We start from the raw sequence: 71664 nt of genomic DNA on the forward strand, positions 1-71664 counted from the left end.
CTTTGGGGGGTGCTTGGGCGGTGCATTCGGTTAAGCGTCCAACTCTTGGTTTTGGCTCAGATTGTGATCTCAGGGTCATGGGATTTAGAATGGTGTGAGCCTCCGCACTCAGCACGGAGTCTGCTAAAATTTCTCTCTCCCTCTCTCTTTGCCCCTCCCCCCATGCCCTCTATCTTTCTCTCTCTAACATCAGTCAATCAATCAATCTTTAAAAAAAAAAAAAGCCTTTGGAATCTGAGAATATCATGGGTCTAGTACCAGTGTTCTCACTCCTTAGCACTATTGACACTTTGGATCAGATAATTCTTTGCTGTGGGGCTTGTTCTGTACACTGTAGGATGTTTAGCAACATTCCTAGTTTCTACTTACTAAATACCTGTAATATCCCTTTCCTCACAGGTTGTGACAAGCAAAAGTGTCTCCAGATATGGCCAAATATCCTCTGATTGAGAACCACTGGTTTGGTGTCTTCTATTCATTAATTATGAATATTAAACTTCAAACATTCAAGATGTAAACCTCAAACCATGTTCAACACTTCACCTTCATAGGGGACTTAGGTCTTCGACTAAGTCTTCAATTGATGTTGTTGTTGGTGAAAATAAGACTTTATGATATAATGAACATATTTTGCATAAATATTTTACTATCTTGTGAACTACTTCCAACCTAATGTAGAGCAAATAAATGAACATTTTTAAACCTTCACCTTCAAATTAGGTCAAATTACTGACTGTAAAAGTTGTACCAGTTTACATTTCCGCTAGCAGTATGAGTCTATCTCACAGCGTTTTCAGCAGCATTGGCTATTATGTATATATTTCTATCTTGGCTAATAAAGGTTCTCCTTTATAAATATTTTTGTAGATACTTATATTGTCATATATATATATTAAAGACATTTATTGAGAGAGAAAGTACACGAGCACATGAGCGCGTAGAAGGGAAGGGCATAGGAGAGGGAGAGGGAAACTCTAAGTAGACTCCATGCTGAGCTCAGAGCTCCACATAGGGCTCAATCTCAGGACATGGAGATCATGACCTGAGCTGAAACCAGGAGTTGGGCGCTCAACCAACTGCACCCAGGCACCCTTGTCTTATATATATATTTGAATCCTAGTAAGGGTTAATATTTTCCTATATGTTTTAGCCAGTGGTTTCTTCTTTTCCTAATTGTTTGTGTCTTTCTTCGTTTGTGTGTTGGGATCTTACTGATTGTTCTTTTTCATTTGTCTGAGCTCTTTATGTAATGTAACTTGATGGCAGAAATTTCGACAAAGTAAAAGCTTATATGAAGCATTTGAACTTAGACTTTATCAAAAATTGGGGCAGATGGCAGAAGATTTACATGCCAGCAATCTCAAACGGAGTTCTCAGCAATCCTGTTTTTGGAAGCCCTTTACCATGTTGCTTCCTTTCTCTTCTCTCTTCCCTTCACTTCCCTATGCTTTCCTCCCACCTCTTCACTCCAATTCTGTTTCTTTCCAATCCGGAAACTAGTTTAGTTATGTCTTGGTTTGTCTCCATTTACCCAAGCTCCGTTTATCTTCCATTTTGCTAGTTTATCAAAGTGTTTTCCTAAGCAAGAACATCTCCTTTCCCAGGAGAATACCAGTACCAACTTTCAAGATATTTTTAATATTATAGGAGGGTGAAGTGAATTTGATTTCTATTGTGCTGTTAGTTTCAAATACTTTTCCTACTTTGTTTAATAAAAACACTTATCTTTTTCCCTTGAAGAAATTGTGAGGGAAAATAGATGTTCTCTATGTAGTTTTTTGGTGACTTTAAGCTTAAAAGGTACTTCCTGGTGGGGAGTATATGGATAGTTGGAAATGTAGTGAAAAGTATGGCATGTCTGCTATACACACGACAAACTTAGCATGCACCTATGTACCGTATAGAAAAGTGAGCTTCTTCTCTTTCTGTAAAACACATTATCTTGCTATTAGAAGCCGTTAGAAAGCAATCATACCCTGTTTATATTAAATATGCTTGCTAATTTTGGAATGGGATATGCTAGATCTAGTAATAGTTAGAGCTGACTACATTACACTGTCTCTTAAGCATAGCATGGTATTTAAAACATTGGAAAGTGTCAGGAGGTCAGAAGTGGATGCACTTGAATTTAAAATTTAAAAAACCGAGATGCGAATTCTGCTTCAGGGCCACAAACAAACAAAAAACCCCAAAAGATTTCAAATGCAGACCCTAAAATTGCGCTATCTAAAGCAGTTACTACTAACCTTCCGTGTGTAATTAAATTTCATTAAAGTGAAATAAAATTTAAAATTCAGTTTTGGTCACACTAACCACATTTCAAGGGCTCAGTAGCCACGTAAGGATACCACCATATCCATAGCACAGAATAACACTTCTATCATGGACGAAAATTTTATTGGACAGTACAGTACCAACAAAATACTGCCTTTAGGCCCATTTTTGTGATCACAGATAAAGCTTTTGGAATTCCTGACCAGTTTCCAAAGCTGTGTTATAGAACTGGTTGTCAGAATTGCCTGAACTTCATCCAGAATTGGTTAAAAAAAAAAAAAAAAGCAAGCAAGCAAAAAAAATCAGGTTGTGGATAGCCTTGTTTGCTGTTACTTTCTGTCCAATTTAATACTAGGTTTTAAGAAATTTTGGGGTGAATTTCTACAGGGACACAGGAGCAGGAAAGGTATGAGATAGCTCAGAAAACCTGGGTCCCGTAATGTACAGTAATCCTGGTGATCATTTACTGGGTGTTTTCTGTGTGCCAGCTACTGTGGTAAATGCATACTTCTTCAATCCTCAGAATACCTCTAAAAGGTGTGTATCATTACCACCATTTCACAGGGGAAGAAACCGAACTTTAGAGGCCTGAGGTCACACAGATAGTAGTAGAACGAGGATTTAAAAGGAGGCATGTTTATACTTTTGTGCTAAACAGCTCTGTGACCTCTGGTTCTTCACTTTCCTCATCTGTAAATCTAAAAGGACTAAATTAGAAAATTTCAAAGTTTCCCACCATTTCTAAAACTGTGTTCTAAATTAGAATAATACCCCCTTATTTTCCCAAGCCAATGAAATATGCAGGGTTCAGAAGAGCGGCTTGCTACCTCCTTCTCCCAAAGAACATGCTTTTTCCCCGTCCATACCTTTGTTCTGAAACCTTTTTTGGTTTCTCATTATGTAATATGGTTTCAACTATTATGATGTTCATCACGCGCCACACACACTCCTGAAGTAGATAACGTGCCCTCTCATGGCAAGGAGTGATTCGCTTTGGTAGATAAATCCTAAAAAAAAATTAGCGGAATGCCTAGTGCACAGTATGTTCCACGAACATTTACGGAATTAACTGGGATGGACTGGAAGGAAAATGTGAATCAGCTAAAGTAAACTGTGAAGGGTACTACTCAGAAAACAGGACTGCCTGGAGAAAACCCCGAGTGGAGCAGCCTGTGTAGGGGACTGGAGACAAAGTCTGACCCACAGAAACCCGAAAAAGTGGGATAACGTTAGGGATGGTGGCGATGACGTCCACAAGAGGCGGACCTGACGGCGTCAGGACACTAGCAGAGGCGGCAAAGCCCACCCACCCCGGAACCACCTCCGCCAACTTTCCCGGGTCTCCCGGGCTCCCGGGAGGACCTCCCGGCCCCGCCCCTCCGGGGAGGTCGCCGCTGCGACGGCAGCTGCGGCTGCGCAGTGGCGCGCGCGTAGGCAAAGCGGCGCGCGCCGCGGTCAGCTGACTGCTCCGGCTGGCACGTGACTTGCTCCGTAGGCGCTGGGGTCGGGAAAGCCGGGAGGCCGGAGCTTAGGTCCGGCAGGGATGGAGCGCTGAGCCGTTAACGTCTGCAAGGCTGACCGCCTCCGTACCTGTTAGTGCAGCCACTTCGTCGTTTGACACCTTCCTGGGTCAGTGAGCGATGGTTACCCCGGATGGCCAGGCCGAACCTTGCGCTGCGGTCGCCGTCTGGGAGGGATGGGGGTGGGTGCAGGGGCAGAGGCTGTGGCGTTGGAGCTGGCTGCATCGTTGTGTGGGGTTTCTCGGCGTTGGTTCGTTGAAACCTTGGGCGTGGGTTCTGTTTCTAAGGAAGAGGAAGAAGGGAAAAAGAAATGGCCCTAGGGGGTACTGAATAGCCGAGACAGGAAGGAGAAACACTGCGGGTCTGGGACATTTCTCCTTGGAAAGGGTGAGGGGAGCGAATCCACGCCCCTTGATTTAGAGGGATGAAATGCGACAGAGTGGCCCAGATGAGGATCTGGGGTTGTGTGTGTGAGGTCACAGCGAGCTCAAGAGTCTTCACTGGGCATACGCGCTTCTGAGTAGGGAGATGGCAGTTTAAAGGGCCTAGCAACCCTTCACTACAGGCAGGGGACTCTCCCGGAGGATGCAGGGCCTTTGTAGGCAGGGGAAAGAATAAGAATCCAGAGAACTCAAACTGTTTTTATTAGATGGAGGAAAGATAGGCAAGAAACCCTTGGAAAGGAACTTGAGGGGGGAATCACGTAAGGCATATTGAATCACCCAAGAAACGGGTAAAGAGAAGCAGATACTCTTTTCAGAGGAAAATTCTGGTATGATAGGGAAAAATCAAATGTTTCAGTGAGAACTCAGTACTTAGCACTACTCTGGGAGTGCAGGAACGGGGCTGTAAACAGTCCAGCCTTAGGAGTTCGAACCGATGTTGGGGAGATAAGTCACACACACATGACACATTGAAGTACAATGAGGCTGTATGTAATTATCAAAAAAATTGCTAAGTGCTTTGGAATTGTGGAGCAGGGACAGAAGTATGAACTGACACTATCAGGAAATATCCTGGAGGAAAGGCAACGGGGGTTGGATTTCTGCAAGCCAGTGGGATTTGAACAGGTGGAGAGAAATGAGAACTTTCTAGGCAGGGAAAGCCGCCTAGGCAGGATTTGAACGCCTGAAGATGCAATGAAAGAGTGGTTCTAGGGGAGTCCAGGTTTGTGGTTATTTTGAATTTCAGAGAAGTGAGAAATAAAGTGGGGTCAGATATTGAAGACTTTAATATTTACTCATTCATTCTACTGATGTATATTGAGCTATATACCGAGTACTATGCTGGTAGGAAGGTTTAGAAAACACTCATAGAGTTTCCAGTCAAGTGCAGAAGATGGGTCTTAATAATTATGCAAGTGTGAAATGTGTTTGGGAGGAATAACAGTGGTGTGAAAGAGTTTGTAAAGGACATGGCCTTTAGAGGAAGTTCAAAGGAGGCTTTTTGGAGCATATGACTTTCAAACTGACATCTGAAAAGAGGCTAAAAAGGGTGTGAAAGTGTGAGTAAAAAACGTTCAAAACAGAAGGAACAGCATATGTCAGTACCCTGAGATGTGAAGAAGAATAAAGCTTTTGAAAAGTAAGAGGACTAGCAGGGTCGAATCCGGAGAGAAATGCGTGAGAGAGGCAGGTTGGGGAAGGCTGGGATCGGGCCCAGCAGGACTTTTTATCCTAAAAGCAAAGGAAAGCCAGTGAAGATGATAGACAGTAGAGTGAGTTAGATGTGGTTTTTAAAAATAACATTTAGTGAGAATGTGGAGGGTGCAAAACTGAATGAGGGAAAACCACTTCAGGAGGACATTGTTGTAATTCCAAGAGATGGTAAGGCAAGTTAGTAGTTTCCTCCCATAGGAAATGGAGAGCCACGGAAGGATTTGAAGGTGGAATTTCTCTTTCCACCAAGGAATTAAGGAGAAGGTTTAACCATATTCACTTTTAGAGGAGCTAAGGAGTTGGGAAGGGAAAGAATGATTAGATTCTATTTTGATCCTTCACTGAAGGTAGTTATAACTACCCCCTAAGCAGTCCTGAGGACAGGGGAGGCTGGATCATTTGGGGGTTGACTGAAGGTTCCTTTGCCAAAATCTGTTTTGGCCTTCCAGACTTACCCTTTGGTAATGTTACTCCTCCAGAATACCTGTTATTGAATAGTAGTAACAGGGTAAACTCAGTTACCTTTCATGTTTATTTTGTCCTGACAGGTCTTTGAGAGAGAGTAGATGAAAATGCATTTCATTTTATAGATAGGAACCTTTCCAGACCCTTGGAACTAGAAACAGATTTGTCTCAGTCTGGCAGAACTTTCACAGGGTGCTGACTGCTGGTGTACTTTTCCTGCTGATTACCTACATAATACTTAACCACAGCCGTATCTAGAGAGGATGAATTTCCTGATTCAGCACATTAGCACTTTTGGTGAACTTTTTCTTGTAGGACACCTTCAAGGGATTTGGCATTGGTGGTCATTGCTTTCAAAACTGCTTTTCTGTAAGTTTGGGTCAAGCTAGTCAATTTACAGTTGCACTGGAGGAGATAAAGAGCTGCAGAGTGGAGCTCACTGTGCTCAGGTTGTCAATCACAGTTCTTTGGCAACAAGCAAGTCTCGAGTGGTGACGAAGACCGAGCCTTGGGGTTGTGTCTCTGAACTCCCGGATCTTTTTCTCTTTTGGTGTATCTTGCAGGGACTAGATAAAATCTAAAGAAACAGTAGTCGGGATCTGACAGAAGCAAATGCTGAGAGGTAGGTAGGTAGTGTAATTCTGCTTTTAGAACTGGGCAGGAGATGCTTGTTTTTAATTTTTGGCATATCAGTTTTAGGGAACCTCATTGACATTGGCTTTTACAACCAAAAAGAATTTAGGGCTTCAAAAATACTATTCTGTGATTATTTCCATAACTTGTGAAATAATTCCATTGGCCAAAGAGCAAAACTGGAATGCCAAAATAAACCTTTGCAGAGGGATCTCCTTGTAGTCCACCAGTTCCAAAGCATCTTCCTATTGAATTTGAGTCTGTTTAGGGGTAGCTACAGTTTTGACTTAGTATCTCCTAGTTAAATTTTGTTCTTGTGTATATTTTGATCTGTCTGCAGAAGTAAATCTTTTTCACCCTCTGGATGTGGAATTATATGCTATTTCAGATGTAAACTAATTCATGTTAGATTCCCATTTCAACAACTCTTTTAAGACGTAGTAGAAATAGAAACTATTAATACAGTGACCTTGGAAAGATAGCTCGGGTCAGGACCCATGACATTCTAAAATTTCTTATTGACACGAGTGAGCCTTGGAACAAGAAATTTCAAACTTTGTTCTTGATAATGAAGCACAGTTATTTTCTAGTGGTAATCTACTTCTAATGTTATATCACAGTGTAAATCTGCTGTACACTTTGAGTTCCAAAAGGAGCCAGGTGAGCTGTGGAAGAGAAGTGCTTTGGTTACATCAGTGGGTAAAAGAGCATTAGCTCTTTGTCTAAAATGGGGTGTGTGTATATTTGAAAATAAAATGCCCGGTAGGTGCAAAAAATGGTGTTTTATAAAAAGAAGCTGGTGTAGTTTTAAAGATATTGGAAGCAAGCTATCAGTGAATAGGAAGTTATTTGTAAATTAAGCTGATTAGCAGGTGGATTAACTTTACCATGAAGGTTTTCTTTATGAACCAGGCTATAGCTTAATATTTATGTACGGGTGTTACTGGCATTTTGGACAGGATGGTCTGTTGTTTGGTCCCCATCCACTAAATGCAGTTAGTAGCTTCCACGTTGGGACAACCTAAAATGTTCCCATACATTTCTCCTGGAGGAGAGATGTACCATTTGGTTATGAAACACTTGCATGTGGTGCTACCATTTGTTTGTCGGACAGAAATTTGAGTGCTTGTTAAGGGACAGATACTCTGTTAGATGTTGAGGGTATAGAAGTTAAGAATAGTATTTTAATAAACTAGCTGTAAAATATGTATAGTCTCTAGTCATGTGATCTTGGACAGATGATTTCATTAACTGTTCTTCCATCTACAGCTGGGGCTGATAATAACATCTTTGAAGAAGTTAAATGCAAAATTGCATAGCATATTGACGTGCTTATCACATAGTAAGTGATTTAGTAAGTGGTTGTCGCTATCAAACGGAATCTCAAGCTTAGCTTGAAAGTCTGTAACTTGGTGAGTTTCAGGCTACATTGTGTTAGAGATAAAAGCACCTTCTGGTGGAATGTGGTATTGTGGTCCAATCAGTGTTACAAAATACCAGCCCCAAATGAAAGGGAAGTAACACTTTGGGAGCCATGAGTGTAGATTCAGGGATTCCCCTTGCATGGAAGGAATTGTTTGTTCCTTGGGTCATTGCTGAGTTGCCTCTGGCAGAGAGGAAGTCTTTGGGAGCTCAGAAGGTCCTGATGATTACTTTCAGTAATAGGTATACAGTGTCCTCCTGCCATGTCTACCAGTTGACCTACCTTTACCAGAAATTGCAAGAAATTTTCCCTAACATGCCCGAACACAATCCACACCCCACCCCCCAACATTTCAGTTTTTATAAGTGATATTTATGTAAAAGTTAAGGCTTGGCTTTTACAAATTTATTTTTAGCCAACTGTGATATAAGAACAGTAGTTTAGGAGCACCTGGGTGGCTCAGTCAGTTAAGCTTCCAACTCTTGATTTCAGCTCAGGTTGTGATCTGGTAGGTCTTGGGATTGAGTCCTGCTTTGGGTTCTGCTTTCAGCTGGGAGTCAGCTTGAGATTCTCTCCCTCTGCCTGGCTTGCCCCCACCCCATCCCCACTGCTCCCCTGCTCATGTGCTCCCTTGCTCTTGTTCATGGTATTTGCTCATACCAAAAAAGATGGTAGTTTATAAAATATGTCTGTTAAAATTGTCTTCCATCTTTAGATGTATTTTTGGCATGAAATTCAGGTAATCTGTAATGGGATTATAGAGCAATTTTAAATATTGCAGTTGGAAACAAAAAGAGATTAAGATTTATTTGAAGAAGGTATATGTTCTGACAATTTCTAAGTTTTTTTCTGTATGAATCATGAGACTACTCCTTGAAAGGTAAAATTCCCCTTTTAGTTTTTGGAAACTTTTAAACAAGTTTTATTACCAGTAAACCCTTCCCACAATCTCAATTACAATGCTTCTGTTTTGAAGGGTAGAATTTCAACATTTGAAGAGGAAACAGTTGTTCTTACTTTTTATTTTTATGGTGTTAACAGTTTCTGGGGTAGGATGTGGCACTTTTTAAAAAAATGAATGGATGGTGGTAAATCTTTTGCACTGATGAATTCTCTTAAAGGTTGATGTGTCACAGTTGGAAGGCTGTGTGATATTTCGCTGACATCTGAGGTGTATCTTCTTGCACTTGTTGTAAACAATAGGCCACTTAGTAAACTTGGTATTTTCAAGGACTGAAAAGGAGGTTGTTTTGCATGTAAACCACCTTCAGTCTTAAGTTGTTGAGAAATTTTATTTACTGTGGAAAGTGGTTGCATTTCAGAGACTACTGGTTTGTTGAAAGCATTGAAATCAGTTAAGTATTGGAACACTTCTGGGGTGCTGTACTGTTTTCTCTGGTTGCCGCTGTGTTGGGTCAGGGTCACACCTTCAAGAAGACATGACAGCAGGTCTCTCTTTGACCTTATTATCCTAATCCTTTATGTTGTTGTGATAGTTATTGCTTTACTGTTTTTTTATATTGACATCAGTTATGGTAGGAAAATAATCTACAGCCTTCAAATTCCCAGTAGTGGGTTGGCACAGTAAATAAACGATCTCAGAGCTTTGTACCCAGGTTTTCCTTTTTCTTTTGCTTTTGTGTTTCTCTTTTGCTCCAATGTATTTTTCTTTTTTTAAGATTTTATTTATTATTAGAGAAAAAGTGTGGATGTACACAAGCAGCGGGGCGGGGTTGGGGGAGAGGGAGAGAATCGCAATCAGGCTTTGCCCTGAGCGTGGAGCCTGACTCGGAGCCTGACTCGGGGCTTGATCTACGTGCCCCGAGCTCATGACCTGAGTTGAGATCAAGAGTTAGATACTTATTAGACTGAGCCACTCAGGCACCCTTCCAATGTATCCTGCCTTGATTTTTCTTTTTTGTCTTGTCACTTGAGTTTTCCTCCTACTTCTAATGGCTCACACAGACATAACTGCTCATATAGACCTGTGCGTACATGATTGTAAGTTCTTCAAGAGAGGCAGTGCATTTCATTTGTTTTGCTTCTTAGATCCTATTACAGTTCTGAAAACTTAAGCACCCACAACATTTGGTGACATGAATGATATGACCCTGAAAACAGTTACACTCAACAAGAGATGTGAGACAAAACACCAAATAGGTGTCTGCTTTATTTAATGTGGTTAATTACATGGGTTTAAATGGGTTGGAGGGACCATACTGAGGGGAATATACTAGTTTGGGATTATAATAGTGGATTTAGTACATGGTTAGGCTTAGTTGGGAAAATCTTTTTGTTAAGGGAAGTTTGAGTTGGTTTAGACAAGAGGAGAAGTTTTGTGCAAAATGGACTGTCTGAGCAGAGGCAAGGAGGAAGAGAACTAAAGGCAGGCAGGCCTGAGGTCAAGGTTGTTAGAGGTCAGGAAGATTGTGAAGGTAAGGCAGAAAAACTAAGACAAATACACTAGTCGTGATGACAGTGAGGACAGGCAGATTTGAGTCTTACTTCCAAGAAAAACAAACGAGGAGTGTACATTTATGTGAGTTGTTAAGCCTATTACCAATATTTTTAGAGCTGCAAAAAGTTTTCAAGGGGATGTTTTGGCAATGAATCAGAACTCTGTACACTGTGGTCACAAAGCCACCTGCTATGTTTATGTAGGGTATTTAAAATCCTCTGTATTCTGTCCTTCAAAAATTAAATAAGAATTTGCATTTCTTGAGCACAGCAAGAGTTCACTCAGATTTTGTTTTGTTCTGTACCTGATTCCATATTTCATACTGCTTTTCACATTTTAAGTTTATAACCTGCCATAGAAAGCATTCGAAAAAGTGGGTTGATATATGTTTCTCAGTGCCACAGAACAAAAATCATTTCTGTACTATAGAACTAGCATTAATATTGGCAAATTATGTCTTTTTAATGCTTTAAAATGAATTTATATTTTATCTGTCATGTAACCATGCTATATATTTCTAAATTAATGACACACGTATGAATGTGTGGGGCATTTATTCAAGCTCTATCTTTTCTTTTCTTTTTTTTTTAATAAAAGTGAACAGTTGTACCTTTATTACCAAAGAAATACATTTTCGTTGTGCTCACAGTATTACTACAGTCAAGCCTTGCTTTGAAGCCTACTTTACAAGAAAAAATGGAACTTAAAAAGCTGAAAAATACACCTAAAGTGAAAAATTCACTTTGTGAGACCAATAGCAGAATACTGTAAAGAAGAATTCAGCAATCTAGAGGAGGGAGCCAGAAGGTACCCAACCTGAAGCCTAGAAAAGCAACTGAAAAAAAGGATAGAAGTTTTTTGACCTGTGCGACGGTATTGGGTAGTTTTACATGTGAATTTTGTCTCAAAAGAAGGGAAAGAGAAGCTGAAAAATAACCTGAAAATGATAATGGATGAAATTTTTTCAAATTTGATGAAAACTAAACATAGATTCAAGAAACTCAGTGTGGTTCAAGCTGTAGAGTAGGCAAATTTTTCTTAAACCACAGCATTTTTATAAAAGAAGAAATTGGTAAATTAGCAGAATTGAGCTTCACAGCAGTAAATGTTGGTGAGCCCGTGTAACAGCTGGAACTTGCATACTTTGTTAACATATCTACTTTGGAAAACAGTTTGGCAGCTTCTTATGAAGTTTAATATATGCTAATTATTCAACTCAGGAATTCCATTTCTTTTTTTTTTTTTTTTTTTTTTTAAAGATTTTATTTATTTGTCAGAGAGAGGGAGATAGAGTGAGCGAGCACAGGCAGAGTGGCAGGCAGAGGCAGAGGGAGAATCAGGCTCCCTGCCGAGCAAGGAGCCGGATGTGGGACTCAATCCCAGGACGCTGGGATCATGACCTGAGCTGAAGGCAGCCGCTTAACCAACTGAGCCACCCAGGTGTCCCAGGAATTCCATTTCTTGATGTTTATCCAAGAAAAGTAAAAATCCATTTTCAAAGGAAGCTTTGTAATGCAATGTTCATAGCACCTCTATTGTGAAAGGCCCCAAACCAGAGACAGTCCAAGGGTCCATCACCAGACAAATAAATCAGCAAACTGTAGTACATTCATGTTATGAAGTATAAGCAATGAAACGGTGTACTTCTACTCATCGTATAACATGGATTAACGTCAAAGATTTATGAGCAAAAGGAGTCAGATGCAAAGAATATATAATATATTTTCTATTTGCAGTGGTTTCTAGACAGTCAAAACTGTAGCATGACAGCAGATCACCATCTGTCCAGGCTGGCAGTGCAATAGGAATTGACTGGGACTGGGTGTAAGGAAAGGCTTTGGGATCACAGAAATGTTTCTCATCATGGTTGCAGTGGTGGCTACACAAGCATGTACGTTTGTCAGCTCATTAAACAGTACCTTTGTAATGAGTGCATTTTATTGTATATGAAGTATATTTCAATAAAGTTGATTTTTAAAAATACCAGAGAAGTGAAGGGAGTTAACCAGTGACAAACCAGGTACTTGAACTGTGTTACCTCATTTAATCCACATAGTGATTTATTCATTCAAGAATATTCAGGGGCTCCTACATGGCTCAGTCATTTAAGCATCTGACTTTGGCTCTGGTCATGGTCTCAGGGCTCGAGATCAAGCCCTGTGTAGGTCTCCCTGCTTTTCGGGGTGTCTGCTTGTCCCTCTCTCTCTGCCCCTCCCCCCACTCGTGAGTGCATGTGTGCACACTTTCTCTCTCAGAAAAATAAAATCTTTAAAAAAAGAGAGTATTTGCCAGATACTTTTTGAGGTTCTACATACTGACCTCTGTGCTAGGTACGGAGGATACTGAGTTGTGAGCAAAAACTACCACCTACCCGAAGGGGCAATTTATTTGGAAGAAGGATATTAATAAAAAGTGTTCCTCAGGGAAATACTAAAAAGAAGGTGCTATGAAAACATAAAATACATTTCATTCTTAGCATTTAATGATATGATACCATCTTAGCAAATCACGATACATATTATATGATTTATCTCCTAATGTATGAGGCACTTTCTGTGCCTTTATTTCTTCATTTTTAACTACTACCTGTCTGATAAGCTTGTTTGAAATGAGTTCATATGTATGGAGGATTTTGACTAGTGCTAGTAAATAGGAAGTGGCCGATAGGTATTGGTTGTTACCTTGATGACATTTGATAATTCTAATTGTCCAATGTTGCAGGGGTACACCTGACTGACTCAGGGAACACTGGAGTAGGACATGGTTTTGGGGAAAAGATTATGAGTTTTGACTAGAAATGTTGGGTTTTAGGTGCTTTTGAGACATCCAAGTGGAGACATTTTGTACTTAGTTGAGGAGGCTTGTTGGGTATAGCTCTCGAGGCAATGGAGGGCCTGGCTGGAGATAAAAATTTGGGGAGAATGTTTAGCATCTAGCCTAGAATTCCCTTGAGTATAGCTAACATCTTCAAGAGAAAAATATACACACATTTAAAAAACTTTTTTTTTTTTTTTTTTTTTTTTTTTAAAGATTAGGAAACATTATTTTCAAGAGAGAACATGCAAACAGAATTTGGGGCAGAGAAAGAAAAGTGGACTCCCAGCTGAGCGTGGAGCCCATTGCAGGGCTTGATCCCACGACACTGAGATCATGACCTGAGCTGAAATCAAGAGTCAGACGCTTAGCTGACTGAGCCACCCAGGCACCCTGTATACACACATTTAAACCTACATAGAGCAGAAGGACTTAGACCTAGATCTTAGTCTTGAGGAGCTCAATATTTGATTGGAGAGCCTTTTAATTTTCTCTTTTGTTTAACATACAGTTTGTATATATGCCTGACTTCCAGTATATTCAGTGACATAAAGGGAAATTATTAGGATTAAAAACAGAAGTCATTTGGAGCATACAGAGGAGGTGGAAGTGTCTAGGTTGTGATGAGAAGATAATCAGTAGACACCCAGTTTTGACTGTTTCCATGCAGCTGAGATAAAAGGAGAAAGGTGTTTAGCAATATGGATTTCATTTGCTGATCTAAAAAGCATGTATGTATATTTGTCTGCAAAGATAAATTTTATTTGGAACTGAGCCTAAAGTTTCTTAAATTTCAAGTTTTTTTTTTGTTTTTTTTTTTTTAAAGATTTTATTTATTTATTTGACAGAGAGAGAGATTACAAGTAGGCAGAGAGGCAGGCAGAGAGAGAGAGGAGGAAGCAGGCTCCCTGCTGAGCAGAGAGCCCGATGCGGGACTCGATCCCAGGACCCTGAGATCATGACCTGAGCCGAAGGCAGCGGCTTAACCCACTGAGCCACCCAGGCGCCCTGTTTTTTTTTTTTTTTTTTTAAATTAAGTAAACTCTACACTCAGCTTGGGACTTGAACTCAGTGACCCCAAGATGTAGTGTCACATCTCTACCAAGTGAACCAGCCAGGTGCCCCTCAAGTAGAAATTTTTTTAAAGATTTTATTTATTTATTTGATATATATAGAGAGATCACAAGTAAGCAGAGAGGCAGGCAGAGAGAGAGGGAGAAGCAGGCTCCCTGCCGAGCAGAGAGCCTGATGCAGGGCTCGATCCCAGGACTGTAAGATCATAACCTGAGCCGAAGGCAGAGGCTTAACCCACTGAACCATCCAGGCATGCAAGGAGAAATTTTTTATGTGACTTGTGTCCACAGGATAACAGTGGACATTGATCAGAAACAGAGAAAAGAGGATTTTGCAAGAGACTTACTGATGCTGTTTCCATGGGCATTTCTTACATTCATCATTTTGTTGACTCCTTCCAGCAGCTGTGTGAAGAGATTTGTGGTATTCCACAGATGAGGAAGCTAATGAGAATGGATAAAGTTAAGATTGTAACTATTATGGACTTCAGAGTTTGTGACTTTTTCTTTCTGAAATCCAGGTCTCTTTTTAAATTTAATTTAAATTCTATCTCTAGGTCTTTTGAATATTTTATTTTACTTTCCTTTTCTGTTTGGAGATATTGTTTCTTCGAGCAGCTAGGATAGTTTGGGATGCTAGGTGTTGCTGTTTTTGAAATTGTGATGATCCTGCTGAAATGAAAAGGAAAGGGAAGCTCAAATCAGGTCCCTTTATCTAGCAGAATTCCTTGGGCCTACAGGTTGCTGGGAGCCTGGAAGGAAACAGGACGAAGGGGTTTAAGGTTACAAGTGGATCTCTCCAAGTAGGAGAGCTCAGTTGGGTCTGAGTGCAGAACATTTTCTTCTAGCATGACACAATAGAAAGAACATAGACTTTACAGTCAAACACAGTGAGATTTGAACCCCATTTGCCACTTGTGTAACCTTGGTAAATTAGTAACCTCTCCAAGTATTATTGCCTAGCTCGTAGGGCTGTCTTGAAAATTAAACGAGATAGTATAGGAGATGTGTATAACAGTACCAAACAGAGGACACCTCTTCCTCCCCATCGCCAGAAAGACCCCAGAGAGGGCTCTAGTTGAAAAATGGAATTAGAGGGCGCCTGGGTGGCTCAGTGGGTTAAGCCTCTGCCTTCGACTCCGGTCATGATCTCAGGGTCCTGGGATCGAGCCCTGCATCGGGCTCACTGCCTGCTCCCTCCTCTCTCTCTGCCTGCCTCTCTGCCTACTTGTGATCTCTCTCTCTGTCAAATAAATAAATAAAATTAAAAAAAAAAAAAGAAAAATGGAATTAGAATACTTTCTGTAAGTTCCCTAGACATTTTGTTAACGTGTTTTTTTTCTTTAGTAATCTCAGTTGGGGCTCAAACTCAGGTACCCCTTTCCTAGACAATACTGGACTCTACTTTGGCTTAGAATTATCATGACATTATTTCATTTGATCCTGATAAAAGGATCAATACCTGTCCTGCCCAGTGAAATAGGGCAGGACAGGTATTTATAAATAAGAAATGGGGTTCTTTTTTTTTTTTTATTTCTTGAAATACTTTGGAAACCTATTGGATGAAAGAGATTTTCTAGAACTCTAAATGGTATGATAGTGACATCTACTGTAATAGCTCATATTATTACAGTCTTTGAAGAAGCTGCAGTTTGGATAATTTTAAAATCTCAAGAAGAATTTAATCACCTGCATTTCGAGGGGAGAGGACGTATAAAATGTCATCAGATATAATTTAACTGAATCATTTGTATAAATAATTACAATAAAACCTCAGATTTCCAAAAACTACTGTTATGGAGAAGATCTGAATTATTAAAAGAGGTTGAAAGATGTTATTGGATTTTCTAATCAACCAAGAATTTTAAAATTCAAGGTAGTCCTGTAATTGGTGTTTGGGCTAAAAAACCTAGATTTGATCAGTGTGAGAATATTAGATGGAGGAGATAGGGAAAAGCCAATGCTGAAGTGGCCAAAGACAAGTGAAAAGATAGCAAGGTTTGGAGCAGCTTAAGTGAGGTGACCCAGGATTTTAGGCAATAGAGGACAGGATTAGGCAATGACAGGAAAGCAGGAGATTGACCCACAACATTTCATCAAGAATTTAATTTAAAAAGCAACTTAACTGAAATGGGTCCTGTAGTTAATATAGGTGTAGACCAAGCTCTTACCTTACAATCTTATGTGATTAGAGTTGGTGAATATGTCGACCCTAAAATATTTTTTAAAAATTCCAGAACATCAAAAAGGTTTTTGCTCAGTATATTATTATGCCTGGTCATAACATAAACAGGTTAGAAAGCATCTACTAGTATTAAAACAGAAAATTGTGGTCAGAGGATTAACATAGCAATAAGACTACTTTATTCTTCTGGATATTCCATTTGAAAGTTTAATAAAATTTAATTTTTATAAATTTGCTAGGTATTGTTTTATTTTATCATGAGGTAATTATGTTCTTATAACAGTTAAAATGCTTAATTTTGGAATATTTCAAGTATTTAGAAAAACTCAACTATTTCACATCAGCAGACATCCATGTATCCATTACTCAGATTTTTAACAGGTATTAACATTTTGCCATATTTGCCCCAGATATTTTTTTAAAGAAATCTTAAATACATAGCTGATGTACCTTTCTCCTTTACATGTTTCTTTATTTTCCTGTAAATATCTATTTATGAACAGTGTATACTGTTGTGTGGGAACTTCAGTTGGTAACTGCTTCAGAGAACGGTTTGACAGTACCCAGCAAAGTTGATGATGGTTTTGTCCATTATCTCATGTTATGTAACAAACCAAACTTCAGTGGCTTAAAACAGTGATTTTTTATTTCCCCTGATTCTTTGGGTTTTCTCAGTGCTTTTTCTGATTATTTCATTTGGGCTTGATAGGGCTGCATTCAGCTGGAACATTCACTACGCTGGAAGTTTCAAGAAACTCAGCTGTTTCACAGCGTATGCTGGTTGTCAGCCCTAGTATTATTGCTGGTTCTTTGCCATGTGGCCTCTTATTTTCCCATGGACTAGACTACATGCTTCCTTCCATGGTGATCTGGGGACCTTCCAAGAAACAGAAGTGGAAGTTGCAAGGCCTTTTGAGGCCTGGGTCCTGAACTCACATAGTATGGCTTCCTTGAGTTTTGTTGGTCAGAGCAAGTCACAAGACCAGCCCAGATTGTAGGTGAGGAGAAATAGAATCCACCTTTTGATGGGAGGAGTGGCAGTCACATTGTATTGAAGCATGGAAAGACTTGTCACCTCCATATTTGAAGACGGTCTACCATATTATCATACTCAATTCAGCTGTTTTACTTCTCTCTGTTCTGGAGAAATTCTTTCACAAAAACAGACATGCACAAGGCTGTTCACTGCAAATTGTTTATAATAGCCAAAAAAGTAAAATGTAACTATCCTTCCAGAAGAAAATGTATAATAAATTTTAGGTTATTCATAAAATACCTTATAGCTCTTAAAATGAATGAACTACAATATATGGATCACCATGAATAATCCCAGAAAACAGGTTGAATGAAATATTTTCTGCTGAGCAGGAAGCCCAGTGTGGGACTTGATCCAAGGACCCTGAGATCATGACCTGAGCCGAAGGCAAAAGCTTAACTGACTAAGCCACCCAAGCACCCGAGGGTTCGTTGTGGTTTTTTTTTTTGTTGTTGTTGTTTTTTAAGATTTTTATTTATTTATTTGACAGAGATTACAAGTAGGCAGAGAGGCAGGCAGAGAGAGGAGGAAGCAGGCTCTCTGCTGAGCAGAGAGCCCGATGTGGGGCTCGATCCCAGGACCCTGGGATCATGACCTGAGTCGAAGGCAGAGGCTTTAACCCACTGAGCCACCCAGGCGCCCCGGGTTCGTTGTGTCTTAATGGAGTTTTTGGAAGGGGATCCACAGCCTCTCACTCAGATCCAGGGGTGGTGTATCACCCCACCCCCACCCCCCCATCATATTTTTTATGTGTGAGGCAATTGCAGGATTTTTTTTTTGCAAATTTATAAATGTTTGATGGCTACTAAGTATATGCCAGGGATTTGAAGAGGTTCCTTTAGGTTGAATATGGATTAAATTTAACAACCATTTTGTTAACTTGGTAGGAGTTGCTAAGCCAGATGTGATAAATTTATTTAGTGGGTACTGTTCAAATGCAGTGATTCAATTCCTTCTCAAAGGAGTTACCTACCTTGAGTTACCTTCTCAAAGGTAAAACTTACGCATGTTTTTAAATTTCCTGTTTTGGTTTTACATCTTAAACGTTTAAGATAAACCTATAAATTTGTGACTCTTCTACTTCTTTAGTGTAATGAAACTGTTGGTAGCTGGTATTTTCAGTTTCACTTCTTTGAGTAATTCCCATTTTAGATATTCTGTAACTTAAAAAAAAAAATTAGATATTTCAAGTGTAAAGTCTGTCATTTTTTTTCTAGTATCATAAATCAATCCCCCCCTACCATATATGTGGATTTACTTCCAGGTAAGTAAATTTGACTTTGCTTGGGATCATCTGCCAGTGTTGGATTAATTTTGAAACAGGTTAATATTTATCTTATCCTGTGACTCTGAAATACTTTAGAAACAAATGGTATTTTTTGTTTTGTCTTTCAGAGTCACTCTTGGTTTTGGAAAAAATACTTGGTAACAAATATGACTGAGTTCTGGCTTATATCTGCTCCTGGAGAGAAGACATGTCAGCAAACTTGGGAGAAACTGCACGCGGCAACTACAAAGAACAACAATCTTGCTCTTGCTTCAAAGTTTAACATTCCTGACTTAAAGGTAAAACTGCATGGTGCAGAATAGCATTTGCGTTCATCACAAAGAGCTCTCTGCTTACCGTTGAAAAGAAATGAGATGTCTGGGTTCCTTCAAAAAAAAAGCTCATTTCTAGCTGTTGGTATAATTGAAAACTTGTCTCTTTGATCTTCAGTTTTTAAATAATGAGGAGATTAAGATTTTAGAAGCAAGTTATCAAAATGAGAGGACATTTTTTAAGACTTCTGTGCTTTTCTAAATTGTAATTGTGATGCGAAATCTTATGAAAATATTTGATACATTTACAAATATGATCTTCAGAAGTGAAAAGTCTTAGTAATATATATTAAATTTCACAGCGAACCCAATGTTTTGTTAAGTGAATTCATAAAATATTCAATAATGTGTTTTAACACTGAACCTCTTTAATCATACTTGGCAAATCTCACCTAGTTATTTAACATAGTTAATTTATTTAACATTTCTTGAAGGTCTGTAACCTAACAGCCTCAAAGGGAAGCAGGCTGTCAGTAATTTTACAGAATGGAAAAAATCATATTTTTATTTTGCTGGTTAACTTAGCAGGTTAACTTAGCGCCCCTGCCAGTTTATACATCATATTCATTTAAGAAATACTTAAAACTGCTAATTCTTAATATTTGGGGAGTTATAAGTTCCTTTGGGACACTGATAGTCATGGACCCCTATTTAAGTGCTGCTGTTGTAACCATGACCTCAGGTGAGCCACTTGTCACTGGGCAGTACAGGCAGAGGCATAGGCCTCCCATTATGGAACTGCACATCTTAAATAGTGGTTGTACCCATGAATTAGAGGATTATCTTATACATATAAATAGCTATGAAACATCTGACAAACATTTTTTAACCACACTTGCACATTATGAAATTAAAATATGGAAAACTTAAGATTTGTAGTCTCTAAATCAAGATGTTGTATCGCCTTGTAAAACAAAAGGTGGGGGAATGAAACCTGGGTAGTAAAATGGTATATTTCCCTTCTAGGTTGGCACACTGGATGTCTTGGTTGGTTTGTCGGATGAACTGGCTAAACTGGATGCCTTTGTAGAAGGGTAATGTACTTGTATGCGTAGACTGGAGCCACATGAGGGTCACTGTTATCAGGCTACCTGGACATTGGGTTTATTATCACATGTAATACTTCGCTTATTGGAATGGTTTTAGAAAATAAGGACTTTTTTTTCTTTGTAAATCTTCTTTATGAAGGTATAGTTGTTTTTTTTTTTAATGGAGATTCTTTTTAACATTTTTAAAATTTTTTTACTTTTAAAGATCTTATTTATTTGAGAGAAAGAGAGAGAGCATGCACACAGTAGCAGGGGCAGAGGGAGAGGGAGAAGCAGGCTCCCTTGCTGAACAAGGAGCCCAGTGTTGGTCTTGATCCCAGGACCCTGGGATCATGAGCTGAGCTGAAGGCAGAGGCTTAACTGACTGAGCCACCCACGCACCCCATGAAGGTACAATTTATGTACAATAAAATACAGCTGTTTGAAGTATGAAAATGGTGACTGTCTTTTTAATATTAATACTGAGATATAACTTATGTGCCATGCAATTCACATGTACAGTGTACAGTGATTTTTTTTTAAGATTTTATTTACTTGACAGACAGAGATCATAAGTAGGCAGAGAGGCAGGGAGAAGGAGAAAGCAGGCTCCCCGCTGTGCAGAGATGTGGGGCTCGATCCCAGGACCCTGAGATCATGACCTGAGCTGAAGGCAGAGGCTTTAACCCACTGAGCCACCCAGGCGCCCTGTACAGTGATTTTTAGTTAAAGTCAAAGAGTTGTGCAGCCATTGCCACAGTCAGTACAGTACATTTTCATCACTCTCCCACTGCCACCATCACAAACCTCCTGTTTCTTGTCCCCCTTATTCCCTGTCTGCTATTTTCTTTTCTTTTTTCTTTTTAATATATATATATTTTTAACATTTTATTTATTTATTTGATAGAGATCACAAGTAGGCAGAGAGGCAGGCAGAGAGAGAGGAGGAAGCAGGCTCTCCACGGAGCAGAGAGCTCGATGTGGGGCTCGATCCCAGGACCCTGGGATCATGACCTGAGCCAGAGGCAGAGGCTTTAACCCACTGAGCCACCCAGGCGTCCCTGCTATTTTATTTTCTGAGATATGTATAAGATTTGCTTATTCTGGACATTTCATATAAATGGAATCATACAATATGTGGTCTCTTATGACTGGCTTCTTTTCCTTGGCATAGTGTTTTAGGGTTTACCCAGATTGTAGCATGTATCGATAATTCTTTTTACTACCAAAGGATATTCCATTGTACAGACATACCGTATTTTATTAATCCATTTATCAGTTGGTGGACATTTAGGTTGTTTATGTCCATTTTTTGGCTAATAAGATTAATGCTGGTATGAGTATTTGTGTATAAATTTTTTTTTAAGATTTTATTTATTTACTTGACAGACAGAGATCACAAGTAGAGAGGCAGGCAGAGAGAGAGGAGGGGAAGCAGGCTCCCTGCTGAGCAGAGAGCCTGATGTGGGGCTTGAACCCAGGACCCTGGGATCATGACCTGAGCTGAAAGCAGAGGCTTTAACTCACTGAGCCACCCAGGCACCCCTACATTTCTTTCTAATCCTTATTTCTGTCTTTATGCCAGCACCACATTTCTTTATTATTGCAGTTTTGTAGTAAGTTTTGAAATCAGGAAGTATGAATTCTCTGTTTTCCTTAAACTGTTCTTAACTCCTGTTAAGAACTGTTCTTAAAGGCTGTTCTTAAACTCCTTTCATTTTCACATGAATTTTACGATGATGTCAAATTATTGGGAAGAAGTCAGATGGAATTCTGATGGAGATTGTGTTGAATCTGTAGGTCAGTTTGGGGAGTATTGGCATCCTAACAGTTTTAAGTCTTTGACCCAATAAAATGTTATGCCATTTATTTTAAAGACAAGAGTGATACTCTTGTATTGAGACAGGAGTGATACTCTTGTCTTTAAAATTCACTTATAGTAAAAGAGTTTTTCTAAACTACAGTTTTAGTCACTCCTGATACCTACTTGATCTTTATTTCAACTGAAGATGGAAATAGGATCCTTGATCACTTTTTGCATTTTGATTGATTGGCCTTTGTCTGCAATCCCTTTGACTCTTGGGATATGGAGCATTTAAATACTTAGGGGTTGAGTAAATAAGTACAATTTTGTAAGATACGGAATTTTGGAGAGTCTTAGAAATGTATATTTGACTGGCGCTCTAAGGGAACTTATTCTTGAGTCTGCTTGGAAGGGTTTCCTATGTTTGCTCTTAGGCTTTTCTCATAGAACCACCATAATGCCAGGTCTCTGGGTAATAGAGGCTGATGTTGCAAAGAGACCTTTGAACATAGCAGTGTGTAGTAAGTAAGTAGACCTAAAGATGTACTGATGGTCTTTAATATCAGAGGCAAAAAAGCTAGTTAGGAGACAGGTATACAGTGGATTAAGCAGGAGATATTATAATATATTATATATTATTATAAAAGCCTTAAATAAGACAAGGGACTTGGCAAGAAGAATGAGTGAAAGGATGAATGAAAAAGTAACTTTGCAGTTAGTGAGTCCATGCATTCATTTTAGGGCAAATGTGAAAATAATTGATGGTATGAACATTCTTGGTTTCTTGATGAGACATTTTTAGTTGAGAAAAGTTTGGGGAACCCTTTGTAGTTGTCATCTCTGAGCTGATGAGCTTCCCTACATTCCCATCCCCTCATCACACTGAGGAAGGGAGGTCCCTGAGAACGTCATTATTTGGATCCTTATTAATCACCTCAGTGGTGCTGTAGGTCTTTAAGTCACCATTGCAGTGTCCTGAATAGAGTGTAAGGTTTGCTCACATGTTTTAGGGAAGGAATCTGGAAAGTTTTTAGGTTAAATGTAGTTCATTTGGTTGTGGAATTAAAAGATACCTATGCAGTTTGTCCGCTTTTCTTTTCTGCACTGTTATGCAATCTTGTCTTTGTCAGTTTTTCTGAAACGTATGAGGAATTTAAAAATCCTGTAGTTGTTAGACCTTGGTAAAATTGACAGATGGTAGCTAAATGACTTAAATGTTCCAGTTTTTAAAGTCTGAACAGTGTGATACGTGGAGTAAATTACAGTTTTTACTTATCAAGTAATCTAATCATCAGAGCAGTTTTCAAGGTGACCATGTGTACTTTGACATAGATACTCTTGTAGAGATGCACAGGGAAATTGGGACGTTCTGAATTACACACTCAGTTTATAAATTTGACACAAGACAGTTCTACACTCTGAACTATTTCTGTGGTAAACATATGACCATTTTTGCATGTTCATAGCAAATGGTTCTGTTTAAAAGATGCTTGTGAAATTACATGGGAATAATGGCTTGTCTCCTCTAGCGGGATAAATGAATTTTGGAGACACAGCCAAGTGGATGTACAAATCCCAAGTTAAATGTGTTGAAGATATAGCAGCTTACATAATTTTTTCTGTAGTTGTACTTGATTAGATTTGAGTTCATTTAGCATAAGATTTTTTCTGGCCCTTATTGGTTCATGTAACAGGAGTTTCTTTTTCTTTTCTCTTTTTTCCCCCTAAAGATTTATTTATTTATTTGAGAGGGAGTGAGGGCGCATGTGTGCTAGTTAGGGGAGGGGCAGAGGGAGAGACTCTCAAGCAGACTCCCCATTGAGCACGGAGACAGACACGGGACTCTTCCCCAGGACCCATGAGACCATGACATCAACCGAAACCAAGAGTTGGATGCTCAACTGACTGAGCCACAAGGGCGCCCTTTCCCTTGCAGGAGTTTAATTTGTCTACCCTCCCTGCCATTGAACTTGTGGTCCTCAGATTAAAGCCCTGTTTTGACCATGTGACACTTTTTTCTAAAGTCTGACATCAGAGGCTAGCTATCTGCAGTCCGGCTCCAGGCTTCCTTGCCAGCCTAACTTCCCTTCTCAGCACAGCACTCGGGGCAGTTCTGGATCCCTTGTCATCCTCTGAATGCCTTTTCTTTTCTTCTCCTCCTGATCTTGACTCAGAGGATGCCCTTCAGCAAAAATATACTTTCTTCCCATCTGATCACCTTTTCAAAACCATTCCTGTCCTTCATTGCCCTGCTCATGAGTCATTATGCTTTTCTGGATGACAGTAGTTGGAAGTGGTCCCTTTTTCCTTTATGCTTCTCTCTCTATAATCTGGTATTCTCAGCTGGCACTTAACCATAGATTGCTTTGTATTTAGTCATTTGTGTCTTTTGGTTATCTCTCCATTTTGATTTAAGCAGTATGAAACTAGTGGGGGGTTGTGTGTGTGTGTTTGTGTGTTTTTTTTGTTTGTTTGTTTGTTTTTTGTCTTGTTTACTTTTGTATCCCAACCAGGGCTAGAGGCAGACATGGAACTGGAGAAAGAACACCAAAGTCCAGACAGCATGTTTCTACTCCCAGCTCTGCCATTAGTTGGTTTTGTGACTTTGTGACTTTTTGTGATTAAGTCATTCGTTTTCTTTATATCTTGGCATCTTTACTTATATAAAATGAAGGGATGGACAAGGTGATATCTAGGTGCCTCAGTAGTAGGGCATTAACATTGTTCCTTGCACATAGTAGATGCTCAATAAATATTTAATGAATAAATAATACAGCAGCTCATCATTACTGTTGCTTGTATTCTGTTGCCTGTCAGATCTCTTTTGTCCTAAGTGAAAATACGTTAAGTGGTGAATGCTAGCTCCCAGCCACTGTCCTTTGTTGTTGGTCCTTGCACTCAGATTCATTGACCCATTTTTGTCATATAATGTATTTTTCTCACTAGTTTGTTATTACTTTCTTTCTAGACTTAATAAACATACTGCATGTAGTCTCTTTAAAATTCTACAGTTACTCAGTTGATCTTTGTCCCTTTTATCCTTAAAACCTTTTAATAGAAGTTATGACTCATTTGTTCTGTATTATACAGATAGGTATAATGGGAACATACATAGTCAGATTCATGTGTATATGAGGTATGTTCATTGTATAGCATGGAATTTAGGTCTTTTTCCTGAAAATGGTTGTTGATTTTTTTTTTCTTTCCCTTCCTAAGGGTGGTTAAAAAAGTGGCTCAGTACATGGCTGATGTACTAGAGGATAGTAAAGATAAAGTTCAAGAGAATCTGTTGGCCAATGGAGGTAAGCTAATATTTCAGGATTTGATACTGACTTACATGAGGTGAATGAATGACTTAGCTACAAAAACAGGGAATAGTTGTTGAGGGTCTCTTTGACTCTGCATTTTTTATTTTTTTCATTTGAATGTGGAAGGGTTTGTGTTTTGAAGATTGTTGAAGTATAGACTCCTAGAAACAATTATTACCTGGTTTTAAAAGCTTTAATTTCATTTGGAGTAAGTTGGCAAAGAAAGAACATACTTTTGTCAAATTCTGCTTATTGAGGAGACAGTTTGCAGTCGTTTCTTATCTTTGTGTCTCTTTCTCCTACATGTGAGACATATCATGGGTATACGCATTTTCTGTTTTTTAAGCTATCAGATTAGAAGGAGCATTAATACGCACATACACGTGTGTATATGGAATTTTGAGTAAGAAGAGATTCAGTCAGATTATAAGGTAAAAATGTTGATTAATCCATGTTAGTTAATACGGTTCCACGTTTTTGAAATCAGGACTCTCCAGCAATGATGACATCTTTACTGATTTTCTCAAAGCAAATTTTAGCATTAGAAAGTTACTGCTGTGTTGGAAACTATAAACAGTCTGTTGCTTCTCAGTAATTAATTTATTTCCTTATTTCAGTTGACTTGGTTACTTACATAACAAGGTTTCAGTGGGACATGGCTAAGTATCCAATCAAGCAGTCCCTGAAAAATATTTCTGAAATAATTGCCAAGGTAAGATTAAAAAATGACACGGGTAGGACGCATTGATTTATAATGGCTTTATTTATTTTGTAAGTATTTAGCTGGGAAATACTCTTTAGGCTTTGACAAAGCAGCTAAATGAGACATGATTGATGCAAATGGGAGCTACCCTTAGTACAACTTTACCAAAAAAGAAAGATGTTAAAATATAACATTTTTGCTATGTACATTATCCAAGTTGTGGTGTTTACTTACTCAAGTGGTTAACTTAAATATTGTATTCAACGGTGTTTAAGTAAGAAAGTAAACTTTAAAATTCAATGTTTATTATTTATAATTTAATTATTGTTTATAATTTAAGGGTAATTGAGATTGTGTAGAATAGGAAATTGGAATCGAAGATTTAGTAGTCACTCAGGTAGATGACAATGATTACTTTAGCATGGTTATGTATAGTCTGAATTAGACATTAAACTTTATGGGTTCTCTGACACCTTTTGACATTCACTATATCAGTCCTCTACCCGCCCCCCCAAAATGCATGTATTTGCATACACATGATTTTATGTACAGTTTCAGGACGTGCACAGATCTGTAAAGCTCATCCATGAACTCACCAAGTTAAGAGTTCCTTTTATATTGTAGTCCTTGAACTTGAGAGAAAATGTAAAAGTCTTACCTGAAGCTATAAACAGGGCAAATAGTGCCCTTTTAATTGTCAACATTGTTATAATCTGGGTGAAAACTGTGGTTTAAATCACTTGGACAGATTTTTTTTTCTGGCTCCCAATGACTACTTGAACAGTATGCTCTATAGTTAAATATATAAATGAGTAGGTTATTAAGGATTTTAAAATGAGTAGGTTATTAAGGATTTTAAAACTGAAGTCATCATTTTAATTTAATGAAAATGAATAGTTAGATTATATAATACGGTGCTCTTAGTATGACTGAGCCTTATTTTCTTTTGATCCTTATCAAGGATCTAATCATCATTATCTGATAGAAGTATATAGAGGAAAGAGGCTCACACAGGTGAATTGACTTACCCCAGTGCCACACAGCTAATAATAGTAGAGCTGAGTTGAAACTAGTTCTTCAAATGTTAAATCTGCGATTTGTACTTTCTTCCTAAATTGTTAGTAGCTTTAGAAGTGGCCTCTTTTTGAACAATCAGCTTCTGTAACATTTATAAATATATTTGTCCACAATTGTAATTTAATTGCAAAAATAGTTTGTGTAAGAATACTGGTGTTGTAAACAACAAAACTGTGTGGTTTATTACTTTTGGGAAATTCATCCTTCAGCCTTGTGAAGTTAAGCCTTTTAATAATTTGTGTGTACCCAGTGGCCTAGATTTCATTTGCATGTTTTAAGAGGTAATGTCATAATAGTAATTAAAATATATGTGGACTAAAACTTTATCTTTGGTAGAAGAAATTCATATGGAAATTATCAGGGTTATTAAAAATGAAGTAGGTTCTTTTTAAATGAAAAAAATTTTCTAAAAATGAAGTAGGTTATATTTTAAAATGACCTTTTAAAGTTGTGCTTTTAAAATAATAATTCTTACATCAGCAACCAGTGATGGTGTTTTTTAAAGTAAATATTGAGGTACGGCTACTTTATTTGTGTTAGTATAGGCAGATTTAGGAAAATTTTGCCTATTTTTCTTTTTCATTTTTAAAGGGAGTGACTCAAATTGACAATGACCTGAAATCTAGAGCATCTGCATATAATAACTTGAAAGGAAATCTTCAGAATTTGGAACGGAAGAATGCGTAAGTATATCAAGTATATGTTAATATTAAGAATTAGGGAAGCACTCTAGCATGCACTGAATGAGCTATTGTTGGGGTTTAGTGAATTCCAGTTTATGCTGTTTCTGTAATCAGAATGGTGTTTGTTTACTTCTGGAGAAAAGTTTATTAACTCAGGCTAGTCAAAACAGATGCAAGGCTGATTTATTGTACTTATTTAGTTTATCCCTTTCTGCATTTGAGTTTTTACTGAAAAACTGTCTGAAATTGTTTTAAATTAAATCATAGTTTAATTGCATAACAATTACCTGCTGCTTAAAAGAATTCTACTGAAGAATCCTATTACAGTGTAATTTATGTGCTTTTCTGTTTTGCAGATTCAGCTTTTTTACATGTTAGGTTTTTAAAAACTAGAACATGTTTTCATGATCTCATTTTACTATGACTACTGCAAATGTAGCTTTAAGCATTTAACTATTCAAGTTACATGTTCATATTCCAGAGGGAAAATTGGTTGGATACCATCAGTGGTACAAACAGGGCAAGTCATTTTCATTATGAAACGTACTGGGAGACCAAATGAAGACTGATTTGAAAGAGTTGATTATTGGGTTAACTAACCAAAATTGCCTAGTATCAGATGATACCCAGGGAGAGGGAGGAAAATCAGAGGTTGTCCTTAGATGATATAATTTTGTAAGTATCATGAAATAGACTTTAATTGACATATAATGAATAACACTTGCCCAGTCGAGGTATTATATATGTAATCAAGAGAAGAACTGAGTTATAATAATTAAAGAAAATACAAAGGGAGATACTAGAGGCAGATTTTGATAAATGTTGACATTTCTTTAATAGTGGGGGTGGGAAATAGTTAAATTTTGACTTCTTACAAAGTAAAGACATTAATAAGATTAATCCATTTCACAAGATGTATATATAGTATATATATGTGAATGTAAATAGCCTGCTCTTTCTTTACTTGTGTTATGGAGGCATTATCAGCCTGATTATTTTTTTCTTATTCCTCAGAGGAAGTTTGCTAACTAGAAGTTTAGCGGAAATTGTGAAGAAGGATGACTTTGTTCTTGATTCAGAGTATCTCGTCACGTTACTGGTTGTAGTTCCCAAGTATGTCCTTTAATTACAAAAGCTTTTTTACTTGTTAAAATATAAGAAAAATGTTAGTATCTGATACTGGAATTTGAATTGTCCGCTAGAACCCAGTGGTAAAGGGACTGTTACATTGTCCTTCATTCTGTGAACCAACATGTATTCCTAGGGCACACGCAGTAGAATTGAGTTCATAATCTGGTAATGGAGACATCAGTTACAAATTGCGATTCTAATCCAAGTTAGCAGGTTAGTAGAGTGGGCTTACTTAAAAATTAAATAATGCTAAATTATTGAATTTAAAAAAAATACAGATTTTAGATTTTTCAAAGTAGGAAGCTCTTTGTATTTGTTTTTCTGAAAAATCTTCATGATTGGTCAGGATGAATTAAACCCTTTAAGAAACAAAGGATGCATTAGGCCAGGGGTTAGAAAATTTATTTTTAAAAGGGCCATATAGTCAGTATTTTACATTTTGCAAGCCCAAGGGTCTCTTAACAGCTGTTCAACTCTGCCATGTCAACTCTCTGGTTGTAGCTGAAAGCAGCCGTGCACAGTACCTACAGAATGGATGTGGCTGTGTTTCCAGAATACTGTCTTTATGAAAACAGGGCATGGTTTGCTAGGTTAGAGAACCCTTTGAAATCTTCAGATTAGTTGGTTGTAGCTGAAAGCAGCCATACACAGTACCTACAGAATGGATGTGGCTGTGTTTCCAGAAAACTGTCTTTATGAAAACAGGCATAGGCTCTGGGCATGGTTTGCTAGGTTAGAGAACCCTTTGAAATCTTCAGATTAGGTCTTCTGTGTTAGTGTTTGATCATAGTTAATCTTGGTAAAATGAAACCTTGGGACACTCGTAGGAAGGATTAGAACTCTGTGCACACTGCACGTGTGTGTATGAGAAAGAAACACTGTTAATGGTTTCATTTCTGACTTGGACTAAAGTCTTGCTGTCAGGAAATCTTTGGAGGATCTGAACTGAGGTGAGAGATTTGGGGATTCTTCATAGTGTCCTTGCACAAATTCATCCTTTGCTTTGCTCTGCATTTTTTGTCTGGTTAGGAAACTGGGACTATTGGGAAAAAGCACCTGCATTCAATTTACCATGTCTGCAATATTATCTGACATCAGCTTTTCTCCTTTTACTGCAGAATACTAGAGCACTGATTATAATAAACTTCTGTATATCTGTGTCTTTATACTGTGTAGGAAAATAACGTTGCTTGGATGAAAGATTCGCTGCAATCTTTATTGAAAGTTTGTGTTTAAGATCAGAAATTTTTAGTTTTCTGTACATTGTAATTGAAACATAGGACCTAGGATACCTTACATGTTGAATTATTCACTCTGTGACCTACAAATACTGAAGTTCATTAAATTGCAAACATAACTGTCTTTTTGCACACACCCAAAACCATTGGTCTCTATGGAGGGTTGTTGCACAATGTTGTGTACAGCATGGTTTGCTGTTACTTAATTTACTCAATCCTTCCTGGTACGCTGTGCTTTTAGTAAATACAGTTTGATGCAGCGAGTGAATAGACATGATAGAGATTTCAATATGGCCTTTAAATTAGTTTATTTTTAATAAGGTAATGCATATTAACTCTGAAGTTTGAAAGTCATTTAAAATCTGTACTTTGCTTACTTCCTTTCCAAACTTAGTTCTAGGATGTGCCTCTTTTGCAATAGTTACTGGATGTAAGAGTGGTGAACTGTAGTTCCTGCTTCACCACTCACTGTGTTTGAAATTCATTCTCAGTATAAAACTCAAAAAAATTTTTTTTTTGTTTTTGGTTACATAGATTTGAGGTATACTTAGTTGAATTTCCGGTTTGTCCCATATTTTTTTCTCTTTCTGGATGTGGCAGGGATTTTTTCTTCTTTTCCGCTACTTACTGTATCTTTTCTGCAGGTTAAACCACAATGACTGGATTAAGCAGTACGAAACACTAGCTGAAATGGTAGTTCCAAGGTCTAGCAAGTAAGTAGTAGTCTTTGTAAAACCCGTTTCTTTCCTAGAATTCCTTTTTATAATTGGGATGTTGGGTTAGGAAATAGCTTTATCTTTTCTTTGTAAATTGTGGTTTCAGGATCATCTTTTTCACCTTATAAAGTTAACTTTAGTTATCACAGTTACAGACCTCTGGAAGGGACCTTGTACAGTCTGATCTGTACTGTCATAAGTTTATAGATGGAGAAGTTTGAGGCCACAGCAGTGAAGGGGTTTGCCCAGAGTCACACATCTCATTAATGGCAGGGCTAGAATTAGAACCCAGGTCACTGTTTCTGCCATGCTGTGCCACCTTCTGAAAATTCTTTGTTCAATATTTATTGTATATCTACTCCGTGTCTATAATTCTTCATTTCTCTTGCAAAGGAAGTATATCAAAATGGCTGTTAGAGTATCATGTTGATCTCACTTTCCAGTGAGTGTGGATTCTACCTAATCTTATTTTGCATTAAGAAAAATTTGTACTAAGTGTTTAAATTTATGGCTTGATATACATTGTCTAATTTGATATTTACAATTCTGTGAAGAGTTGGGTCAGTTATTCTTGTGGATAAAGAAGTAAAAATACAGAAGAATTCAATAGTTGCCCAAGGCATTTGACTGCATTGGCTGTGCCAATGTCCAATGACAAATTAGGACTAAAAGTCAGGTTTCTTAATGTTGGGTCTTATACTGTGAGATGTTCTTTGAGAAAGTATTAAATACAGTGTATATGCAGCCCCCCAGGGTTCTTCTGTATGGCTGTGCCTCAAGAGGTGGCAACATGTGGGGAGAAAAAGGTATAGCAGATAGTAAAGAGGTGGTATTAGTAAGGTTAGGCCCATGCAATATTTTCTTTTCCAGTTTCATTGTGTCATATGGGAGGTAGCTTAGTATAATGGAAAGAGTGCTGGATCCAGGGATTTGAGTTCTGTTGCTGGTTCTGCTACCAACTTGCTGTGTGACTTGGGGTAAGTCTTTTACCTTCTCTGGGCCTCATTTTTCTTTGTCTGTAAGATGCACATAGCACCTTCCCAGTACACATGATGAGACTATTTTAAGGCTTGATAAGTTATACAAAATATAAGGTAATATGAATGTTGTAGTTTCACAAATGTTGATTTTTGTTTGAGAACTAAACCACAAACCTCTGCCCATCACGATTTCCACCCCCCCAGTTTGGGGGATACCTTCAGTTCACACCAGCTGAAGACTAAGGGAAAGCCTTAATCTTCATATTAGTTTCCCACTGAAGCTGTTTATCTTGACAGATGACAACTTCTTAATACCTTTGTACTCTGTAGAACATTAAAGCCATAGAGGTCGACTTTATATCTGAGAGGCAGGGAGGGAGGAGACCCAAGGACCCGGTGTTTACAGAATGTCCTCACAGGTTGTATCTATGCCAGACCCAAAGTCCAGGGGAGTGGTGTGTAGATAAGTTTCAGATTTACTCTGAAAGAAGGGCTTTAAATATATTACTTCAGAGATTTGCATCTCTTGAATATTACTCTAGTAGCTTAAAGGAAAGAAATCCCAACCAGTAAGAGTTCAGTATAGACAGCACCCGTCTTTTAAATGACGGGTAAGTGCTCCCTGACCACTGGTCTGTGAGAACCTCTGTTTTGCTTGCGTCTCTATTCAGAAGACACTTGGAACCACTGACCTGGAAGTTCAGCTGTTTAAATTTAGTCCACAAGAACAGCAGCAGCTCCCCTAGCCCTGTGACAGGCTGGGGTGGGTTAATTTGGAATTTTGTCCACTGTTCAGGAAGCATCTCTAAGACTTGATGCTGGATTTTTAACTTATATAATAACTAACAATTTTGAGTTGCTTCTATATGCTAGTAATTATTTAAAGTGCTTCATTTTTAAGTCACTTGTAAGTAGTAGTACTTTCACTTGTTGCTTTTTGGCACTTGAGTCCTTACTCTTGGGAGCAGTGAAGATGAAAGTGAAATTGCGAGGTAGAAGAATGAATTGAAAAATACGGTCTTCAAATCTGAAGGAGATAATTTCACTTAAAAAATGCTTAGAATCCAGCTATTTGTAAAGTATTCTACTTAAGTCTTAAAATCACTGGACACTTTTGAACTCCCAGCATTGTTGTATGGCGAAGCGCGGGGCTGTGTGTCAGTGCTGTGCACAGGTATGGCCAAGGAAGTGGAGGCTGGGCTGCTGTTCTGCTTCTTGTTGGAAGAACTGTTCAGAGACAGGTGTTTTTCACTTGTACTCAGGATTGCCACTTTCCTTTTTGTGTTTTTCCTTGTGAAGGTAGTCTGACCAGGTCCGATGACTAGTTAACTTTGGCCTTTTCTGTGTTATTGGAAACAGTACCACAGATGCATTGGTGCCCCCCAGAGGTTTCTGGTGAGGGAGCTAGAGGAACCCAGCTACAAAAACCTAGGAAAACCTGTACTTGCCAGTGCAGAGAAAAGTTTTCCCTGTGTTTCAGAGCAGGGATTGCAAAGATAACTTTTTTTTTTTTTTAAGACTTTATTTATTTGACAGAGAGAGATCACAAGTGGACAGAGAGGCAGGCAGAGAGAGAGGAGGAAGCAGGCTCCCCGCGGAGCAGAGAGCCTGATGTGGGACTCGATCCCAGGACCCTGAGATCATGACCTGACTGAAGGCAGAGGCTTAACCCACTGAGCCACCCAGGTGCCCCCAAAGATAACTTTTATGAAGAAAGGCAGGAGAGATGCCTTGGCAGTGACATAGATTAATTAAGGCACAGAGAAGATGGCAGTTCTGAGTTTTAGGACCAAGCTAAGAAGTCCGAAGCAGCAGGTAGAGCGCTGAGCTCCAGAAGCAAGGCTACCCACATGGGTGACTGAAAATGCCGTGAAATGTCTGGAAGACATGGCCGTTTCCTCAAGGCCTGGTTACCAGCCTGCGTGAGGTTGGTGCTCCTACTGTGAAACAGCAGAACTAAAGGAAGCAGTGCGTTTGGGTCATTTATTTGAACTAGTAGGACTGGTGCAGCCTCGGTTAAGCTAAACTAAGCTCCCTTCCAGGCACAGTCCAAGATGAAAAGATGGCACTCTCTTAACTCTTTCCTCTCCTTCTGGCTTTGATTTTGTTTCTGTGCCTTGATTTCATAATGTCACTTAAGGTCATGCTGGTTTTGGCTTGACTTGAAATGCCTCCAGCTTCTGGCTTCTCGTCTCCCCGATCCCTGCAGCTCACAAATCATCACCTCCCCTTGAGTTTTTTGTTGTCATCGTTTATTTATTTGTAATTTTTTAAAAAAGATTTGATTGATTTATTTGTCAGAGAGAGCACACAAGCAGGGGAAACAGCAGGCAGAGGGAGAAGCAGGTTTCCCGTTGAGCAAGGAGCCTGACATGTGGGACTCAGTCCCAGGACCCAGGGATCATGACCTGAGACCTCTTTCCATCTTTTCTACTGTCCCAGAACCTGCTCTTTGACCTTGTCCACATCTCTAGTCCCTATCCCTTTGCTCTGACATTGTTGATTTCCTCCAGCCATGCTTCCTCTCCCGCTGAGCCTGGACTCTGTAGTGATCACTTTAGCTATTGTTGTCTTGCCTGCACCATCATCTCTGCCCCTGTGACCTCCTGCACATTCCCTCCCTGAATTAATCTGTAATGCAGCCTGCGGGCTTTTACGCGTGAATTGCCTGAGTGAGCTCGAGAGAATCTGGTAGCCCTGAGTATTGGCAAGTCTAGACGTGGACTTTTCTGTCTTAGTGGGACAGCCTGTTCTTCTGTCAGCGCCTTTTCAGCCACACCCAGGGCTCTGACCGCTGCCTGCATTTTGGGACTCTGAAGTCTCCATTCGTAGCCTGGCTGACCCCATAGTTTCACTCTCACACCTGGGTTCCTCCTGGGCACTATACATATCTGCGCCATGAATAGGCGCGTAACTATGAATAGGACATTATCTCCCTGAATCTCAGCCTCAGTCGCCCCCCTTCTTATAGTGTGTGGCAGCAGCATGTGCCTAGTTACCAAACCAGACCATGGTAGTCAGTCATTTTGGACTCGTACCTCTCCCTCCCGACCTGCCCTCCCACGACCCAGTCTAACAGCCGTGTTATTTCTACCTCCAGTCGCATTTGGTTGACTCATACAAAATTGCTGTTTTGTGGGTCAAAAATGGTCAGATACCAACAACCTCTTACGGTTCAACTGACTTTAACTCCCCCCACCCGCCCCCAGCTGCAGCCGCTGCTTCTCCATCTCTGGTCTGGACTGTTGGAATTGCCGTAGGCTCGTCCCCTCTGTCCGCTCTTCTCTTCCCTCTCGGCAGTCTCCTGCCTTGGTGCCGTTCTCACTTTTGCGGTGTACCAGCCTATTACTGGCACACAGGCGTGCACACACACCCCTCCCTGTACTCTGTTCAGCTGTGGCTGTTTCTGGCAGAGCCCCAAATGCGCCGTGTTCTTCCACACCCGTGTGCCTTTGCGTGGGGGGCTCTCCGGGCATGTTTTCTCCTTTGCCTTTCACGCTTCCGGTTGGCATCACTGCGTTTGTGAAACTCTTTGATCTCCCCTGAGATGGTATCAGTTACCTTTTTGCCCTAATATGTCACATATATCTTCTGTTGTAACATTTGCAATTCTGTATTGTATTACTTATTTCTGTTTCCTGGATTAGACCCATGCTTTGAGGTCCGTGAACCAAGTTGTCTTAGTTTTATTCCCAATACGTAACAAGAGCCGGTCACATTTATGGAGGCTCAGTACATGTTAAATGATTGAAAGTCCGTTATACCAAGGACTCATGGTTTGTTTTTTAATGTTTGAAGGAATATCTTTTCTGGGGGTAGAAAGAAAAGCAATGGTTTCATTTCTTTTTTCTTTTTTTCCCCCCCCTTTTTTTTTTTTTTTAAAGATTTTATTTATTTATTTGACAGGCAGAGATTACAAGTAGGCAGAGAGGCAGGCAGAGAGAGAGAGGAGGAAGCGGGCTCCACGCTGAGCAGAAAGCCCGATGCGGGGCTCAATCTCAGGACTCTGGGACCATGACCTGAGCCGAAGGCAGAGGCTTTAACCCACTGAGCCACCCAGGCGCCCCCATTTATTTTTTCTTAATAAGGTAGCATGGCAGGATTTAGTCCTAAGACTGAATTTTTAATCTTGGCTTCTTCCACCATAAGGATTTTGAATAAGCCAAACAACTTTGCTGTGACCCAGGTCTCTACATGATAGACGTGCTGCTCATTGTCACAGAGCTGTGGCAGACATCAGGTGCTTTTCAAATGGTCTTTTTTTTTTTTTTTTTTTAAAGATTTTATTTATTTATTTGACAGACAGAGATCACAAGTAGGCAGAGAGGCAGGCAGAGAGAGAGAGAGAGAGAGAGGGAAGCAGGCTTCCTGCGGAGCAGGGAGCCCGATGCGGGGCTCGATCCCAGGACCCTGAGATCATGACCCGAGCCGAAAGCAGCAGCCCAAACCACTGAGCCACCCAGGCGCCCCTCAAATGGTCTTTAAAACGGCAAAGTATGGTGTGAATTTAGAAGATAACTATGGTAGTGGAGGAATATTGTTAGGGGTCTGCACTCACCTGTCAGATTGGATTTGGATTTTTTGGATCACAGTGTGCATTTTACGGAGGTAAGCCTGGGAGACCTGAAGATCATGAAAAATTCGTTACTGAGTTTTGTCCGCTTTGTAGCTGCCTTGCCTTGGATTTGATAGGCACCGGGAGCAAGAACTAAGGGTAACAGTTTTGAGAGAGCACCTTTTATTTATTTATTTATTTATTTATTTATTTATTTATTAAATTTTATTATTTTTTTTTTCTTTAGGATTTTATTTGAGAGTGAGTGAGTGAGAAAGAGCACTAGCAGGGGAGGTAGCAGGGGAGGCAGCAGGCAGAGGCAGGGAGAGAAGCAGACTCCCTACTGAGCAGGGAGCCTGACGCCTGACTTGATTCCAGGATCCCAGGGTCATGACATGAGTTGAAGGCAGACGCTTAACTAACTGAGCCACCCAGGCACCCTAATTCTTATGTTTTTAAAATAATTTATTTTTAAATGCTCTCCACACCTAATGTACGGCTTGAACTCACAAGATCCAGGGTCATACACTCTAGCTTTGCTGACAGAGCCAGCCAGAGAGGACACCTTTCTTTCTTTTTTTTAAGAGAGGGAGTGGGGAAGTGGCAGAGGAAGAGAGAGAAGCGACCCAGAGACCCCTAAGCAGGCTCCACTCGCAGCTCAGAACCCAGTAGGGGGCTTGTTCTTGGCAATCCTGAGATTGTGACCTGAGCCCAAATCAGGAGTTGGACGCTTAACTGACTGAGCCACACAGGTGCCCCAAGAGGGCACCTCTTTGAAAAGGAAGTTTTAATGTCCCAGATCCAGAGTAGCTGAGTTTCTCTCTGTCAGCGATGCCAGTGATCAGTCCTCCCAGAGGCATGTGCCGGTCCTGCTGCTGGAGAGGTAGACCAAGAGCCAGGTTGCCTCCGTTCTTACAGCCGTTCTGCCATTAAGTATTGTCACTGCCTCCTGAATTTACCTGAATTGACTGCTAACCAGGCAGTTCTTAGACTTCTTGGAAAAACTAAACTTGCTTTTTTTTTTTTTCTTCTCCCTCATATTTAGTAAAGTATCTTTGAATTCCACAAGCACTCAGGTTTGTAAAATATTATTTTTGGGGATTTCAGAAGTGCCACATTGTAAATAAAAACTAAACAAACAAAAAAACCTAATTTTTGGAAAGTAGAAGGGAAAAGAGACCCCTCCATACAAAATTAAGTGATACTCCTGCCCCAACCTCATCACTGTTGAACAATTCATTGTATGGCTTTGTAGACCCCGCCTGTGGGATTCTCTACATGAGTAGCTGTAGGTAACTTGAGAGCCAAGCGGGAGTCCTGGTATGCACGAACAGTATGGTTTGCCTTTCCAAACAGCTTTTCCCCATAGGAATTTATATGACAGTTAAAATTTCCCTACAGTTATGTCTGGGAAAGTATTTCCAGTGATGTCCGTGAGACATCACTGGATAGAAGTTCTCACCTCGCTGGGATTCTTCTAGAGCCTAGGAGGAAGCCCTGAGATGCAGAAAAGTGTTTTGTCAAAGGATATTTAGACCATTGCCTTTGTCTGTTTTTGAGTTAGGATGTTGGGGACAGCAGGGAAGGAAGGATCCGAGGTAGGAGGTATTGGCAGTGTAGAGAGGGTGAGCCAGGCCTTCGTGAGCCAGGCCTTCATGGGCTGGGCAGGGCTGGGCTGGAGAGAGGTGGAGAGAATTTGGTTTCCAGAAGAGAAGAACGTACTTACTAGCAAGGAAGCAGGGAGCCTCTGGAATAAAGTAGTTACTGATTTTGCCACATCTGGCCTGGCACTGATAGATGGGAAAGCATGGTTTTTAGAGTTTGGACATTTTACTTGATTAGATGTTGGAGTTCATTGGGTTAGGAAGAGGCAGATGGCATAGGGCTGTTAAGGCATTGTAAAGTTACATATCATAAACATGGAGTGCCCAGAGTGTCCAAGGCAGTACAGGTAGTTAGCCTGGAGGTGGTTTGGGAAGGGCTGCCACACCCTACTGTTCCTCCTCCTCCTGTTTGTGAATTCTGCCCTCGGTGTGAAAGAGAGCAATCAATATAAAGCTTTAAATGGACTTTTTTGGGTTTTTTTCCCCATAGTGTTCTCTCCGAGGACCAAGACAGTTATCTCTGTAATGTCACCTTGTTCAGGAAGGCAGTTGATGACTTCAGACACAAAGCCAGGGAGAACAAGTAAGATTATTATTTTTTGTTTTTTAATTTGTTGGATCTCCTATATACAGTGTGGACAATTTTGTTTCTCCCCCACTCCAAATTCAGATTCATCGTTCGTGACTTCCAGTATAATGAAGAGGAGATGAAAGCAGATAAAGAAGAAATGAACAGGCTTTCTACCGACAAGAAAAAGCAGTTTGTATGTGTTCTTTTTTTTTTTTTTTTTTAAGAATTTATTTATTTATTTGACAGAGATCACAGGCAGGCAGAGAGGCAGGCAGAGAGAGAGAGAGAGGAGGAAAGCAGGCTTCCCGCTGAGCAGAGAGGCTGATGCGGGGCTCGACCCCAGGGTCCCCTGGGCTCATGACCTGAGCTGAAGGCAGAGGCTTTAACCTACTGAGCCACCCAGGTGTTCCATATGTGTTCTTAATATTTAGTATTATCAGTGTTAAGCAGAAGAAAAGACAGTATTGCTATTTCCTTTTTATTTAAAAGAGAAAACTGATTTTACTTTAAGACATTTGATTTTAGTTACTTTTCTGTTAACCAAAATGAATTTTCTCTAAGCAAACTTAGATCTTGAAAATCCATGCCTTAAAGTTAATTACTCCATCCAAATCTGTATCAGGAATTAATTTTAAATGCAATGTAGTGAGGTATTATTTTAACTAAGTAGTAGTTCTTTCAGGAAGAATTTTCATTTCCTTGTGGCAAATTTTTTAATGCTGCAATATGATACTGAAGCAATTTCTTTTTAAAGCACTGGAGAGTTTGTATGTTTGAGGCAGAATTGGGAAGGGAGGCGGAGAAGCGACAAGGGAAGGTGGTGTCAGCTCTCTTGTCGTCTTTGAGTGCTGGATTACTGGGGAGACCAGAAGCTTGCATGAAAGGGGTGATAAGTGAAAATTTCTTTCTCTTGTAAGGCAAGAGAAAATAAAAACAAATCCCATTTAAAATTATTCCTAAGTACTTATAAACCATAGCATCTCCATTGGAGAAAACTAACCCTAACCAAGTAATGCCCAGTAGAACCAACTTTTTAAGAAGGTCCGGAGCCTTTTTAAAGAACAGATACTTGAACCAAAGATTTTCACATTATCTTGTCCTTTTTCCTTAAATTAATTGGTTGGTACGTCAAATGAACCTAACGATGTTCACTAAATAATTCAGCCGAACTGATCACGTATGTCTTTTATGTACTGAAGGGCAGTATTAAGTTATTTTAAAATCTGTTTAAAGGAGTGTTTTTATTTAGTACTGGAAACTATACCAAATATTTTAAGTTCAAAGAGAAGTTATCCTACATAATGGAATCATTAAAAATTCAGAATGTGAAGAGGTTTAAGGGATCTAGATCAACAGGCCTGGTACTGTATGAAAAAATTAAGACCTAGAGGTATGTATTATAAATAACTTAATATGTAACTATTTATCCTGTTCCTGAGGAGTTGTTTATAAGTTGAATTCTATTTTAAATGTCTGGCATGTATTGCACTAAGTTTTTTATATTTTGGTTTTCAAGTCTAGGACATACCTATATTGTATATCAGTTTAAACTGCTTTCATTAAAATTTATGCCTTTTTCTGTGTAGTGAAATAGATTCCATGAATTTTGGTGTCTACTAAGGTTATAGTGTAGTGGCTAACCTTTTAATCTTATTTAAGATGAAGTGTTTGAAACATTTTTAAAGTGAATTATTATGTGATTTAATTCTCCTCTAAATTCTTACTGGAAAGTCACTCCTTTAAAAATATTTGATTTATTTATTTCTAATTGCCATTTTCAAGACCAAATTTGTGGTGATTTTCTTTTTCCTTTTTATAGGGACCACTTGTACGGTGGCTGAAAGTAAATTTCAGTGAGGCGTTTATTGCGTGGATTCATGTGAAAGCATTGAGGGTTTTTGTTGAGTCTGTTTTAAGGTAAAGAAAATTGATCAAGAAACTTGGAAATGAAGGGTTTATGGATCCCTTTACATTAGACCTCTTTGTTACAACAGTCGTAATAGGAAATTGATGCAGAGAAACCAAAAGGACGACCATGAGAGAGAGATTGTCAGTATCCTACCTTCATATTAGTCTTGTCCTTGATGCCAGGTTTGGAAAAAGGGATCCATACTGCTGTACTCCCTGGTTCGTTGCCGGTGTAAAGTTAAAAGTAGATTATAATGTGTTTAGCTAATATTTGTTTAAAAGAAGATCTTTCACATACTTTACATGTAGTTTGGTACATGGTAAACTGATGGTTTATTTGAAATCACTGTTTCATATTAACCTAGAATAGTTTATCATTTTGAGATACTTAAAAATCTCAATCATCTTATGATCCTCTATATATTTTGCTCATATTAAAAGTAGTTCAAAATAGTTATCTGTAGCTGTATTTGCCATTTGTACATTTCATTGACTTTTCAAGATGTAATTGTATTGTTTCCTTATCATGAAAGTGTCTCCTAAGTGTACATATTATTGCTGAGGGTATTCATAGATTAAAAATTGACGAGTAATTAAAAGTAAATTCTAATAGGCAGTGGGCTCTCATTTTAAGGTAAGATTTCTAGTGGACAGTGAGGACCAGAGAAGATCAGAGTTTCTCTGTATATTAGTTGAACTTGTCCTTAAAATGAGGTACCCTCTCTCTATTAACTGATTAAAGAAGACTATGAGAATATTTGCTTTGAAAAGAAAATCTCTTTATATGTTTACTTGTGTTACATACTGAACATTTGCTTCCTGAAAAGGTATGGCTTGCCAGTGAACTTCCAAGCAATGCTCCTTCAGCCCAATAAGAAAACAGTGAAGAAACTAAGAGAAGTATTACACGAACTGTACAAACATCTAGACAGCAGCGCGGCAGCCATTATTGATGTAAGCACTTATTTAGGTGCCTTGGAGGAGCAGGAACTGGAATGAATTTCAGAAAAAAATTATTGGAAGGAGATAAATGGAAAAGGGATAGTAAATATTGTTTATTAAATCTATTTTTTTTTATTACTTTGAGGTCCTCAGTTAATTTGTTAGATAAACACAGCAGGTAATTGACATTGTTTACCATGTTTTATACTACTTAGAGCAGTGCTTTTGCTTCTACGCCAGTCATTGTCTTGCTATAGATCAGATGTTTATAGCTGCAGAAGTAAAGAAGCAAGCAGCAATACTATCCTACTTGTTTACCAAAGTTAATAAATTTCAGAGAAGAAGATAATAAGTAGTTAATTCAGTTGTATTTGGGACAAGTAGCAAAGTCAGTATAGGAGTATTTTAAAGGGAGCTACCATTTTTCTAAACCGGTATGTTTCTGTCTTATTTCAGACAGTGGGTGTAAGCAAAGTGTGTTTTCAGACAGTATAAGCAAACTCTTGCTGATGTTTAAAACTGTAGTGGGTTTTTATTTCAAATAATCTTGAATTGTTTCCTTTTTAGGATGGTAGTACCTTACATTTACATTAACTAGAACCCATGACACACCAGTTTTTCTTGATAGAAGTAAATGCAGGAAATTACTTTCTACATTTTCATGTAATTGTCAAGAAAATACATGAGGTTCAACTATCTGATATGTAATTTCCTACCAGTATATATATATATATATATATATATATATATATTTTTTTTTTTTTTTTTAAATCCAGGTCAGTTTTTAATTTTACCTTATTTATTTATTTGTTTGTTTGTTTGTTTGTTTATTTATGTATGTCAGAGAGAGTGAACACAGGCAGACAGAGTGGCAGGCAGAGGCAGAGGGAGAAGCAGGCTTCCCGCTGAGCAAGGAGCCCGATGTGGGACTCGATCCCAGGATGCTGGGATCATGACCCAAGCCAAAGGCAGCCGCTTAAGCAACTGAGCCACCCAGGCATCCCCTTACCAGTATATTATTTTTTCGTTTAAGATTTTATTTATTTGAGAGAGGGCGAGAGAGCATGAGTGGAGGGGAGAAGCAGAGGAAAGGGAGAAGCAGACTTCCCACTGATCATGGAGCCAACTTGGGGCTCGATCCCAGGACCCTGAGATCACAACCCAAGCCAAAGGCAGACACCCAAGTCGACCAAGTCACCCAGGCACCCCTCCCACCCAATATATTCTTAAAACATTCATAATTAGTAAGTGATATCATTAAAATCGTACTTGGTTTTCTTCTATTCAGCATTTTAAGAAGCCACATGCCCCGTAAACTGAAGACCCCAAGCCTGAGATTTAAAAAGTAATTTTATACATTATGCATAAAAAAGGATCATAGGGTCATGGTTAAACACATACAGGGTTTGGAGTCTGTGAGGGCTTACCCACTGTGTTTCCTCATTGGCAAAATAGGAGTAATAATGCCCAAGTCGGATTAAATTAGCATAAACATCTACACCTAGTGCCAGCGTAGGTGTTCAGTCAGAAGGTAAATGGTAATACTTAATTTTTTCTTCCCTTTGATTTCTGTCAGTACTCATTTGGATAACTTTCCTGTTTTTCTGTAGGCTCCTATGGATATTCCAGGCTTAAACCTGAGTCAACAGGAATACTACCCCTATGTGTACTACAAGATTGATTGCAACTTGCTGGAATTCAAGTAAAAATGAGCTCCTTCCCAGACAATCCTGTCCTTGTGTTGGTGTAATCTAACAGAACTAGGCTGCAGTATGACAGTACTTTTAACTCCCTATTGTCCTTTGCTTGCTTCTGACCAATTTTCCTAGTGAGTTCTTCATAGTGGTCCATCTCTCAATATTTTCTTCTTAAATGTCTTATTTCTTTTTATTGATCAGGTCTGTAAATGTGTACTAAAAAAAAAAAATCAGAGTTTATTTATAAACAGAATAGTTTATTTAAAGAGAAGGTCTTTCTTCATTGATATTGTGGTATGCATTAATTCCATTTGTTACTGTTGTGCACAAAAGCCTTGTTTACAAGGGAATGGTAAACGTTTGTACCATTTTGTTCACTGTATTTAGTAGACATAACTGTTCAGTAGTTACTGAATCATGATGTAACGAAATGTGATGATATTCAGGTATGTGCTTTCTGAATGTTTCAAATTCCAATCTGTGAGCACTGTTGACACCCACAGGAGAGAATAAAATTACCTGTGCAAAGGTGTATTGTGGTGTGTGTAACTTCGCAAAATAACGGTCCGGGTTGAGAGGTTATAAAAGAAAGCAGAGCACACGTACTGGGCCACTTCCAGACTTCTCCGTACCGGGGACTGACTGTTTGTGTCTGCCTCGCGTAGGATGTCAGTGTGCCAGTTCTGGGTCACAGCACAAATGTAAAGATTATTTTTCAATACATGATGGATATTTATGTCTGGACACTAGATTTTGAGTTCCCTTGAATAATTAGGAAGTAGGGCCGACTTCGAATAAAGTGTAGTGAAACCTTGCGGCTTCAGTCATTTGTTTTGTGTAAGTCCTGATTTTACATGTTTCCTTCCTAGGATTTTTTAACCAGACAAGCCTTCGTTTGGACCTGTGTATCATTTATGACATCGTCTGAAAGGAGGCATTGTTTGCTGTAAAGATCTCTGAACTGGACGACTGAAGGAGCTTTTCCAGGAGGTTCTGTGACCATGCTCCCTTTCCGTGCACTCCCAGGCCTGCGGATGGGAGAAGGGAGTTAGTGTTTTAAGGGCATTTCTGAACTATTCTATTCCTTCTAGAAATTAGTCTCCCAAATCCTTTTTACTTCCAAATTTATGTTGTTATTTCAAAAGAAATTAACTTCAAACATACTCAGACTTCTAGAAGGTAAAAACTGAGAGATGATCCTGCCTGCCTGCGCCCCACCCTCCGATTTCTTCTCAAGGGAGTTGATGTATTCTTCCAGGCCTTTTTCTATGTATATATCACACACGTGCAAACCTAGATTATTTTTAAATAAATGTAGGATCAGACTGCATATATTCTGTCACTTGCTGTTTTGCTTGCTAGTATGTCCAGAATCGCTAGATGGCAGTCTGTCTAGAGCTTCCTCTTCCACCCCTCACTGGCTGCATGGTTTTCCATCGTGTATTTCCGCCATAAGATAGCTGACTGGCTGGATATTCGTGTTATTTTTTGTTTTTGCTCTTGACAAACACTGCTGCAGTAGATCTCCTTCTTCAGGTATCTGTAGTATGGAAATGTGTTAGTATTTCTGTAAGAGGGACCCTGGAAGCAGGCTTCATAGGCCGTAGGGTATGCATATTTAAAGTTTTGACACATACTGCCAAGTTCCCTGTCAGAATTCTAAATTTAAGACATTTTGAGGATGCAGATTTTATTTTCAATTTTCCTTTGGATAAGAGGTAGCTGAAAATTTTTGGTTTTGGTGTCAGAAAATTGTAGTTTTCTGTCTTTTTTTGCAAGTATATTTTGTGTCTTTGTCTCTGGATAGTGGGCATAATCTGGGCTGGAGGCTATGTTTTTGGCATTGAAGAGCAAGCTGGTGGGCTGCGTGGTGACTTCTGGGTTTTACCTGGATGGTAACATTGTTCCAGTGCGGGTAGGTAAGGTCACTTCAAGTTTAAAATCCCAGTGTGTGTCAGGACTTTCACTGTAGTATCTCAGGGATGCAGAGTGGCTGAGATGTAGCCGTCCAGCTCTTGTGGAGCCCTGTGATCTCCATGCCCCAGCCCTCCTTCATAAAACGGGGGTAACCAGAGTGCCCGCCCAACAGGGCTGCTGTGCTAAGCGAAAGAGTTCCCACTTGCACGTGTAGTGCTTTGAAATGGTGCCCGGTGAGTGCTTGAAGCGTGTACTCAGAATCCTAGATGAGTGCCTCCAGCTTCTTTTCACCATCAAGATTCATGACATTGTGGAGTTTGAAGGTTAGAAGGAAGTGATGTGTGTATAGAGTAGACTTTGTGGATGTAGCATAATGTTAAAGCAGTTTGAGTATCTCTGAGCTTCAGTACATGTTGGATTTTTTATATAAATTGTTAATGGGAGCTACTGTTCCTGGAAGGGGACTCTTCCAACTTTACTTGCTTTGTTCAGAGTCTACTGGTTCTCCTCTAGGATGGGGCTCAGGTCAGTTTGAGATTCATTAGACATTTATTGGGCATCTGTTCGAGACCATTCTGCCAGTGTTCTCAGTACCTATTGCCTCATCCCTTCCCCATGTTTGTATTGGGGGGACTGGTGGTCCCCACTCTACTAGTGGAGGCTTAGGGGCAAAGGACTTTAGTGAGTTTCTTTTCTTAGCTCTCACAGATTTTCGGTTAGAGTAAGTGTTCAAACCCATGGTTTCTGACTGCTGTACTCTTTTGGTGTCCTGTATGGCTCACTCATACAGGACTCTATGGTGTCCTGTATGAGTGAGCCACACACTTTTCCTTCAGCTTAATCCAAGAAAGACCGTGATGTAGAAAAAGAAAAGTTACTAGATGTGGTTCATGAGATATTAAATTGTGCTGGTATTTGGAGGGAACGTAGGAGCGCAGACGTTCTTGTCGGTGATGGGTGATGATGTGCCTGCCGCCTGCTACTTTCAGGAGCCCAAGTTCCTCAACCTGGAGCGTTTTCCTGCCTCCTGAAGTTGCTCTTGGACAGACACTCTGTGGTCTGGGAGGAAGACTCCCATGTAGCTTTTCTTTTCTTTCTTTCTTTTCTTTCCTAAATTCATTTATTTGACAGATCACAAGTAGGCAGAGAGACAGGCAGAGAGAGTGGAGGAAGCAGGCTCCCCGCTGAGCAGAGAGCCCAATTCAGGGCTTGATCCCAGGACTCTGGGATCATGACCTAAGCCAAAGGCAGAGGCTTAACCCACTGAGCCACCCAGGCACCCCCCATGTAGCTTTGCAAACGAGCATATATCACGTAATACCTTTCGAGTAATACTTTGTGCATCACAGATACTCTGCAAACATGAACTTTTCTTTGCTCTCACTTCAAATTTAAATAGTCCAAATGTTAGAAATAAAATATAAGTTGATCTAGATGTTTGTATTTTTATTTTTATTCTCAGCTGCTTCTGCCTTTCTTTCCCATCACTCCCTCCTCTCCCCGCCTCTCTCTCCCCTCCTCTGCCCTCTCCTCTGAGCTCGCCTCTCTTCTTGCCTCTTCCCTCTCTCGTTCCTCTTTCCCGTCCTCCTTCCTTTCTTTCTTTCCTTTTTTTTTTTTCTTAGAGTAACAGGGTGCCTGGGTGGAGCAGTCAGTTGAGTCTCTGACTCTTGGTTTCCTTGGTTATGATCGTTGAGGTCGTGAGATCAAGCCCTGTACTGGGCTCCATCTCAGCGTGAAGTCTGCTTAAGACATTCTTCCCCTCCTTCTGCCCCCTCCTGCCACCCACCCCTGTTCTTTCTCTTTCTCTCTAACATAATCTTTTAAAAAATCAGAGTGTCAAATGCACTTGGTTAAAGACCACATATACAAATATAGAATAGCTAATAATGAGAACCTTGCTATTGTCTAGGAAAAAAAGTGGTTCTTTTTTCTGTTAACAGCAGTGAAAGATGGTTTATCCTAGGTCTGTAACTGTATTATGTTCTAAAGGAAGTGCATTGAAAACTTCCCTAATTTAGTTGTCTGTAATCTAAAGTTTACCCATTTCAGTAATGTAAACTTATTTAGGGTCTTTATTTTTATAACCTGGATAGCTTTAGATTAATATATGAATGTAATTCTGGTGGGGTTTTTTTGCCCACCAAGACTTTTATTTACCAGCACATTCACCTTTAGACTAGTTTTGGATCTGGGCCCCATGACTTGGAGAAAAAGGGAACAAGGTTAAACCATGGAAGTAATCAGCAGTAGGAATAGCGATGGTTTAGTTGGAGAAGAGAGTGAAACAGGAGAAGCAGGACAACATCCTCCACACTGGGAATGGTTAAGATAATGCAAGAAGAAAATCTAAAACGAAGAAGTTCATGAGCAAACACAAACAGATTTTCCGACAGTTTAAAATTGAAATTGATTAGATCTACAGTGGTTCTTACTTGGGGAATTTAATAAAAATGCAGATTTGTTGCCCAGCTCCACAGGGATGTGGTTTGTAAGTCCTGTGTAGATCGAAGGAATAACCTACATTTTTAAACAAACACCCAGAAGATTCAGATGCTGGTGATAAGCCAGTTAAATGAGATGCCTTTGAGAGAATCTTCCCCTGAACCCCCAGATATAGGGTCGTTGGCTTAGGATTTGGGAGCATCTTGAGGTCTCGTTCAAATAGCAATTTCTCATTCACACAGGCGGCGTTCAGTAGGATCATTATGAAGAAATCAGCTTCTCCAGCTCTGCCACCTAAAGAAGCATTCTACATTATTAATCAACAGAACCAGAAAGTTCTGCCTCAGCAGAAACTCATCAGCGTAGATGTCCTCTACCCTTGCAAGGCCGTAGAATATCAAATTGGAATTTTTGCAAAAACTAAAGTGACCAAAATCACATTCCTATCCTTTTTTGAAAACCCAGTTTGGGTGTGATTTATTTTGCTTATAAAAGTGGAAAAGAACAAGAGCAGATTTTCGAAGAATGGTTTGCATGAGGAAAGAAAAGGGTATTAAGTCAAAAGTGAAAAAGGTTGGGTGCAGCAAAGATTATTGTTGATGTTAGGTCAAAAAAGGAAACACTGTATAGATTTGAACTTGCAAATCATCTTTTCTTAAACCAGAGGATGAACAGAATCTCTCCAGAATATCAAATCCAAAGAGCAGCTTTGATGTATTTCACGGTTTTTCTAGTCATATGTGGATGACCTCTTTGGATAATCCTGTGACAGATCATCTTTAATTATCTTTTTCACCAATACAACTTGTCAGATTTTATATTTAACTAGGTGCATATTTGAGCTGATTCTCAGAGTAGTTACAGGTCAGTACAGGTTTTAATGAATTGCTAGAAGCATAAAGTTAACTTGTTTCTTTAAAAAGGAATTGTGTTTTCGTGGGTCTACATTTCACCACAAGAGGGCGCCCTCGTGCCATTTAGAAGCAAACAGGTCGTTTATTCCCCCACGCTCCCTCGTGGTTGGTTATGAAACAGTCAATTTAGAGAAGCCCACAAACACCAAATAGTATTCTGATTTGGGATATTTTGTTATAAATTAATGTTACTAATATAAAGTTCTCAGAAAGTTCTAGGTAACTTCTATTCATTGTGACTTACTCCAGCCTGTGTGTCTGTGTGCATAGAAGCAATATTTAGAACCCAAACACTGGTGCTAGCCAGTGATGTTTTCCCCAAAGACAAAATGAAAAAAGTAAGGCTACATCGACATGTCTGTCCATCTGTGTGCACCTATGTTCATTTATTCAGCAAATTGAGCACGTACTATGAATCAGGCATAGTTTCAGTTACTGGGGGGTGTGATGCTGAGCAGTTAAAAGGCACAGTGAGATGTGGGAAATGAGAAAAAAATACTGTAATTAGTGACCTGTGAAATCAGATGTCTGAAAACATCCCTGAGGGTATCTTTCCAGAAAGTCAACCTGTAATATCAGTGAGTGAAGAATAGACTTTATTTACACTCCCCTCCCCAGCCCCGAATACAACCCTACAGTTGGCCTGGTTCAGCACCGTCCAAAACAATTTTCCATGATGATGGACATTCTGTATCTCTGCCACCCACTGTGGTAGCCTCTGCCACATGGGGCCGTAGTCCACTTGAAATGTCTCTGCTGTGATTGAGGAAGTGCGTTCTTAATCTTTAATTAATGCAAATAACTACCTGTGGCCAGTGGCTACTGCACTGGCCAGCACAGGCCTAGCTGGTCATAAGTTTGAGTCGTGAGCTGCCTTGCCTTTGAGTTCCCAATATGCCCCATGTCCTTTGGCTTTTTATGTTCCCGTAACTGGAAGAGCCAGCCTGGCTTCTGTTCACCCTAACTGCCAGATTTGATTTCCCTGCCAGCCTGAGACACGAGGACGGGATTGCTTTCTGAGTCACTGTTGATGGGGCTCAGATTGCTACACAGACAGCTTTCACTTCAGTCACAAGAGACGAGTATATACACTTTGTGCCTTTATGTGCATGAGGGTAAACTGGTTGCAATATTGAAAGACCAAAAGCTGTTTCTGATGGGAAATATTGAATCCGCAGAATTGGAAACACAGCTGTGTGGTTCTGAAGGGGATGTAATTTCTCCCATCAGTCAGTGCTCCCTGAGCACTCACTGTGTGCACGGCATTCGCTCGCCAGTCTCTGTAGGGAGACTTCAAGGAGATGCTCAGCACACGTTCTTGAACGACATCTGTTCGGTCTCTGTTGACTCCCTTAGGAATTTAAGAAGTTCATAGACTAGGGAAGAGGTCCAAGCTAGAAGCTCTTACTAGAAACTTCTCTAGCAAGAAGAGTGACAATTTACAGGGAATCTCGGAAAGGGGAGAGTTGTATGTGAAAGGATAGCACCCATCTGCGGGTTGTTTTCGTTGGTGGTGTGTTGGCCCGGATCTTGCCTCAGTGGCAGCACTCTGCAGGACAGCTGGCCCAAGGAGGTGGGGGCGTGGTCAAAAGCCAGCCCCTCCCCCAACCCTGGGCTCCGCCTCTGCTGTGTGCACATTGTCTCATTGCGGCCAGGCACTCAGGCCTTCTGGAGCTCCTCTCCTGTCTCCCCTTCCCAGGCCTTTCTCTCCCCAGCTTGTTTTGAGAGCCTCCTAACTGGCCTTGTTCTCTCTCTACTAACCTTCCTATCACCTCGCACCGCTGCCAGAGGCCTGTCAGGTCACTGCTCACAAAGCCTGAAGAGCTCCTCCTCATTTACCCACAGAAGAAAGTCCCTTTGTTCAAACTGGGCTGTTCCCTTCTTTTTAATTTAGCCTCTCTATGTGTTTTCTGAAAGGATATTGTTCAATGTTTGTTTTTAATTCTGTCTGCAGTTTCTTCAGTGGGGGAATTTAGACCATGGGTAATTGCTCTGAGTGCTCTAACAGTCAGCCTTTCTCTTCTGGCCCCTTGGAGCAGACCCTATCTGCTAGGCCGGGTCCAACTGGGATCTAGGCAGCCTCCCACCCTGGGTCTGACTCCATTTCCTCATTTACAGCAGAGGGGTGAGGGTGACGGTGCAGGAATATTGTGAGGGTTCAACCTCATGGTGGGTTCAGATTTTTTGACAAGATACATGCCTCGAAGAGGGGGTTCAACGTGCTAACGGCCACTTTTGTTAGTAGTATTTTTTATACTGCTTGATTTTTGTTTCTCTTTTGTTTCTTGGTTTCTCTAGCTTATGTGAATTGAAATTAGTTTCCCTTTAACTATATCTATTTAGAAGGCAAATTCCTTCATTAAAAACCCACCAGGATAATAGCTATGATGGGCAGATTCCAAGGGGGGTGTGTGTGTGTGTGTTTCTCCAAAAGAATTGAAAACATAGATTCACACAAAAGCTTGTACATGGGGGCGCCTGGGTGGCTCAGTGGGTTAAAGCCTCTGTTTTCGGCTCAGGTCATGATCCCAGGGTCCTGGGATCAGGCCCCGCATCGGGCTCTCTGCTCAGCAGGGAGCCTGCTTCCCCTTCTCTCTCTGCCTGCCTCTCTGCCTACTTGTGATCTCTGTCTGTCAAATAAATAAATAAAATCTTAAAAAAAAAAAAAAAAAGTGGCCTGAACTCTTGTGAACCCATTTAAAAATAAAAAAGGGGGGGGGGGAAGCTTACACATGAAAGTGTATAGCAGAATTATTTATAATAACTGAAAAGTGGAGACCCAAGTGGCCATCCACCTATGATGAATAAATGGGTAAACAAAAGATGGTATGTCCCTACAAGGGAATATTACCCAGCCATGAAAAGGAATGAAGTCCCGATCCATGCCACAACATGGCTGAACCTTGAGGACATTGTGCTGAGTGAAAGAAGCCAGGGAGAAGGTCACACAGTGTCTGATTCCCATCACATGAGATGGTAGGATTAGGCAAATCCAAAGATAGACAAAACAGATGAGTGGTTGGTGGGGAGCAGAGAGGGAAGGAATTTAGAACAGCTGTTAATGGATGCAGGGTCTCTTTTTGGAGGAATAAACATGTTCTGGGATTAGATAATGGTGATGACTGGACAACCCTGTAGATATACCAAAAGTCACTGAAATATCAAGAATAAATTATGATCTATGTATTATTTTTCAAAAAACCTACAAAGCACAAACTCAAATTTTTAATAAATTTTCTCAATTTTTGGCTCATACGTTTATGTCAATTAGTTTTTAAAATTAATTTGCATTCCCTTTGGTGTTTTAGGGTTTTACTCCTTTCCATAGCCTCTCTATTCACGGGGAGGTTTTATGGTCTCCTTTCTGTTAATCTCGGTTTATCTTTAGTGCTTTCCTTCTTTCCACTCTTTATCCCAGTGAGACGAGGCCGCAGCAGCCGCCAGAGCCCTCCTCTGTTTCCAGGGCGGGTACACAGCTGCTTCAGGGAACTCTGATGTCACCGGACACCGTGTCAGCGCTCAGCCCGCCTTTTCAGTAGTCTCCGAGGAAAAGGTCCATTCACTGGTCTGGTTTAGCGTACATGTGCCCGATGACTTGTCTAGATAAAAGAATCCTTTCTTCCTTCACTCCTTCCTTCAACAGCCAGTTACTGATGAGTTCGGGCGCTGTGAGTTCCTGAGGGTACAGTCCTCATTCCCCCCGCCCACTCTTGTTGCTCAGTACCAGTTGCCGGAGCAGGAACAGGAGCAGGAGTGAGCAGGGAGGGGAGCTCACGTGCTGGTGGCTGGTGCCAACAGACCCGGCCACCTCTGAATGTGGGAGGTGAGAGTGACCTGGCGGGGAGGGGGTCAGGAGAGCTACAGCAGATGGTGGGGGGGAGATGCTGGCCAGAACAGGGGGAGAGTATCCCTGGCTGAAGAAACAGCAGATGCAAAATGCCCCACGAGAGAACCAGCTCAGAGAGTCGACATGGCCGGTCATCCTGGCGGAAGCTTCCCAAGCCAAGGGGGTGTCAAAAGGGCAACACGTGCAGGCGGAGCAGGGAGTACAAATGTGGTGAACTGAGACTTTGTTCTACAAGGGAACCCCTTGTAAGGTCTAATTGGCGTTTCTCAAGGATCACGCCAGCAGCAGGCTTACTCATGTGTTTATAACCGCAGTTTCTCCTGTCATGTTTGGCACATTCATAGCAGGTGCTGGTTCATCCTGTGGGGGGGCCTGTGGGGGTGTTTGCCACACCAGAGAGGTGCCCGACGCTGCCCCCAAAAGCTCTTCACCTTGGCACTCTCTCTCTCTCTCTCTTTTTTTTAAGATTGATTTTATTTGACAGCAAGAGAGAGAGAGATCACAAGTAGGCAGAGAGGCAGGCAGAGAGAGAGGGAGAAGCAGGTTCCCCGCTAAGGAAGGAGCCCGATGGGGGCCTCTATCTCAGGACCCTGAGATCATGACCTGAGCCAAAGGGAGAGGCTTCATCCACTGAGCCACCCAGGCGCCCCTTGTCACTGTCTTTTTCTTTTTTAAACCACTTTTTTTTTTCTTTTAAGGTTTTATTTATTTCTTTGGCAGAGACAGATCACAAGCAGGCAGAGAGGCAGGCAGAGAGAGGAGGAAGCAGGCTCCCTGCCAAGCAAAGAGCCTGATGGGGGGCTCGATTCCAGGACCCTGAGATTCCAGGACCTGAGCCAAAGGCAGAGGCTTTAACCCACTGAGCCACCCAGGCGCCCCTTGTCACTCTCTTAAGAGTGTTTCGTAAACATACTTAATACTCTCCTGCGAATGTCCGTGAAGATACCAGGACCTAACAATTTATACACTTACTACTGATTTTTTTTTTTTTTCAGCTTCCCTGATGTCTTCAGAATCACGGTCATTGCATATTTATAAAATAAGTTGGCATTTTAAATCATCTTTGATACATAACTGGCTAACTGGGCACCTGGTAACTAGCAGCAGAGTCGTCCTCCGCTGAGAGCCAACATGACAGCAGAGCTTTGGGGGATGGAAGGGTTGCTCTGGGTTTTCCAATATGTCTGAATTTCTTGCTTCCACACTCCTTCAAAGGGAACATTGTCTTCTTTTTTTTTTTTTTTTTTTTTTTTAAGATTTTATTCATTTCTTTTAGAGAGAGCACGAGCAGGGGGATGGTGAGGGAGAGACTATCGGGGAGGCTTCATGCTGAGCACAGAGCTCCATGTGGAGCTCTGTCTCAGGACCCTCAGATCTCCACCGGAGCAGAAACCCAGAGTCCGATGCTTAACAGACTGAACCACCCAGGTGCCTCAGAAAAGTTGTCTTTTTGTTGGCTTCAGACTGCTCGGGCCTTTTCCTGGGAGACCAGAGGCTGTGATCGCCATCCACTAACTTAATGTAGGAAGTGAAAATCTATCACGTGATTTGCCACCGCTCTATCTTCCGTCTTTCCTCTGCCTCTTCAGTCATTCAAGGCATTCGTTTGGCTACAGCAGATCCCCCACATTCCTCAGGGGAACTGGTGCATCTCTGGAGAGACGGGAGCCCTGCGCGTGGACCGCTTGGGAAGTGTGCGTGTTGGTTCTGGAACGGGGCCTGTGTCGTAGGTACTTACGCTGAAAGGAAGTGTCAAATTTTCCATAGTCCGAGCTTTCCAGAACTTAGTTGGCTGCTTGCCCCTGAGTGAGAATTTATTTTCTAAAATAAATGATTTGGAACGCTCTTATCTTGCCACCCAGACACAGAGCTACAGTTCCTACTGCCTGGGAAAGTGAGCTCTCCAGCTGTGCTACGGTGCCCGGCGTCGTCCTGGTTTCATCAGCTTCCAAAAACTCATTAAAACCCCACATTAAAATTGTAGGGCAACAGCAACGTTGATTAGACTTCTCTTCCCCCTCCCATGCCTTTGATGCCACTGTTTTTTTTTTTTGTTTTTTGTTTGTTTGTTTGTTGTTTGCTTTTTTAATTGTTTTTGTTATTTTCTGGTTTTACCCCCTATTCTTTCTTCTTAATTGTGTTTGGTCAAAATCTTTCTTTTAACATTTGGGCTCCCTTTGGACTGTCCCACTTTGGTAATTCCTCTGCTTATTCTTTCTTCTTTCTTCACTCTTCGGTTCAGAACACCCCTTTCCCATGAACCTGCTTCTTCCTCCTACAAGGATTGCCGTTGAAAAGAAAGCTGAGTTGCCTGGAACTTCATGTCACTATACAGCCATTTCACATCCTTTCATAAGCCGAGGGAATGAAAGATAAGATCATGCATTAGGCGGTGTATTCCTCCGGGTCTCCAGAGAAACAGAACCAATGTGATATACAGGTGATCCTTGAAAAATGCAGGGGTTGGAGCCACCGACCCCCTGTCCTGTACAGCAGGAAATCTGTGCATAGCTTTTTTTTTTTTTGGTAAGATAATTTATTTGCAAGTGAGAGATGGGGGCAGAGCAGGGAGGAGCAGAGGGAGAGGGATAAGCAGACTCCACAGGGAGTGCAGAGCCAGATGCAGGCCTCGATCCCACAACCCTGAGATCATGACCTGAGCCAAAACCAGGAGTCAGAGGCTTAACTTACTGAGCCACCCAGGTGCCCCCTGCATATAACTTTTGACTCCCCAAAAAGTTAGTAGTCTACTGTTGATCAGAAGCCTGCTGATAACATAAACAGTTGATTAACACTTTTTTTTAATGTTACATGGATTATGTACTATATTCCTTACAATAAAGTAAGCTAGGGGAAACCTTACTAAGAAAATTATAAAGAAAATATATTTATAATACTGTACTATTAAAAAATCCATGTAAGTGGATCTATGCAGTCCAAATCAACTGTGTGTGTGCATATACAAAAGGGATTTCTCTTAATGCGTTGGTCCACAGGATTATGGAATCTGGAAAGTACAGAATCTAGAGGATCCACGTCCCAGTTTGAGTCCAGAGGCCAGAAGTGCTGTAGAACCAGAGCTGCTGTCCTAGCTGGAAGGCCATGAGGCAGGAAAATTCTGTCTGACTTGGGGCAGGTCAGCCTTTTGTTCCATTCAGGCCTTCAACTGATTGGGTAAGACCCACCCACACCAGGGAGAGCAATCTGCTTTACACAAGTGCACCGACTAAAAGGCTAATCTCGGGCAGAAACACCCAGAATAGTGTTTGACCAACCGTGGGCACCCTGTGGGCCCTGTCAGATTGACACTAAAATTAACCATCATGGCAGCTCCTGGGCGAGGGAGCTGTATGTTGTTGGACACATATAGAAGCTGCCTCTGGTCAGAGCTGGGACATCACTTTGTAGTTTGACACCACTCTGCTCTTACATTTCTGGTCATGCACCCTCTTACCGTGTTTTATACACGCTCTTTTTACTGGTCGCTGGTCAATGGCCTCTCGTGCATCACAGGAATTGCTCTAAGTTTCCTCATTTTTCAAGGTCTTTTCCTAACTCCTGCCCCTCTGTTCCCTGCGTGAGATCTGGCCTCTTCTTTCATGGACGGGAGACACACACTTGGACAGGTCTGTTACTTTGCCCAAGGTCACAGGGCTATTGAATGGGCAAACTCAGATGGAACTTGAAGCAATGGGCCTTGTCAGTCCTGGGAGCCCCCAGGGCACAAGGCATTATGCCAAGTGCTAAATGACCTTGTTTCCTTAATGTCTCCAGCTTTGATGCCTCTGTCCTTCCCATTTCTGGAAGGGTGTGCCCTGTTCCAAGCAGTATTTCCCTGCCCCTCCGCATTCAGCACTGCTCAGCTCTTACTGTCTAGTGCCCACTTCTCAGTGCACAGACCTCTGGCACTCCTATACGTTTCTCCCCTGTTTATTTTTCCCCTTTATATTTGAGGCATTAAAAATATAATTCTGTTTCATCCTTAAAAATTCTCCCTTGACCCTGTGTCCCTCTCAAGTTACTACTGATCCCTTCTCTTCCTTTTACTCCCCATTCTTTATTTTTAACTCCAAACAGTCCTCAGCCTGCTGAGACCCAAGCTGCTGCCACTTTCTGCCCATCCACTGAAACTATTCTTGGCAAAGTCGTGGAAAGCATCATGTTCCGTCCCGTGTCGTGGACGCTCTGCTTGACTCCATAGCATCTGTTACTGCTGACCATTTCTTCCCCCAGGAACTCTCATTCCTTCTCTGCTCTTCCTCTGCTTCCCCCACCTTCTGCCCAGCCCCTCCACCACGGTTCTCATGCTTGGCTGCACGACCATCACCCCAAGGGTACCCTGGTTGGTGCCCCCACCCCGGGGATGCCGGTCTAGGTAGGCCCCAGGTTTTTGCATCTAACCGGATTCCAGGTGATGCTGCGGCTGCTCTAGAGACCACACTTTGATACTGACTTTGCAGGTTTTCCAGAACATTCTCTCATTGTGAGTTCTCCTAAGTGCCATCCAATCTCACGCATTCTGGTATCATTGATTTTCTGAAGTTCAGTCTTTCATTTCCACATCTTTCTGGTCTGGGAGGTAGATGTGCTTTGAGATTGTCTTTGGTATTTCTTGGAAGGGCGCTTTTGGCATTTGGGATATAACCGTTCTCTGCTGAGTAGGACAGTCCTTTGGCCGGAAGGATGTTTGGTTCCACCCAGTCACTGGAACCACTTAGACAACTCCCATCCCTGCCCATTTCCAAATGCCCCCAGGGCTGTGCTGCTGCCCCTGGTTGGGAAGCGCTAGGTTCCCCCAACCTGCACCTCCTGTATTCTAGCCCACGCCTCATCAATCAAGCAGAGACCTCATGCTTCTACCTCAGCCTTCCTCCCTTTTAATTGGTTATCAAATTCCATCCATTTATTTCTAAAATAGCTCTTAATTCTGCTCCCTCTTCTGTGGTGAAAAGCTCAGGTTTTAACATCTGGCTCCTTGACAGGAGTTCAAATTAAAATCCTAACTTGGCCATTTAGGAGCTGTGTGACCTTAGGCAAGCTAACTAACCTCTCTGAGTCTGTCTCTTCAATCCATAAAAAGAAGGTAACTCCTTCATAGGGTTATTGTGGGAATTGGTGGCAAGTACCAAGCACTTTCCCCAGACACAGACGGGACACTCAGCAAATAATGGCTCTCTCTACAGGCCTGGTAATTTCCGCCTTAGACTGGTGCAGGGCCCCCCCTGCCTGCCTCCAGTCTCCGAGCCCCAGCCCTTACTGGGTGCTGCCCAAGGAGCTCTTACAAACGTAACCCGGCCAGGCCGCTCTCCGCTTAGGAATCTTCGTGGATACCCATTGCACATACAGTTAAGCTCCTAAGCATGGCCTACAAAGCCTCTTGGAAGTACGATTCCAACCCCGTTTTCCAGCCTTACTCTTGTCTGTCAACCTGCTTCTTCTGCTCACCACCTCCCCCCACCAGACCAGCTTGTGTCCCCTCTCTCTCTCTCTCTCTCTCTCTTTCTCTCTGAAGGACTCACTGCCTCCACGCCGCCTTCACATCTGCATGTTTCTCTTTTGCCTAGGAAGGGCCTGCTCCGTCTAGGCCTGCTCAAATGCGCCTCTCTCTTGCCCTGTGAAGTCTTTCCCCTGTGCCTCCTTTGGCCCTCGGCCCCCGCTGTGGGATGCGTGTGCCTGTATTCTGGCGTGTGTGTTGTCTTCAGCCCATTTCCGGTCTCTCCTGCACTTGCTGAGCATGGTGTGGTAGAAGGAGCTCGGGCGCTTTCCCACGACACACACCGCGGGCTGCATCCTGACTCAGCCTCTGCGGGGGCGTGCGACGTTGGCACGAAGCCCCTTTGTTCGTGAATAGTGTTTGGGTTCTCCTCTCGGCCTCCCTGGCTCGGGTGAGATCACATCATTAAGGCACCTGTTGCAGTTCTCAGTGGGGAATTGGTGGGCAAAACGCCCCTGCGCCTCTCCGCTGCCCCTAGGCTGTTCCCGTCCGGGAGGCGCTAGCCAGGGCCATTCCAGTTGTATTAGTTTTCTGTCGCTGCCATAACCAGTTACTGCAGACTCAGCAGTTTTGACAACCCAGGTTGATCATCTTACAGTTCAGTAGGTCAAAAGTCAGACGCAGCCTCACCTACCTAGTAAAAGCAAAACGTCTGCAGGGCTGTGTCTTGGAGGCTCTGGGGGGTAATCAGTTTCCTCGCCCCCTTTGTGTCGTTGGCAGAATCTACTTCCACAAGGTTGTACAACTAAGATTCCCATTTTCTTGCTGGCTGTTGACTGGGGCCCCCCCTGGAGCAGATAGCAGTCTGTCCTAGGTCCCTGCGTGGGGCTCCCTAGAGCTCAGTGCCAGCCACGGGACAGCACAGCTTCTCACTGCCCCTACCCCCAACCCATCATATCCATAAAGGCCCTTGTGCCCTGTGAGACAACATATCCACAGTCCCAGGGACTATGGTGCAGACATTTTAAGGGGCCCTTATTCTGCCTGGGACACCTGTCATCCCTCTTAACTCCCTAGAATATCACTGTGAATGTTGTTCCCCTTTTTGACGATCCTGTGGTCATTGTCTGCCAAAGAATCCTTTGTTCTGCAGTATCAGACAGCTCGTCCTCCACATGGTGAGCAAGGTGTCTGTTGATCATTTTTCATAGCCCTGATCTAGTCCTCCTCCTTTGGGTAACGGTACCCCGGTCCTCCAGCCCCTGTTCTCGGTGTGTGTGAGGCGCTGCAGAGCCGGCCGGCCAGGTGATGACACAGCTTAAGAGCCATGGGGTCAGGGATGGGGACCCGCCCCACATTAGGCCCCTGAGACATTGACCTGGGACATTTGCTGGAACCATTGGTCAGGAGGCCTTTCTCCTTCCAGTGGGACGGATGACTGGATAGAATGGCCGCCCGTAGACAGAGGTGATTATCTTGACATGACCAGGAGAGGGAAGAGCCTGCCAGAAAATGAGGCCAGCCTGGAAAATCAAAGCAGACTGAAAAAATGGAAACCAATAGATTTCCGCTGACCTAGTTTGAGACCCTGGATTTAGAATTTTCTGAAGCCTGATGTGTACCTGGACTTTTAAGTTATAACGTATCAATAAATTCCCTTTTTTGGCTTTAGCAGGGTTCAGTGGGATTTGTAACCACCGTGTGTCCTGACTATAACAGAGATGTAAAGGGAAATCAGCTGAAGAGCACGTAGGAAAGATTTTCCTCCCCACTAAAAAGAAATATACACCAGAAGAATCTTCCTCTCCTGTCTCCTTGCATTATATCTTTGGATGCAGTTGTATGAGATATGATGCTTGGAGCTATGGCAGCTATCTTGCATCCATGAGGTGACAAGCCATAAAAAAAAAAAAAAAAGAAAGAAAAAAAGGGAAGAAAGAAAAAAAAAACAAAAGAAAACAAAACTGCCCAGTCTTCTGAGGTAAGAGAAGAAAAAGCCTGGATTTTAAATAACATTACGTTGCCAAGCGAACCTTAAGATTTCTTTCTTAGGACTTTGTATAAGATGATTAGTTGTCTCTGTTGTTATGTTATCTTTAGACAGATGCGTTACTTTCAGCCAGAAGTATTGTAACAGGAAGTCAATTAGAAGAACATCCAGTGAGCTCCCCAGCCCTGGTGGTGTCTGGTGGCCAGTGGGGTAGAGGCTGAGGATGGTGACTTAGCTCCTCACCCAAAGGCCCTGTCAGGTTCAAGGGCCCCATGTCTTGGGTTCTTCTCCCTATTCCTGTTGCCCTCCTACTCTCTGCCCCCCAAAGCCTGGAGAATCTTTTTCTAATCTGAGTGTATGTAAATCTGGCCTATGTTCACCCTGATTTTTCTGTACTCTGAATTTTCTCAGGGTCTAGGCTTTTAAAGCTAAAAATATTCCTTTACTCTCCTCCCACTGTAGAATTTTTCACTTTACAAAATGGTCTAGATGCTTAAATGGGGGGGGGGGGACCTGTAACAGGACGTGTATGTGTTGTAGGGGAAGGCAGAACTGGGGTGGAGCGAAGTGGTGGACAGGATGCGGCACGTGAAGGAGGGAAAAAAAAACAAACAGAAAACAGTATTAGTTAATATTTTAAGGCTTGTACCCATTTAAAAAAACTTTATTTTTTTTTTAACGACTTTATTTATTTGAGCAAGATGTCTGTTGGCAGAGAAGCAGGCAGAGAGAGAGAGGAGGAAGCAGACTCCCTGCTGAGCAGAGACCCCCCCAATGCGGGGCTCGATTCCAGGACCCTGGGATCATGACCTGAGCCGAAGGCAGAGGCTTTAACCCACTGAGCCACCCAGGCGTCCCAAAACTCTAGCCTTTTTAGAGATGATTGTGATAAACACTCATAGTATTAGTATTTCAAGGAGGACATGGGTTAAAAAAAAATCACGAATAATATTTTAAAACTCTTCAACTTTGTTCTTTTGTAATCTCTCAAAAAGACAAAGCGACCTTCAAATCTGATACATAATCTTCATCCATTTAGGAGGTATTTTCAGAGCCAAGATCTAGGTGCTAGGGATAGAGCAGTCAGTGTACAGGAAGAAGGAAGTCTCTGCCCTCAAGGAGTGGACATGTAGTCGGGGAGGACCACAGGCAAATAAAAGAAAACGGAGAGTCTACGAGGATGATAAGCATGATGGAGATGGGGGGGGGATTTGTAGTTTTCAGTAGGAGGTCAGGGTTCCTGAGAAAGAGAGATGTGAACAAAGGAGATAAGGAGGCAGCCAGCTCTAGGGATGCCGGGGGTGGAAGCCTCCCAGCAGAGGGAGCAGCTCAGGCAGGAGATTCAGGCAGGAGTTGGCTCAGCCGGGATGAAGACCGTTCAGGTCCATGCGGCTGGAAAGGAGGGATCCAGGTGAAAGTAGGAACAGACCCGGCTCAGAGCTCACGGGAGCCAGACGGGGGAGGGCCCCGCTTCGGAGCGGTGCCTCTTTCCTGATGCCCTTCGGAATGCCTGGCTGGCGGTTGCCGCGTCCTGTGATCGGTTGTCAGGGGTCCCCACCTGCCTGGGTTGTCCTGTGCCGGGATAGACAGCAAAGCGGAGGAGGACTCCCTTTCAAATTACCTGCAAGTCACCCAGCGCACGTGCATGGATTTCTGGAAAATCCTGAAAATTCAAAAGGCATACCCTCACCTACCAGGCCGTGGAATTTTGTTTGGCTTCATTTGGACTCAGGCCCTGGTACATTCTTGTCAGTGACATTTCCCCCCTCCCCAAAGGCAAGAGGGACCCTGAATATTTGGGACCCTCTTAAAAGAAGCTGAAGTTTGCATTTTTAAAAACTTGGTAAAATAACATTTGATCAAAACTGTACATGTATTATCAGTTATTTTAAAAGTGCGCTTGGCCCCTCCAGCACCTTCAACTCTCTCGAAGCATCAATATGGCGTCTCCATTACCTACCCGAGCTCCCTTCGGGTGACTCTTCAACCTCCCTCTCAGGGGAACAGATTGTGCAGGTAACCCTGCTGCCTTCTACCTGGTTTGTTTCTCCCTTTGCACTTTTCTTCCTTGGGTCTTTCTCATGGGCATGTTGGTGGCAGCTGGGAGGGTCTGACTGAAGAAGATGGGTTCAGGGCTGGGGGGGGGCAGTGCTCCTTCTGGAGAATCACTGAGAGAAGCTAGAGCTCCACTTCTTTTTTGTTTTTTAAGATGTTTGTTTATTTATTTATGAGGGAATGAGAGGGAGGGTAAGAGGAAGGGCAAGGGAGAGGGAGGGGAAGAGGGAGAGAATCTCAGCCAGACTCCCCACCGAGCGTGGAGCCAGAGTTGGATCTCACGACCCTGAGATCATGACCTGAGTAGAAACCAAGAGTCAGATGCTTAACCGACTGAACCACCCAGGCACCCCTCGAGCCTAATGTCTTTTCCCACCGTTTATTACTGACCCATCATGGAGTCTCTCGTGAAACTTTGACCTGGTGTAAAATCCTGGAGCTGACAGGGCTCCTGTAGGGCAACCTGTGTCTGCCCCTATCAGGAACACTTGCGCCTTCACATGGTCTCGGCAGATGGACAAGGAACTTGTGATTCCCCCACAGTCTCTCAACTCGGCTACAAGTCTCGTGTTCTGGTTAGACATGCCCACCAGTGGCTTGTGGACTACATACCGAACCTGGGTATTCTTGAAGGGAGGTCCGAGTGCACTGACCAGGACGATGCTATCATTCATTCTTTTCCTGAGGAGATGTTTATTCAGTGCCTGCTGTGTGTTGGTCACAGGAGCTGCAGGAGATAGAAAGCCAAAGAAAAAGATTCCAACCCTGGAGAAGCTCATGGGTTTTTTTTCTTTAGCGGTATTGCAAGGATCCAAAATATCATTTACTTTCTAGTTCAGGGGTCCCTTTTGGATCTTTCCTTGTGGACTGAGGATCTTTATGTTCTGCTGGGGCCAGAGTGATGGCCGTTGCTTAGGGTAGGTAAGCTGGTGATGATCTAGAAAGCTGAGGCCCAGAGAAGGCATGTGTGACCTCAGGTCACCTGGTGGTCTGGTGATGGTGTTGGGGAGGGAGACCGGGCATTGCAGGCTGGGGAGCAGGGCGGGGGAATGTTTGGGGGGGATGCCTGAATTCCGAAACAGAAGAAAGGCTGCATTTCTGTGAAGCAGGAACATCTCGGAGGAGATGGGAAGGGAGGGATTCCAAGTTTGCAGATATTCGGGAAAAGAGAAAGCTCTCCGTTCCTAGCCCTCTCACCTGCCATGCTTCCTCACCCCGGGACCTGGAGGGAATGCAGATTTCTGTCCATTCTGGGGCCTCAGGACAGAACTAAAGAGTTAATGTAATGTATGTAATGTGCTGAGAACCATGTCTGGCCCAGAGTGAGTGCTCTATGAATCTGTCTATTGTTGTGATTCTGTTATTTTAGTCCCCAAATGATCAGACGGATGGACCTGGACTTTTCATGTGAGCAGTCTCTCATCCTCGGTGGGAGCGCTGGTCTGAATTCTAGGCAGGCCACTTTTGGGCCCATCTCTGCACCAACCCATGCTAAGATCATGTGACTAGATCCCTCTGCTGCCTCTTTAGAACTTCCTTTCTGAAGTGTCAGAGGCTGGGAGATGCTCCCAAGCCCCATTCCTTCCTCAGGGACAATGGAGTGTCTGCCATGAGTAGTTCTGGTTGGCATCCATGGAGCAAAGAACCCCCAAAACACCTCGGGTCCAGAGGTCCAGCGAGGGGAAGCTTGACTCTGTGAGAAGACGAGGAGGACGGAGCTTCCTGTCTGGAGAGGGGGCTCTGGACTATTCAAGAAGCATCGAGAAATCCCAACTCACCTCACTCTTGGCGAGCATGCCCCATTGTTATGCAGGGGTGGTGGTTCTCAAGTTCTTAGCAGTGTGGGAACTGTTCACGTGGGTTAGCCAGCCCTCCTGAGACAGCAGGAGTCCTTGGAGGCTCCCAACAGTTTGTCTGGAAGTTGGATAAAAAACAAAACAAAGCAAAACAACAAACCAGGTAGTTGGGGGCTCCCCTGACAGTAGGGGGCTCCAGTCACCCATAGGACAAATGTAAAATAAACATTTTATTATAGGAGCTTGTTCTGGTAGCATGTTGGACAGAGTTTAAGACGCATGCTTAAATATCCTTCCCTAAAGAGATCTTAAGGGACTGTCATTGCAGAAACTGCTTAAAAGTATGACTGGGCCATTATGTACAGTACCCAGTATCTACCAGATAGGTAGCATGAGGTAATTATTGAAAATGTGTAACATTATCATCAGCATTTACGAGAGTTTAGTAAGTGCCAGACTCTGTGCTTAGCTATCTCCTGTCACCTTCACAGCAGCCCTGTGATGATGATAATCTCAAGTGACCAGGTAGAGAGCCACAGTCACCTGTCCAAAGCCATGCAAGCTGGCTTCAGCCCCCAAAACGGTGTACTTAGAACCATTCGAACTCACTGCTTGGAAAATCGTTGTTTTCCTTATGAATAGTCACAAGGGTTCTGGAAACCAGTCACTCTTGTTAGAGGAAAGCTCTTGTTTTGGACTTTGAGGGGCAGGGAGAGAATATTTATCATAGTCTGAGGTATAAGGAAGAAGCAGAAACTGGTCTCCTGTCTTCTGAAATCACATGTCAAGTGGTCAGATCATTTCAGCTGAAGTGGATTTTTGTCCCTGTTCACTGGGCCCTGCCGTTGGTGCCCTTTGGGGGTCCATGCTGTCAGACCCAAAGCCCCTTTCTCCTCTCTTCCTGGTTCAGGATTCGGCCAGCCCCAGATCGGCTACCCCAGGGGGAGCCCCTCAGCCGCCCCCACACTGAGCCTTCTTGTGTGGGAAGTGGGGGACCACACGGCTGCCCTCAGAGCTCGAGTCGGAAAGGTCAGGTGTTGCACAAACGTGCCACGTCGCGTCACTGTTGTCAGGAGGTTGCAGAGGGAGCATTTAAGCACTGGACAGAGACGTGGCTGGGAGCAAGACCCACTCAGGCGTCCTCTAAGGCTGTCTGAGTGCGGGAACAGGCGCGCTGCTGAGGGGACAGAGCTCCACAGAGAGGTATTTTAGAGACTGATGCAAAATCCCAGGCAGTGACGTGCCAGTGACTCAGCCCAGTAGGTGGAAGTGATTTTAAATAATGACAGTATCAACCGTCTTCCTCCTCCCGCGGTGTCACACATCACCAAACACGAACTCTCAGCCCTGCACACCCCCGCGGAGTCAGCCGCTCTGTGGGAGACCGAAAAGCCTGGAAGGACCCAAGTGCATCTCAGCGTGTCCCTCTGAGCCGCAGGGGTGAAGGCGGGCATCTGTTGAGCGGTGACCTTCCCATCCCCCGAAACAAGCCCAGATAAACAAGGGGTGACAAAAAGGTGACTCTGTACACCCCCCAAGTCTCAACCGTCCTCTCAGAGTGAAGTGAGCTCTAATTACAGCTGCCACCATGGGGCAAGAGGCCCCTGCAGATAATTAGAACGGGAAGCCGCCTAAATTCAGTTAAAGACATTTAGAAATCGCTAGCATTGGAGGGAGGAAGACACTGCAGTAATTGGATTGACTGCGTCAGATGTCTCTTTGGAGACAGAACAATAGGGGGATCAGCTCAGGAAAGAGGGTGCAGGTCATGCCGGGTTTGCATCTGATGAGTTCCTCCTGTGACCTGCATAGAGGCTGATTCCTTGAGCTCAGACAGCACCCAGCCCCCAGCCCTGCCTCCTGGTTTCCTTAACCTTGGGCGCCCCCAGAGGCAAGGAGTCCATCAGGGACTTTACTGGGACTTCTGGAGGATCCCAGGGACCCAACAAAAATCAAAGCCCCTGGGCTGGGGCGGGGGGAAGGAGGGGAGGGTGGTTTCTTAGGCACAACCACCTAAGGAATAAGAATGAGATAGGAAGGGTTGGAGAGAAGAGTCCGGCGACAGAGTCCGGCATGGCAAAGGTTGCTGGGCTTTGAAGCCTTCAGCTGCATCCCTCCGCTTTACGGGGGCCAAAGTCAGAGGCTCCAGCCTGGGAGTGGGGACCAAAACTGATTTATTCTGGGTACATCATTTTAAGGAACATCCAGTGTGTACTGTCAGGACCAATAGAAATTAAAAGCAGGTTCAATTCTTTCTGCTAAAAATAAACGAAAAGATTTGCTTTTCTCTCTCTCTCTTTTTTTTCTCAACCATTGACTTTAGGAAACTTGCCACCGTAAGTACCTTCTTTTGTCTTTGAAAGATACACAGATGGCTTGGAAGACGAGATGGGTGTTCTGTCAGCGCTATGGCCCAGGAGTGTTATCCTCCAGGACCTGCGCATTATCTCTTCGAAACATGAACATCAGGGGAGACAGTGTTCTGTCTCTGAGCTTAGGTGGGAGGGTCGGAGCCTAACTCCAGGGAGCACGTCCCTCTGAGCTGCAAAATAACCTCCTTTTATAAGGTGGGAGAAGGTGGTCTGTCCTCTGGGTAAAGCCCTTTAGCTAGCGCAAAAGGTCCTCGATGACCAGGTAAAGTCAGAAGGAACCGTGTGTGACTAGTGGTGCTCTGAAGTCTCCTCACTTGAGGACTAAAAGTGGTTCATCTTGAGACAATGTATGAAACGGTGGAGTCTGTGTGGGTCCGTGACAGGGTGAGCTAGCTTGCTTTCTCTGCCATTCCTAGTGGGTTGTCTAGGCTGCCCTTCCCACTCTGGCTTAGTGCTTATTCAGTAATAAAACTGATTTTGTTCTCCATACTCCCTTTGTGGAGAGCATTTCTGGGTTGAGAGAAGATTTTGGTTTTGAGTGTATTTCTCCAACCAGCCTCCCCTCATGTCTGTTCCGTGTCTGGCCACCCCCACTTTGTCCATATTTATAAGTACAAGATATGTCAACCTTGGCCTTTTATAGCTGAAGTTCTCTTAAAGGACCTAAACGTTTGCCAGAAGATGAGTTTAAAGCTCAGTGAAGGAAGGAGCCGATAGAAATACTTTCCTTTGGTGGTGGTCGCAGAAGAGGCTCATTGTCCAAGTTCACGGGACTGGAGAAAGGTAAGGAAGAGTTAACTCCCTGTTACTCCAGGACACTCCGGATCTGCGGCCGTGTCCCCCAGCCCCCAGGACCCCACACCACTTGATTTGTACTGTGTTATATTATAATTTTCTTTTCTAATCATCTGCTATATTCACATATCCCCCAAGTTCCTGCATCATCACATTTGATGAATTCTTAAAAATGCAGCTTGCGGGGCACCTGGGCGGCTCAGCTGGTTAAGGTCACGATCCCAGGGTCCCTTGATCAAGCCCCATGTAGGGATCCCCACTCCCCACGGGAAATCTGCTTCTTCCTCTGCCGGGACCTCCCCCACGCGCTCTCTCTCTCTGTCAAATACATAAATAAGATCTATAAAAATGGAAATTTGCTCTCCTTCTAGACGCATGTGTAAGAGAAAGAAGAGTGTATTTCCCCTGAAGGGCTTGTACAGTAATGTTCGTGACGGCCAGAACCTGGGAACAACCGGAAAGCCTATCAGCAGGTGAATGGAGAAGCCAGTTGCGATGTATCTGTACAATGGGCTACTCCTCAGCCACTGCACTCAACCCCTGGTACCTGCAGTGACTTCAGTGACTCTCAGAAACATGCCGCTGAGCTAGAGAAGAGCGCACACCATGTGATTTCACCTCCACGGTGTTCTGTAATGAGCAAAACCGATCTCTAGCGATGGAAACCAGCTCAGGGCACGCCTGGGTTGGGAGGGGGAGAGGCTGACTGTAAGTGGGCACCTGGGGAACTTTTGGGGAGGGTGGATATGTTCTATTTCTTGATTAGGGTGAAGGAGGCACAGGTATATCCCTTTGTCAAAACTTGAACTATAGGCATAAAACGGCTGTCATTAACTCTAAATTCCGTCAAGTTTATTCAAAATATAAATTTTTCTTTGTGCCCCAACTGCAGTTTGCCTTCCCAGCAGCGGCGATCGATCCGGTTCCCAGGATGCCGGGACGCTACCCCTCTGCGGGACAAGCTCGGAGCCCACGATGAGGTTGTGCTGGTCCCCGATCTATGCACAGATGCGAACAGAGGCGAGCTCACAGGACCGCGCCCCTGGTAGGGGTGTGTTCCCCAAGCTCCTCTCCAGGGGCAGCTGTGCTGTCAGGAGAGCCCATGACCCACCACGGGCGGGTTTCTGATGGAGACTGTGTTCTTGCGGGAAGGAAAGGCAGTGGTTCCCACCTGTCACACTGAGGGGAATAGTAAGAGCTCCCTTCCCCACGAGAGGGGGGAGCAGAAAACTCTCTCTCTTTCAATATTACATTTAAAAAAAAGAATTTATTTATTTATTTGGCAGACAGAGACAGCAAGAGAGGGAATATAAGCCAGGGGAAGGGGACAGGGAGAAGCAGGCTCCCCGCTGAGCAGGGAGCCCGATGTGGGGCTCGATCCCAGGACACGGGGATCATGACCTGAGCCGAAAGCTGACGCTAACGACTGAGCCACCCAGGAGCCTCAGATTTCTTTCTTTCTTCTTCTTCTTTTCTTTGGAAATGTCATTTCAGCTCCTCTGCACTGACTCATTTGAGAGACATACCAATCAGGTTTTATAGGGCTAATTAAGTCAAATCCTTCCTCAGAACAAGACAGTGTAGGCACAGGGGCGTCACCTGACTCTCGCCCATCCATGGTCACTAAATGCAGAGGGAAAACCCACCTCGCTCTTCATCCGTGAGCCAGGCCAAGCGAAGACAGGCGATGTGGCCCTTCTCTGATTGGTTTTCCCACCCTCGAGGGTCAGGCGGGGAAAAAGAGCCTGAATTGTAATTTGTTGTTTTAAACTAGACATCACCAGGCTGGCAGATACCAGAATGGGATCTTAGGGAGGTTTTTAAAGAGGCTTCTGTGAATTTGTCCGATTTCCATCCACCTAAGGAAGGCTTGGGGGAAGAAAGGGACGAAGCAGAGACGGGAATGATGGACCCCAAGCCGGGGGACTGGGTTTCTGCTGTCACCAGAAGCCAGCAGAGAGGCGTGGCATGGACTCTCAGAAGAAAGCAACCTGTCAGCCCCTGATTTCAGCCTTCCGGCCTCCAGATCCGCAGGAGGTGGGCAGGGGACACATCTCAGCTGCTTCGGATTCCAGCTTATGCTACTTTGTTCTGGAAGCCCAAACAACCTGGTACTGAAGCGTGGGGGGTTGGTGGGGAGGAGCCGGCGTGTGTGAAGAAAGGTCGCAAGGCCATCTAGGTCGAGGTGACACGTGAGAGGCAGGCCTCCACCATTTCTCAGGCTGGGCTGCGGGCGGCGTGTGGGGACGAGTCTCCCAGCCCCAAGCTGGCCTTTTACCACAGAAAGACCATTCAAGAGACTGAGCATTGAGATTGAGTGAGAGCACTGGGGCCCATGTCCTCTGGCTGCCGGTCACTCTGGAGCTCACCTTTCCACCTTACTCGTCTGGAACATGGCGGGGACAAGCATGACAACACCTGGCCTGCCCATCTCTCCAGGTGCTGGCAAGAGACAGAGGAAACTGTGTTTGAAAGCATCTTATGAATCTCATGCACCAGGATTTTTTTTTTTAAGATTTTATTTATTTATATGTCAGAGAGAGGGAGAGAGAGCATGAGCAGGGGGAGCTGCAGGCAGAGGGAGAAGCAGGCTCCCCGCTGAGCAAGAAGCCCAATGCGGGACTCGATCCCAGGACAGTGAGATCATGACCTGAGCCGAAGGCAGACGCTCAACGGACTGAGCCTCCCAGGCGCCCCTGAACCAGAATGTTACGTGCACCTTCTGTTTCAAGAGTTTCGGCAGAGACCCCAAAGGGAAAGAGAAATAGGCAGCTGCTTATCTATGCAGGACTCAGTAAGGCTTATGAAATTAGCTCTGAGACCTTCAGCATGTCACCAACCTGGAGACCCTAGAAGACGAGGCTGGGGGGCAGCAGGGCAGCACGAGAGAGGTGGAGAGCAGCTCTTCATTGGGGGAGCTATTGTGGGGGGAGGGGCTGCTTCTCCCCCTTGGCCTCTACTGTCCCCGCAATAAGCCTAGTGAGACCCTGGCTTCAGAGTGCCCACAGAAAGCTCGCCAGGTGCTCTCTGGAGTTGGAAGGACACGGGGACTGGTACTTGAGCCACATTTCAAACCACGAATGCAGGGCCCGGTTGGAGTAGCTCATGGTGGCAGGACAAGGAGAGAGGTACAGGGCAGTAACTGCACTCATGACCATGGGGCTCAGAGGGTTCTGACAGCTGCGTGAGGCCCCCACAGGGGAGAGCTGCCACTGGGTTACCTTAAAAGGGACACTGGCCTGAAGCACCAGCTGTAAGGCATGGTGACCCCAGCAGTGTGACTCAGGATGGGGTAGACATCAGAGACCAGGGGCCAGGGACGGTTATAACTGGGCAGCTCGAGGAACATCCCCAATGTCTAATATTCCCTCACAGAGAGACCTTTGGGAATCCGCAAGAGCTCCCTGTAGGAGAGACTAAGCGTTCTGGCAGGCCACAACCCTGGGTCCTGTCCTGAAACCACTTATGCTGATCAAGTACCTGACTGCGGCTGGCTGCCCTTGGCCACTGTCCCCTCCCTGCTCGGAGTCTGCTCTGAGAACAGTATTTGAGTGAAGTGAGAAGTGGGGGAGAAGTCCACGACGCTTCCCTGTTCTGTTTAGAGCTCCTCAGCCCAAGTCTGTCCTAAGTTTCACATCGGTTGGGGGATTATAGCTTCAATGGTAGACTGACCTGGACTTTCCAGTGTCTGAAGAAGGAGACTAAATTCTCAGAATTCTAAATTCTCAGAATTTATCCTGGGACAGGAAAGAACAACCAGAGAGCAGTTGCTTAAGGCAGCAGCTGTCAAAAAGAACCAAGATTTGTTTCTGTTTGTACCATATTACATCTTATTCTCTTTTAAAAAGATCTTATTTATTTGAGAAGGAAAAGGAGTGCAGGACAGAGGGCCAGAAACAGAGGGGGAAGGGCAGAGGGCGGGTGAGAGGGACAAGCAGACTCCCTGTAGAGACCCAACCTCAGGACCTCAGGTTCATGGCCTGAGCCAAAGTCAGATGCTTAACTGACTGAGCCGCCCAGGCACCCTGTATCTTACTCTTTCAACAAAGAGGGTCTAGTTAGATAAATGTAAACCCTGGAACCTCCTTTCCTGGGAACAAAAGGATCAGTAGAGCCCACTCTCCTTATTGTAGCTAAGTGAATATCCACTTAAAGGGCACGTCATTAATTTTATTTAAAGTGAATCCTGAGTTACCAATGAACATGGGTTTCCATTAAGGATTTCTGTTTGCATTCAAAGAAGGAAATGTGACTGTTCTTAAGTTGTACTTTGCATGATGTTTGTGAGATGAGTGGATAAGATTACAGTTAAGTGATAAAGGTTTTCAGGCAACTTGAAATGGATAGGAATGCATTAAATCATAAAATAGTGATAGAACAGCCTGAAGAGTTCACAAAGATTCTGATGTACCTTGAGTATCACAAACTCTAGTGCTTGACTCTGGTAATATATTACTCTTGGTGTTAGTCAAGACTTCTCTGGGAGTAACAGAACCCAACTCAGACTGGCTTCTGAAAGAGAATGTGTTGGTTCTGGTTGGATCCGGGGAGGTCCGGGGGTGGATCTGGTTTCAGACATGTGCATGTAGGGCTGCTTCTCTCTCTCTCAGCTCTGCTAGTGATGCTTCCCTTCATGCCACCAACTTTCCCCATATGGTGGGGAAAATGTCTCCCGGCCCCCTCTATCTCCCATGCTCAGCAACCAAGGTAGGAAGTGAACTTCTCTTACCAGCGTCCCCAGAGCTATAAGCCCCAAAGGCAACCAGGTCATATTCCACCATGAACCAACCTCTTTGGCTAAGAGATGGGAGGCTCTGACTGGCCAGGTGGCTCATGTGGCCATCTCTCTCGAAGGAGGCTGTTGCACAATGGTTGGCAGTCCATGAAGACCTCATGGAATGGTCAAGGATTTATGGTAGAAGAGGATGGGGTCGCAGGCTGCCTTGGCACATGGCACGCCCCGTTTTCCTTTTTATTCACAGAGACTCTTCAGTGGGCACTTCCCAGGTCTGGAGTTGA

At 42.5% G+C, this 71664-nt stretch overlaps 1 protein-coding gene across 2 annotated transcripts; it reads left to right on the forward strand.

The window, feature by feature from the left end:
• The first annotated feature begins 3712 nt into the window (after positions 1-3712).
• Positions 3713-46138, forward strand: ATP6V1C1 (ATPase H+ transporting V1 subunit C1). 2 transcript variants are annotated; one of them, XM_032316174.1, is made up of 14 exons: positions 3713-3903; positions 18935-19105; positions 20105-20172; positions 25187-25272; positions 25896-25990; positions 27650-27741; positions 28756-28854; positions 30755-30823; positions 38456-38548; positions 38636-38729; positions 40356-40453; positions 41272-41398; positions 42997-43088; positions 43953-46138. In XM_032316174.1, exons 2-14 carry the CDS (start codon positions 18974-18976, stop codon positions 43960-43962), a joined length of 1155 nt encoding a protein of 384 aa, XP_032172065.1. In that variant the 5' UTR covers positions 3713-3903; positions 18935-18973; the 3' UTR covers positions 43963-46138. The 2 variants fall into 2 exon arrangements, with proteins under 2 accessions (XP_032172065.1, XP_032172067.1); XM_032316176.1 differs by lacking the exon at positions 43953-46138 and having other exon boundaries at positions 42997-43897.
• Positions 46139-71664: the final 25526 nt, after the last annotated feature.

The sequence above is a fragment of the Mustela erminea genome, chromosome 16 (genome assembly GCF_009829155.1).
Source record: "Mustela erminea isolate mMusErm1 chromosome 16, mMusErm1.Pri, whole genome shotgun sequence".
NCBI classification, from domain to species: Eukaryota; Metazoa; Chordata; class Mammalia; order Carnivora; family Mustelidae; genus Mustela; species Mustela erminea.

Bases quoted from the DNA above. Each gene is read 5' to 3' on its own strand.
- ATP6V1C1 (XM_032316174.1), top strand. From the start codon at position 18,974: ATGACTGAGTTCTGGCTTATATCTGCTCCTGGAGAGAAGACATGTCAG. The intron at 27,742-28,755 runs GTAAGTATATCA...CTTATTCCTCAG, and splicing joins AATTTGGAACGGAAGAATGC to AGGAAGTTTGCTAACTAGAA. The intron at 40,454-41,271 runs GTAAAGAAAATT...CTTCCTGAAAAG, and splicing joins TTTGTTGAGTCTGTTTTAAG to GTATGGCTTGCCAGTGAACT.